Genomic DNA, 72,089 nt, shown 5'->3' on the forward strand with positions numbered 1-72,089 from the left:
CTGAAAGCAGCCTCTACCAGATGTTTTAGGTGGGAGGAAGGAAACCCCTAGTACACCTGGTTAATTGTACATTTCTATTAGTAAGGGTAGAAAAGGAATTTCTACTTGACTTCAGCAAGTGATTAATTTCTGCTCTGAAACACAAGTCACTGTAACTGAGCACAAAATATAGACTCTAACTGCAGGGGCTATCTTGATTCATATTCAGTAATAGTAAAATTCTTATTTTTTTTGTGCAAAATCTCTTATATGACTTTATGGTCTGGAGGGTAATGACCTCTCCCTGCTTGTAGAGGGACAAATATAAAAAGTGATTACAAAAAGGACATACTACATTTTGAAACTCACTAAAAGCTCCCTTTAAGAAAGTGTTTCCATTGGTGACTTGATCCCTTCCATGTATACTTAGATAATTAGTTCCACAAATACTGCATTTGGGAGTTCCAGGGATCAGTTATGTACTGTGTAAATTATTTTTAGTCTTAGCCATTCAAATTTTTGTTCACTGTGCACCCACTTTTTACTTTCATTATAGAGATGAGGAAAAAAAGGCTTTTGATTTGGGTTCTCTATATATGTATTACATTCTCTTCCTTACAACATATCTTTTTCCTCCACTTATCCTCAGAAAACTGAAAATGGGCTTTCAAATCTTTCCTGATGTAGAATAACAGAGGTCACACATTCTTCTGATTGTTTTTGTTGCCTTTCTCTGGATCCCTTGTATTTCTGAATATACTTAGTGAAATAAAAAATTGCCATGAGATAATGAACACTTTGAAAAGTATATTTTAACAAATAAGGCCAGATTCACCCTAGAGTCAATGCAGTTACATGAGTGATGATATAGTCAATCACTGTGTATAAGTGCCACATTTACAGAAATATAGTGAGTATGAATCTTTGAAAAAACAGATGCAAAATAAATATTATTTAAGCTGATTCTAGGAAACCATAACATACATAGGATTCTGACAGATTTTAAATGAGGCTTAGTATTTCAGTGGACGGCTAAAAGAGATAAGTTTCAAAGAATTAAATTGCCTCTTAAGATACAACATCTAGAAATTTAAACCGTTCTTGTCTTATTTTTAGCTTATCTACTCTTGTTTTATAATCATAGAATTATATTTAAGTCTTGGAGCCACAAAGCAGTACAACTTGTGGAAGAGAGAAGAAACAGTCACTTTTTATGTATATATAATTTCTACAGACCTTAATATGTTTTACTGATGGAAACTGATACCTCTTTCTGCCAAGTACTTCTGCAAGATTTTTTTCCTGTATGCTTTAGGGTATCTCTGAAGAACAGTCACTTAATTCATTTTTTAACTGAGTAATTGAGTGTCAAGCTTCACTAGTATAGCTGCTACTGGTACTAGAGCTAGGAAGTTTAAAGCTGGCTAGGGTATCCCAGAAGTACATTGTGGTCACTGCTGCAATGACTTTAGGCATTATGCCTACACATATTGTTCATGAACATGAACAAGTCCATGGGGCCTGATGGGATGCACCCAAGGGTGCTGAGGGAGTTGGCTGATGTGATTGCAGATACATTGGCCATCATCTTTGAAAACTCATGGTGATCAGAAGAGGTCCTAAATGATTGCAAATATAGTTCCCATATTTAAGAAAGGGAAAAAGGAGGATCCAGGGGACTAGACCAGTTAGCCTCACCTCAGTCCCTGGAAAAATCATGGAGCAGATCCTCAAGGAATCCATTTCTAAGCACTTGGAGGTGGAAGTGATTAGGAACAGTCAGCACTAAGGGTACATCATGCCTGACTAACCTGATTGCCTTCTATGGCAAGGTGACTGGCTCTATGGATGTGGGGAGACTGGTGGATGTGGTGTACCTTGATTTTAGCAAGGCTTTTGATATGGTCTTCCACATCATTCTCACAGGCAAGCTAATGAAGTATGGGCTAGATGAATGAACTGTAAGGTGGATAGAAAACAAGGATGGAGCATCCAGCTCAGAGGTTAGTAATCAATGGATTAATATCTAGTTGGCAGCCAGTATCAAATAAAGTGCCCCAGGGTTGGTCCTGGGGCTGGTTTTGTTCAATGTTTTCATCAGTGACCTGAAAGATGGGATAGAGTGCATCCACAACAAGTTTGTACCAAGCTGGGGGGAGTAGTAGATACGCTGGAGGGTAGGACTAGAATTCAGAGTGACCTAGACAGATTGGAGGATTGGGTCAATAGGAATCTCATGAGGTTCAACAAGGACAACTGAAAAGTCCTGCACTTAGGATGGAACAATCCCATGCACCAGTACAGGCTGGGGACTGACTGGCTGGGGAGCAGCTCTGCAGAAAAGGACCTGGGGGTTACAGTAGACAACAAGTTGAATATGAGTCAACAGTGTGCTTTGTTGCCAAGAAAGCTAACAGCTGGGCTGCATTGGTAGGCGTGTTGCCAATAAGTCAAGGGAAGTGATTATTCCCCTCAATTCGGCACTGGTGAGGCCACATCTGAAGTACTATGCTCAGTTTGGGTCTTCCACTACAGGAAAGATGTGGACAAATTAAAGCAAAGACTGAAAGAAACATTTTTAAAACTGTCAGTATGTCATAATGCTAAATGAAAAGAGTCCAACTAGTTGTTTATCTGATTTTGGTGGGGGTGTGGGGTTAATGTTTTTTGAGACAGAGTCCAGCAGAAGGCAACAAAAATGGTGCAAATTGAGCTTAACAAGAGTAGCTCAATCCAGGGCTGCTCCTACCCTTTTCTGTCCCCACAAGTGCCAGCCCCCAACTGGCAGGGCTCCGGAGGGGGACTCCAGAGGAGGGGGAGCTGTTTTGGCTGGGCAAGCAGCTCCATCCCAGCTGGGGGGAGATCAGGCTGGCCCTGAGTAGAGGGGAGAGGTGGAAAGCTCTCGCAGCTGCTGGGAAGCTGCCTCCCAGCCATGTGGAAATCAGGACCTGATTTCTAAGCATTAGCCTCTTTACACATCTAGAGATAATAGCATTCTACCAATTTTGGGACCTTTCAGTCCAATAATAATACTGTTGATGATTTAGAGTCGGTCAAAATTGATTAAAATAACCTTTAATATAAGTTGCTTTTTCACAGAAAATCTTCATTATTTTGAATTTTTCAGAAGTTTGATGAAGGATTGAAAACACAATATATTTTAAGTTTCCTTCTTTCTCTCACTTTTTTTGTTCTTCCCTCTCTTTTACCATTTATTTCCAGCTGCTAGAAAATAGAGTATTGCAGCAGCATACAGAGGCTCCAGTGATGAAAAATTACATGGCAAATATAGTTCTGACACAGCTGTGGTTCCAAATACAAACTCTTGAAAATAACAAACGCCTGAAACTTGCCAACCTTTGTCAACTCATATGGGACTCTTCCATCTGCTCTTTTCTTTGGAAAGAAATGTGTCTAGTGCTTAAAGCTAGGGCTTTGAATACAGAAGCACATCACAGGAAATTCATCACTTTTCAAATTCCAGGTTTTGTATAGGCCTATATTTTTGGTTCACATATATGAATCCATTGCAAAACCATGACATTTCATTTAATTTCATGCTGTAATAGCATGTAATCTAAAAGTAAGCTAACTTTTACCCAAGTCTCAGATTGTTTAGATGCAGAAAGTTGTTTGAACACATTATAGATAATATGAAGCTCAGTTCAAGATCCAAACTTTCTAAAATGTCAGAGTTTTAGATTTCAGGGTTTAGACTCAGACCTATGTCTAATTAGAAAGCACACCAAGATGTGCCAGTCCCTCTGCTTGTATTACTGCATACTACAGTGGCTTGAATCATATTTTGTAAACCATACCTGACTTATTTTAAGGTCCTGCAGTACCATATGTGCTCTGCTTACTTGACAGATGGATATTGATATTTGTTCTCATCTGCCTGAACACTAGTTGAAGCATATGCAAAACTCTTAATGACATTAAAGCTTTGCCAATTAAAGGCATGTTAAAAAATCTGATATAATACTTGATAGCATATTTTACTAGTTCCATTTTCAGTTTTACCTCAGATTTTTATTATATTGTTTATTGAGATAGGCTGACCTAAACAGAATTAATACAATGGTCATATTCTCAAAATCCTCTATCATTTTTCCCCCAGAGAAGTCAATAACTAAAGATCAGTAAAATCAGAAAAAAGGAAGGAAAATAAAAGGAAAGCTGGGCATTAAATTGGACTGCATACATGCATATGTGTGTTTTCATATGTTCATCTAAACGTATGCATTCACATATATACTGTATATTCAAGAGGACAAATTAAAAATGCATACTGATTTTTTACCCACTTCTGTTCTTAAGCTAAATGAATTGCTGCCAATATTGTCTTAGAACTCAGTGAAAGAGTGCTTCTCCAAGAAAACTTGGTAGCATGACTTGGAGAGACTCTGAAGGCAACTTCAATAATCGCAGACCAAATTCTGCTCAGTAGCTGAGGTGCATGTCCAATATTAGAAATTAGAAGCAAGCCTTAATTTACACAATACACTGAGTGGCATTTGATTTTACTTATTTGGGATGCAAGTGGACTTAGGCAGGTAAGTACAATTCTGTCTCCCCCTTCTCTGTCTTTGAAAGACTGAAAAATGGCAGAGTGGGCCTCCTCAGCCCTTTTTACTGTGACTCCATCTTAAGGATCAGCTGGTGGTGTACTAGAAGGGTAGATGCCATATGAATTTTTAGAGACTTGAATAAAGGTAGAATAAAATTTCATTTAGGCACCTAAATCCATTTATATGCCTAATAGGAGAAATAGAACCTATTATGTATAAATCATATATGTAAATATAGGTAGGTAGGTAGTTGTGCTAGTCAAAAAAGAGATAGAAGGTAGTTTGGTGTAACACCTTAGAGACTGTCATCCATGGGCAGATCTGAAAAGTGGGGTGCCGATGGTTAGGTGCATAATTAATCACATATAAAATAACACATATTTTTATCCAGTTAAAAGTAAACTAGAAGCTTTACTAATATGCTAGGGCCTAGGGACGTTTTGGATTGAAACAGAAACAAATATAACTTAATTAGAATGAGTTAAAAACAACTTGCAGGGCTTGAAATAGGAGCTTCAGGAGCAGCTAACAGACAGCAGAATTGCAGAACTAGGAATAGCTTGATTGTTGAAACATCAAAACCTTTAAAAAGAAGAGAGGGTCATTAACAGTTGTGGATTTAAGAGTTTAGAAAGGATCAGAGAGATTATAAAGAGCCGTGAGGTCAATTGACTCCCTCAGCACTGCCTGACTTGAAAAGCTGCTGCCAACCAGAATAGTTGGTTTTAAACTTTGGGTAGACCAGGAATCCAAGGGGGAGGGGGTGGGAAGCGGGGTGCAAGTGTACCAGGGCACCCCGCCCTGGATCTGCTTCTGCTATTGTCTACCAAAGTTTATGCCTTTCTAAATGAATTAGTCCCTAAGGGCATGGCCACACAAGTGCCTGTGTGCAGTATGTGATGTCAAAGACCCATCTGCAGCACCATGCATGTAGGTGTTTGCTTCACTACTAATTTGCTTGCTGACACCAGAGGATTCCAGTGTCAAAAAATCCCACTCCTGAAAAAAGCAGGGTGGCATATGTAGTGGTAGAGTATGCTGCCTGAAACCAGACCCTGGCCAACTAGAGCCACACTCTAGCTGCCAGCCAGGGTGGAATTGGAAGAGACATCCTGTGCCATTAGGTCCAATCCTCTACACTTCCCATATCACCTCTTCAAACTCACATGAAGTACAAAAACAGAAACAACAAGAATGCCCTATAACATGCAATAGAAAATAAAAGGGAGATGAAGGTACCACCAATGCTCTCCCATTGCAACCAGGAAGCAGTTGGTTAATATATCCTCAATTGATTCTAGGACGAAGATATTTTTTATGCTAAACAGGAAGGCAACCCCCCCAGTCCGATTTGAATTAAAGGAAAAATTCCTTCTGGACCCTGTGGGCATGTCTACACATTCATTAATGTGCATTAGTTACCACACATTTAGTTTAGTCCTTCCTTAATGAAGTACTAAATAAATGTGCAGTAACTGCAGTTACTGCGCAGTAGCACCAGCTCAGTCTTTTTGTGATGTTTACTGTGCGGCAGCCTAATAGGCTGCACAGCTAGCCTCTTAGCATCGTTGTTGACCAGCACGCTACTGTGCAGTGTTATTAGGCTCCCGCTAAGTAAGCATCGCATGTAGATGCATCCTGTATGGTGGTATTACTCTCATCAGAAAAGCAAGATGCTCTAGCCAGGAACCTCTGGGTTTTCTAAGTAACTGCAGGAGTATCAGCTCACCCCAATCAAAGCCCTAGTCTTGTCTGTGGTAAACACTCCTACTTCAGAGGAAGGTAAAAATAAAGCAGAAGTCAGTGGTACTCAAAAGGAAAAAAAAAAACAAACAACCAGTCCTGGACCCTACTGGCAACCTGCACAAGCCCTGAAGTATTCAATAACCAGATACCTTCTGCACTATCAGAGTTGCCTCTTGACACCAATATGAAGATTGCAAATCCCAGTTCCACTTAATCACACACACTGATTATTGAGCTAGAACTTCCTGTCCTATCATACCATTCCTTACATAAAGTTATCTTGTTCATTTTTTAAGTGATTCAGTTTCTTTGCCCTTACTTCTTCTCTTGGAAAACCTTTTCAGAACTTCAGTCTTCTGTAAGAAATCTTCTAATTTCCCATCTAAATTTATCCATAGCCAACTTTTACATATCGGTCTTAGCTAAGTGTTGTTTTTCAACCTAAAAAGTTCTTACCCATACTTAATATTCACCCTACAAATGTATGTATAAAGCATGATCATATCCCCTCTCAAGCTCTGTTTTATTACGCTAAATAGACCAAATTGGAAATAATGATAGCTTTTTTGAGAACTACTTTGAGATCTACAAATGAAAAATCCTTCATAAGAATCAAGTATTATAATAACTATCAGCTATTAATTTATTTAAAATATTTTTGCAGCTTATGAATTCTCCTAAATCAGATAGATAGATAGATAGATAGATAGATGTCATCTCTGCCTTCAGATTTAAAGAGATGGTATACCCATAGGACACATCCCCATGAGCCACTGCTAGTTTTCCCTGGGAACACCTCTGCATGCATGCTCTGGCATACAGCAAATTGTCTCATGTGGGGTAAGGGAGGCTGAGGCCAGCACCTGGACTGGTCCCAACAGCCTTACCTGTTGGCCTGAGGGCCTCCTGAGGGCCTCCTGGGGCTGCAGCAGCAGCGATCCAGATGTGTGGACCCTGGCCAGAAGCTGAAGCATAGCTCTAGCCAGCCAGGCTCCAGTTTCAGGTAGCCCATGGTGCAGCCACACGTGCCATCCTTTTTTTCTCTGCGCTTTTTTTTTAGGTATTGGGATTTCTTGGTATCTAATTTTTCACTGTGCTGTAAATATGCAGTGCAGCAAACCAATTTCTGTGTGCCACATGCATTTTGCAATGCCTTGAAAGCATCTGAGGCACTGCAAGGCACCCATTTTTGCTCATGGGGACATGGCCATAGGGTATATCTACACTGCAGGCTGTAAGGTTGTGTGATCACTATACCTAATTCAATCTTCTTTCATTGATGACCTGGGCAATAATAATTAGGCAATACCAACATAACTATGCCATCAATTTATCATTGAGATGGTGAATTTTCTTTTAAGATGTATATTTCATATCTAAGTGTGAACTTTATCCTGGCATATGATTTAAATATCTTTATATTATGATTATTATTTATGATAAAAATCTAATATGCCACTTGTTCTTTTACCTTACAAACAATTATGGGGGGGAAAAACCCAGAAGATATGAATATGTCCATAATATTAGTCCACAAAATATATATTAAGTAAACAAAACTCTGTGGGTGGACAATTAACCATGTATAAGATCATGAACCCCAGAAGGAAAAAAAGTCATTTTCAGATTTTGAACGGTAATGGATTAGCCTAGGAGATGTCCAACACATACTGCAAAATAGATTTAATTTTCATAAAGTTATAATTAAAGGTTGTAATTAAATCTTAAACTAAGACAGTCTGAACAAGCTTATTGGCAGTCTCATTTTTTTTAATTTAAATTAATTATTATAAATGTAAAATAGAAAAGCTCTCAATTTCTCCTTATTGTGGTCAATGAATTTCTGATTATTTTAAACTGTATTGCCTGACAAGCTTTATTTCATCTTTATTCTTCGTGATCACAAATAGACACAGATTATTGTGCCAAAGTCCCAGAAGCATCTTATCTGATTTTTATCTATTCTGAAAACCTTTTTATTATAGCAAGGTGCGAGTCAAAGGGCATAATCCATGTATTAAAGGTGTGTGGTAGCACAATACTACAAGGTAAATTGGTATTGATTCATCTTCTCTGGGCAAAGAGTTTTCTGACAGTACAGAGGATAGCCATAAAGAGATGTGACTCCAAATACAAAGGGCTAAAGTCAAACAGATTTGCATTTAAATTTAAAAAATGTGGGTAGTAAAAATCAATAATAATAATCAAGGAATTTAGTTTTAGAAACAGCATGACATTAAAGCAAATATTCAAATCCACAACTGCCCTTTAAATACATGGAGTAACCAAGGACAAAATTGATTATTTTTCGTTCTAGTTTTAATTAAATATTCGTTGAAAAGCTTGAAACTGAAAAAGAATAATTTTAAGTATATGTTTCAGTCTTTTATCCAGTCACATATATTAGTCTTCTACACTTCATTTTTGCTTGATAATGTCAAGTACATTTTCACTGAAGAAATCTAAAGGTGACCTAGCTTACTTTTTGTTGGTTTGGTATACAGAGAATTGAATACTATATGTGGTTGATATACTCAATAATAATGGGCCAAATGTGCTGCCCTACTTGGTTAATTAGTGAAGTTGGACCTGTCTTGTATTTTTCAAAATAATATGATACAGCTACATGAAGTTACAGCTACCACAGAACCTAACTCAGAGGAAAATAACTTTTCCCAGCATGGTTTCCCTGTTGTTGAGACTTCAGCATGTGGCAATCTCTGCTGAGTAGGGCAGAGAAAGATATTAGTCATTCTTCTGAGTATGGTCAGCAAAGGGGGTTGTAAAATAACATTGTTAGCAGATAGAGCAATCCATATCCTCTGTGGATTGGGTATAGAGAAGAACTTGTAAATAAACTCACCAGTGAGTTACACATGCTCAGAGAAATAGTAAATCCTAATATGATACATGTGAAGTAATCACAGTTATAGTATACAATGGAATAGAATTCTATTAATAGGAATTGGCAGGTTCTCCCTTATAACCATCTCCCTCCTCAGCATTTGGCCACAACTTCAATCTGAATGGAGCCAGATTTCGACTTAGATTTTAAAATGTACAGGACAGACATTTGTATTCCATTTTCAGATGGCTATAAACCTGAAATAATTAAGTATAAATAGATCCACCTTCATTTCTGCCTTTCTCCCAAAGAAAAATGATGGATATTTCCCTTTCCTTTCATTTCCCCCTAAGGCGCATACCAATAGCTTTCTACTCACTTTTCCCTTCAGATTCATCAATCCTGTTCCACCCTTCATATTGTTGGTAGTAAGTGGCCTGCTGTTCTTCCCACCTTTAGTCTTACTGTTCCAACCTCTAAGACTTAAGACTTACTGCAGAAAGACCACATGACTCCTAATGTGCCTTTTCCTGGGACCTGCAGCATAGTATCTCTTTAATGTACCCCAGAAAAGGATGTTTTTGTGATTAAGTTACTAGAATGGAACATGGGAAACCTACCACTAGTCTGTGATTTTTCCAGAAAATTCACATATCACTTCATGAAAATCAGTTATGCTGTTAGCACCTCATTTTTTTCCATTTATATGATAAGTTATGGTAGAATCCAGTTCAGAGTTGACAAATGACTATTGGGCTTTTTCCATTGAATACTACATTGCAGCCTGGTTTCTCTAAGTCTTTTGGTACACTAAAGCCTGTTGATCAATTCTAAAGGCACTTGAAAGTGCTACTAGGTTTTCCCAAATTATTATTTTACAGAAGCAATCAAATGGCATGTAAGGGACCCTAGGCCTCTGGGGTTTGTTTCCCGTGGGAAACAAAAGTGATTTTTTATACCAAGAGATTTTCATTCTTTTACCATTTTTGAAGATCAGGCTACATTTTTATGGGTATGTCTATACTGGAACACCCATTGAAAAATGATACTGTTGTGCTTGACGTTTGGAAGACTGTGGCAAAAAATGTTTAGTTTTTTTTTTCAAAATTAACACTGGGTTCTTAATTTATATAAAATACTTTTTGAAAAAAACAGAAAACAAGTATGCTTGCCTCATGCTGAACTCAGTATTGCTGATATTCTCAAGAATTTAAGGTGACCTGTTGTCATTATGTGCTAGATGAAGTCCCAAACTGAAAAGTTTTCCATTTGTAGACAATTTGTCAGAGACAGAAATCACTGGGAAATACAGTATTGAACTATCTGGATTAACATGCGGACGGAATTTTCCCAAATGTAGTTATCAGTATTATGATGGTATATGACAGTGTGAATGGGAAATGTAAAGATGACTAAAATAGAATAAAACGAGTGAATCATTCTATCATGAGCCATCCTTATTACAATTTTAACTTGAAGCTACTAGACTAGTAGAGATTCATCCATCCAGTTGAGGATACATTATTGGCTTCAGCAAGAGTTGGATAAGGGACCAAATGAAGAAGGATAGTTTTGTGTATTTGCAGTCAGCATCTAATTTCTCCTCTCACATATATTAATTTTACTCCAACGTGAGACTTTTTTTAGCATCTATTGATTTCTACTTTACTTTATACTGGTAGTGACAAGGGGAAAATAAAAAGACAAGGTCTGAGTTTGAATTCCTTTTAAAAAGCTTGTTCAACAGCAATAGGCATTTTACCTGAATATAGACACAGAATTAGGCTCCTCTTTGTGTTAGACTGAGTGAATCTCCACATGCGTTTTACTGCGGAATAGATTTATTAGCTCTGCAGTAAAGTGTCATTGTCTACACATGTGCTGCTATTATGGCACAGTAAACTAATTAACTCTGCTATAAGATAGTCAGGGACAGTACTAACTTACGGTGGAGTATTTACTGTGCTGCAATGCACATGTAGATGGTAAATGGGTGGAGGGCAGACTCCTGCCTGCCACCTAACACTCTGCAGAGTCAGCTCCCTTGTGCCTCAGCCAGCCCCTCGACCACCCGATGCCAACACCCAGATCCCGGAGCTGGCCCTCCATGCCCCCTCCCGGCCCAGACCTGCTCCACCCAGGCTCAAATTACTGATGTCCCAGGCACACATGTCGATATATGCTCTTGTGAGCAGTTTACTCAGCTTGAACTGCTCCAGAGTTTATTCCTTGGCCTAACTACATGTGTAGATGTACCTATTGTGTGGCCCAGAACAATGTCCAAAGAAAACATAATATTGCTGTTTGTAAACAGATGCCTATTTCAGCATTACAGACATATAGGTCCAAGTTATCCATTATGAGTAAGCTGTAGCGACTGTGGTTGATCTAGGGCAGTGATGCCAAACTAAGATGACAGCTTTTTAATGGTGTTGCAATGTCATGCAATATTACTATAGTTAAAGGTGGAAACACCTATGTATAATTCAGAAGATAAACCCAAAGATTTCAAACAGGAACCCATAGTGTCAAAAATATTCTGACCTGTTGTGGTTGTTCTGATTCTTTGCAACAGAATTGCTCTACTACAAGTGAAAGCTAAGAGCTGGCATTTTCTGAGGGGTGCCTTGAATCTAACAATGGGTTCCTTGAGTCTAAGAACGTTGAGAACCACTGCTGTAGGAAACTAGTCCCAGATTTTGAGTATTGTCTTCTCAAACCTGGTAGAAATTAGAGCCATAGGTGGACTGCTCACAGAGTAATGAGAAATCATGTGGAAGAACTAGGCCCTTAATAAGTAATGAAAATCAAATAACCTACCAGCCCTGTCTGTAGATGAGCTAAATTTGGAAGGACATATGTTTATTACTGTTTGAATTAGGTAACAATTTACATTATCCCACCAATTTCTAAAATAATTTGGACTTTATGTAGCAGTGCCATTGCTTTTGATAGCAGTTATATAGTTAGCCATCTACTTCTTCACATTTTGAAAATGAAGAAGTAAATGTCCAGAAAAAATGAATTTACAGTTCAAGTACTGTGTAATTTAAGGTTATCTGGCTAGTATAAGGTGTTACTGACTGGATAATAATCTGTTTTTCATCTGATTTGGCAAGCCTTGTTCTTTCTTTTATGAAAAACATTGGAAATATTATTCATCCTGTTGAATCAGATATCATGACATAAGAATGGCCATATGACTCCCTCCTAGTGATATTGCTTCTATTTTTTTCTCAATAATTCAGCAGTTTGCAAAACCAAGCTCTGAGGCCTTCAAGAGCTTCTGCAGTGTCATTTACTTCTGCAAATGCTGCTTGAGCAAACTAAAATATGTCTAGATTTACCTGTGCTCATCCGTGACAGATACTAGACTTTTTGACCTATATGTGTTATCAGTTGAGACAGCGATGTCAAGATTATTCATGTATGGTGATATATATATATAATTCAATCTTTAAAAAAAACCCAGGAGAATATATTTGAAATGAATTGACTAAGAAATACAATCTTTAAAGGTTAATAGTGCCAAAAAGTAAAAATGCAGGAATTACTATACTGGAAAAGACCAGTGGTTCATCTAACTGGTACAATTTCAATTGCCAGTTTCAGTGGATGGTTATAGGGAAACTTATAGCAGGTAATTATGAAATACCTTGCCAGAGGGGTGTTTCTTTTCTTAATATTTGTCAGTATATTTACTTGTGCTCAGAACATGTAGCCATTCTAGAATTATTTCTTTATCAGCATTGTCAAACATGTTTATTTAAAAAAGAGCAGCTCAATTTTTGATTGAGTCTTTGGGGCTTGGTATATGTTGCACATTGAGCTACTTAAATGTTTATTGTTGTCAGTGCCAGCTCAAGTTTTAAGCAGTCACACCTTAAAGCTAAAAACCTTCTCTAACTGCGCCCCCTCCAGCTGCACAGCTTTGATATCCCAGTCAAGGGCTGGCGAGCAGGGGTCTAGAGAGCAGCTACAGGGCTAGTTAACCAGGACAGGCTTCTATCCCTGCTCTAAGTGTGGGTGTGGGTGTGGGTGTGAAAGAGACAGGTTGGAAAGAGGACAGGAGCTTGAAGCTGAGAGATAATGGAATGGAGGAGGGTAATGAAACAGGAGGTGGAAAGGAAATGGGGTTGAGGGAAGGGTGGCGAAATGAAGGCAGGCAGCCATTGAAGGTTAACATAAAAAGAAGTTTTCAGAAAATATAAAGAAATAAAGAGGAAGTAAATAAAAGAAGGTCTCATTGTTTTACTAAATTGAGGTTTGGGGATTGTGATGTTTTATGTTGGTTTATGCTTCCCAGGTTGACTGAGAAGTGGGAGCAGTGAGAGAAGGCACTTTTGGTGCAGCTACTACCCCTTCCCCAGGAAGGAAGCCCCAGCTCATGGGAACCCAATCTAGCCCCCTTCCTTGCTCCCCACAACCCCTCTGAGACCCCACTCCTGGACTTCTCTATGCCCTGTGACCTAGCTATCTGGCATGTACTCTGCAGGCTGTTTTCATGGGGTTACACACCTGGAAGGCAAGAAAGTCACATCCCCAGGGGTGGAACGGGGAGATGCTTTGGTGTCGGGGTGGAAAATTTGTCCACACTGAACAGGAGGGTGGAAAGGGAACACTGTATCCTGCAACCTGGAGGACTGCAACTTGGGCAGCCCATCTGTGGAGAATAGCCATACATTAATGGAACACAAGCTGGATAACACAGATCAGAGATAAATCTGCCCTGGAGCAGCATAAATTTAAGCCACGTAAAGTGTGCTTAAAATTAGTTTCAAGTGTTAATGTGTGGACAAAGCAGAGACTAAGAGCTCCAGAAGCTGCCCAAAATTATTGTGTAACAAGGCTCTTTATTTTAAATCTAGTCCTCATTTCTCAGCTCTGTACAATGTTGAACACCTTGTCATCATTCAGTAAATAAACATTCACTTGGAAATAGTGCTTGGGAACATTATGTAGCATGCACTAGTAGAGAAGGGGAAACTAGACCTTAGGGTATCATGAGTACCATGATGTAAGGCAATGTAGAAGAACCTGAATAGAATGGCTCCAATTCTCAATGAAGCTGGTAAACAGGTTTTTATTTCAACAGGCATGGATCAGCCTATAGACAAGGTCAAAATGAAATTCAAAAACAGAAATAACAATTTATGAAAACTAAACTATCTAAGTTAATATCTTAGAAAATATGTTCACATCTCAAGTTGATATATGTTTTCAGTAAGAAAAACATCCTAACCACACACTTGCCTGCTCCTACAGCCTTCATCCCTTCTGCATTGAAAATGAAAGGGCCAGAATCCAGTCCCCTTAAAAAGTACTGGTATATGCATTTAAGTCTCAGGATAAAACACAGTTTTAAATGTAGTAAATTGGCCCAGAACAGACAGTAGCCTGGACAGAGTCAATTATGGGAGGCTTTACAGACTTGATTAAAAAAATTATAAAGATAGGCACAGTGATTGTAATATAATAAATTACATAAAGCATTTCACAACCAGAGCAGTAGAGATGAAGGAGGGAAAAAAGAGGCCCTTAGAAAGAAAGATATAAAATAAAAGGTAATGATATGGAAAACAGAGAAGAGGTCCCAGAAGCCATTCTGGGTGTAGATGGCAGAATGCTTTATAGCTTGAATTAAGAGACACATAGATTTTTCACTGTCTATTGCAGAGGCAGAGGAGGAATATAACCCTTTGTTTTAAGGGTAGACCTGAAACAAAGGGCTATAAAATATCAATATCCAGCCTTAAATCTGAAGTACTGACAGTGAGAACTCCACAGGGATGTAATGTAGCTACCTTTTATTTACCACACAGAAGAGACCCTAAGACACAGCTAAATTGGATCAGGTGGTAGGAAGAAAAATTGAAAAGGTAGAAAGATCAGCAAGCTAGAGAAATGAAATAGAAAGAAAAACACATAAAAATGGAGGAACTAATAAAACAAAAACTTCCTCTGTTTGTTCCTGCATTAGAACCTTACAGTAGCTGTTACAAGGTTTCTATTTTTCATTTATAAAAGGCAATATTTTACACCTCTGAAAGAAAAAAAACAAAACAAAACATTCTTTTTTTTTTAAATAGAATGTCCAATGTAAGAAGAGTGGCCACAATAGGCCTATGAAAGAGTAGCTAGGAATAAGGTATGTTCTTGTCACTGCAGCATAGTCTTCTGGGGACTGGAGGCCATTAACAATGTGAAATAGTGTTCTACAACTCTAAGATAAAATCAGTGAAAGGAAAGGAGAACATGATGAAAGTCAATAGAGGTAACAGAGCTGCTGATTTACCTCAATGTGCCTTTGTTAGTTAGAAGAGACTGCATACTCTTTTGAATATTTCATTCAATTTACTGCAATCATCAGTTAGACAATGACTTACACAATGATGTGCAAGTAAGTAATGGACTTATTGTGTAACCTGTGCCTTAACTTGTAAACACATACAGTAGACAAAAGGTCTGACAACTCAGCAGGAGTGAGAACAGCTGGGGTATGTCAATGAGGCTGAATCTCTGTATCTCATAGAGTGATGCAGATTTTGAAGAGAAAGGGAAGCAGACCCAATCTCAGTCTCTCTCTATTAACTTGGAAGGATATCATAATCTCTCCCAGGCTCAAAAAAAAAAAAAAAAGATCATATATTCCCACTCCTAAACACAAAATATTTAAGGAGTACCAGAGAGCACAGTGAAATCAGAACAGTACATTTTAGGAGTCTTTGTATGAAACATTAATTTCCACAATGCCACAACTATTTGAATGTGACTAAGGACTATTTCCCGCAACGGTTTATTGGATGTTTTCAGATGCAGGAAAAACAAATAAACGGTGCTTTACTTTAAACTTGGTGCACCCCCACACCAAGCCTAGCACATGCCCAGAAGAGATAGCAGATTAGTTGCACCCAGCCTTTCCAACATCTGTATAGATTGGATGCTTTAGTGGGGCTTTTTGGCACTTTTATCTAATAGCTGATTGAATCAGCTTCAGCGAAAAGCACAAAATACCCCCAATGAAGTGCCCAATCTATACAGACGCTGCAAAGCTGGGTCAAAGTAATGTGCTGCTGCTTCCAACAAAGCATGTTTTGTTTTGTTTTTTTCCACATCTGTCAGCACCCTATGTGCCTAAAACAATATCTACACCAAGCTTAGATGCCTACATCTAAAGAAAATGATGCAAAAAATGCCTGCTCAGTTGCCATCTAACCCTGCAGGCACCTGAACTCCTTAGCTTCTTTTTTTTTTTTTTTTTTTTGTACTTGAAAGTCCTCTTGTACTGGAGTTGTGCCAATTTGAGAAGCTCTGCTCCTAGGCTATATGCTAAGGGCCTTGTTATGCCTTTCACTGACATAAGAAAGGCCTTGCTCCTAAGGGCCTGGCTACACCTTACACTGTCGTCTGCACAAATGTTGCCTGGTTTTAGTGCTAGCTTGGAGTTTGGAGCAGTTACCTTTCATCCAGAAACCTTCTCTGACTGTCTCCACCTGCCCAGCTGTGACTTGCCACTAGAGCCTAGTGAGCAGGGGCAGGGCTAGCCACTAGAGGGCTGCTCAGCCAGGACAGGCTTCTATCCTTGCTCCATGGGTAGGGTGTAAGAGATTCTGGAATACTAGAGGACTTTGACTTGGGTGGCACATCTATAGGCGTGCCACTGCTACTTGTCCGGGAGGAACTAAATGCCCGTGCTTATCTGGATGTGGCCAGGAATTTAAATCCTCCTTTTCCTTCCAGGTGAATGCCGTTAACACTGTCAATTAGGCTATCCTGGACACAATCACTCTCTACTTTTCCCACTGAAGTGGTATCACTGTGAAGAAAGGAAAGCAAGATACACTGGGCCAAAGATAAAGATTACAAGAGGGAGCATAATCATATAGGCTAGTGATTAGAATAGTGCCTAGGTAGAAGGTGAGTACTGAATTGTGGTCCCTGTATTGCATTTTATCCTGTTACTTTTTAATGTAAATTTAAGATTAATAAACTTAAACTTAACAAAGTTTACTTTTCAGCAGTCTCCAATGAAGGTATAACTAACTATCTAGATGCAAATCCACTATAAATATGCCAACTAGTATCATGAAGAAGTTAATAGAAGGATTTGTCAGTGTTTCTCTTACCTGAGTGACAGCATAGACCTTTACTGCAAACACTATTAAACAGAGGCCCAACCCTTTAATATGCTGAACGTCTCAAAAGCAGTTGAGACCTTTTGCTTTGTAGCATAACAGTATCAGCAAAATCTGAAAGAATTGGGCCCTATAAAATTTAATTTGACATGATAGCCAGCTTGCTAACATAGAGATGAAGGATTTTAAAGTACATCTTCAGAGATTTTCATGCAGAGAGTTGGTTAAGATAACAAACTTGCAAAAATTTTCATGTGTTTTTAGGGTTAATAATGTCATTGGACGATAAGGTTTAAATGCTTTTGTGTAATTCAGTACGAAACAGCTTCTGAATGAAACACTAGGAGATAATAGTTGCACAAATTAGATGCTTGGTCCAAAATTATTCTACCACAGAAAAAGTGATGTCGTGAATACCAAACACTTAATGAAGATGAAGACAACTACTAAATAGGTCAGACAAATATAATAGTTATGTTAGCTATATGACAGATGTTTTCAATAGAATGCAAATGAACCTTCATAAGCTGGAGACTTTATTCACCAACATAAACTCTTGTTCATTCAAGGCAGGAGGTTATCTCCCATGGATGATGGTTCAAAGGAGGTAGGCATGCATGAGAAGGATCCATAAATTAATGTGTGAAAAGACTGACATGCAAGGAGCCACTAAATGGTTTTGAGATAACTAGCTTCTTGATGGGGTTAGGTAAAACCAAAACCTCAGTAGGAGCATTGATGTGAAAAGCAGACATGTTCTGAGGGACACGTGCCAGACTAGATGGGTAAAATAATTGCTACTTTGGCAATCCTTTGCTTCACAGGCAAAAAAGACCAATAAATCAAGCTGAATGTTGCAGCTTAAATACTGTACAAATTAGATTTGCTTAATTAGGACTGTCAGTCAAACAGGTACTTCTGGTACTTTTCAAATGATCAGGAGTTGTTACACCTGTGGGAGGATGGAAAAGGGGGAGGAAGGGAGACCTAAACATATATTTGAAATACTCATGTTTTTGCAGGGCGGAGCGATAGGACTACAAAAAGGGAAATATGCTGTTCTGTATGTTAGACTGCATCTATGGGCCCCTCTACATGTACAGGTACAAGCGTGTTGGGATCTAATGCATAATCAACAGTCATGCCTCCTGCCATACCACATGTGTATGGCAGGAGGTGTGATTGCGGGGTCATGAATCAGATCCCATCATGCCTTATTGCTGGTGCAGGAGGAGCCTGATGTTGGGAACCCCCTGCACCAGCAAGAAGCAAGCTCTCACAGCTGGGAGCCCCCTCAGCTGATCAGGCTGCCAGATATTGGGGCACATGGAGCACTCCTGCAGCTGGGAGATGGCACCAGCTCTGGGCTTCCAGCCACAGGGGTGTATAAAGCACTCCCATGGCTGGGAGATCACATCAGCTGGTCATGGAATTTGAGTGGTCATGTATTTGAGTGGCTCAGCTTTGGGATGCTCAGTGGGACACACTTTGACTGCATACAAATTTTTGCTGCACCTGGTCTACAATAATGTGGCTTACTTTAAACTGTATAGTTGTAGATTGGGAGCAGATTGTACAGGCTTTTGCTGGTATCAGAAGTTGTATGGGGAACCCACTGTAAGTAATTTGAGGTTGAAGGTTGGGCCTGGGGGATTGGGAGATGGGAATTGCAGGGAAGGTAGGGGGCTGGGGGGATTGGAGGCCCAGCAGGTCCATGGCAGGGGCCTAAATTAGGGGGCTAAATTAGGGGGCTAAAAGTCCATTTTTAGGGGGCTAAAAGTAGCCCAGTCAGGATCAGAGGGGTGGGGTAGGAAGAACACAGCCCCAGGACTGATGCAAACTGTTGGGCTTTCCTAGTCCTGGGGCAGTCCTATGAACCCATGCAAGCATTCAGTGGTTCAGGTTAACCCATTCCTGATCTAAGTTAGTTTGCCTACTCAGGTGAACTAACTTAGATTAGGTTTGCCATTTTTGGCTCAATCTAAACCCCTGAGCATCTGCACAGATGGGCATTTAGAATGACCCAACCCCAGTAACATATAAGTTTAACGTCTCCATGTACCCTTTGTGGTATACTTTGACGTTCTGAGTATCCTGATATTTTAACTAAAGTCCATAGAAGCTGTAGTTATTCCAAAGTTCTGAAATCCACATCTGAAAATCATTTATGTTGGGCCTTCACCTGATGTTCCTAAAGCAAAATTATTAATGAAGACAAATATTCATTAAGTCTTGTGTCACCAATAAATATTATCATCTCCACTTACACAGGTAATTTAATTAAAAGAGAGGTTGAAGGAACTGCCCATATTCACAGAACAAATCACTAGAAAAGGGAAAACTCTACCCAGTCTTGTGGTCTATCCTGTTGACCAGACTGCCTCCCAAAAGGAATGAAGAAGAAACTTAAGGCATGAAAAAATAAAGAGCAGTACCCAGAAGAATCCAAATTCTGCAAATAAACATATAATTACCTATATTCATATGAGCAGTCATATTAAAATAAATTGCATTTCTCATATGACATATGTTACTTATAGTTATAAGTTCAGAGGCTTCTAGTCTTCTATCTAGTAAAAAAAAAACAACCCCTGTTAATAAGAAAATAAATACCGAAAAAACAGAGATATATAATTTTCAGTACAAAAGACAGAGTAGATAAGAGGATCGCATTAAAGTAAAAGAACAGAAGAATATTTAAAAAGGACTAAATTATTCTAGGAAAGCATATGAAGGGATAAAAAATGGTTCCCCAGGGGAACAACAAATTATTCTATTTCCTTCCCCCAGAGACTGGCTGTGAATTTAGTTTTTTTGCATAGGAGTGTTTTCTGCCCTCCAGAACAAAACATGAAAAGTGTTATCACACAACTTCAGACATGTAGGGCCTATGACCTACTTAAGACTGTTAAAAACTATAACATCTCAAAGTAGCTATGTTCACTTCCAAAATTAGAAGACTAAATACATAAAACTATGGAAGAAAATAAGAAAGAGTCAGACAAGAAAAAGAAAGAGAAGGAAAGAGAGCAGCAGGAACAGAATAAGTTAGGAATTTGAGGAACATTTTGTTTTGTTATTCTGTAGAAAGTTCTCAGTGAAGAGTGCCCTGTCAGGTTCTGAAGAGTGCAAATGAAGAAAAGCAATCTTGCCTTACAAAAAGAAAGGGAGAAAATGATGGATTTCTTTTTCTGCCATACAGGACTGCTTTTCCTTTATTCATATTCAGTCTTCAGTGCAGAGTTTGCAAAAGATACTAACTTGGTATTGAGGAACTCAAGCACAACACTTCCAAAGATTACAAGTCAATCACTGTTATTGCTGATGGAGTCTACAGATGGACTCAGATGGCACAGGCAGCAATTGTTGCACTGTGATATCCACTTCACTTGTATCAAACCTGAGTGATTGGGCTCTATGAAAGACAAGTACAGGTGGGTTGAGGGAATGAAATCAAAGCCCTAACCAGAGGCCAGAATATAGGGCTGTAAGCACAGTCTTCTTAGCCCCACAGCTGTTATTCCATCTGACAGGCTGGCTAAAGTAGCAGTCACTATTTTGCCAACAGCAAAATACTGGACCTAAAAATCATGGGGAAATTTCAATATCTGGATCAGGATTTGGATATAGACTTTGTGTCTTGGCACTTTCCTGATACTGAAAATTTAAGGACATCTTTGATTTACTGCTTTAGAGGTGCATTTTGCATTTTAGTCACAGTTAAATGATGTCTATGATGAATGTGCCTACATGATATAGACTGGGGCTCTCTAAAGTCATTTGGGTTTGTGGACCAGATCTGGACTGCAAGACTTCTTACAGGCTGCACAACCCACTTCCAATGATGGGCTGAGTTGCAGGGTTTTAAGCCCAATGTGCTGGCTATGCTGCCACCAGTTGCCCAGGGTGAAAAGGTGTCCCAAATGGGGATCTTAGCCCAGAAATTTGGCATCAGGCCAATCAGCACCCATGGGGTTAATGCCACAACCATTTGCCCCACCTCTTCCAAAAGGCTTCCCCAACAGGGATCTCACCTCAGAAATTCTGCAGTGGGATGAGGAGCAGCAGCAAAATCCCTTAGCGCTGCCCCTGCTGCCTCAGTGGCTTTGGTGGCTGTGGAGGTTAATGCCACTGCCACTTACCCTGCTGCAGAAATTTTGGTCCTCATGGGCCTTGGTTTATCCACTCCTGCAGGCTCTGTGGGCAGTCCTCATGTAGATAATACTACACATTCCTCCCTAGTGAGTCCAGAGAAGAGTCAAGCAAAAAAGGCCAACAGAGTCACTCTGCTCCTGCAACTTTCCAAAACAAAACACCTGTTTAATTTCTACATGTTATTTATTTCAGATAAAGGTGGCACAGTAGGTGACTTTGCTGTCATTATAGTTTGTGATGAGGTAGAGAAATGAATTCAGTGACCCATGAGGTCATGCTGAACTCTCAAGGCACAACCAAAATGATTATTAAAGTTCACATTCTCTGCTGGCATGTTAAAATAAAAGCACTGCAGCTTCACAATGATCTATATGTCACTATTGCAGAAAATAAATGTAGCAAAATGGTATCTATTTTTCTTCTTTATGAATTTCAGTGTTAAGTTTTGGAATGCTGGACTTTTTTTAGACAAATGCTTGAGGAGAATGTGTGTCTAAATGTATATTTAAGTTTATAGACTCAGAGATTGGTATATAAAAAACTCTCACATACTGTAAGAGGGTCAGCACATGTATACCGATTCACCAATATTTCAATATAGATAAGCTTCAATTTTAGGCTTCTGTTTGGTGCTGAAGCTAAATTATTTGTATCTGTTTTTACATTCATTATTTATTTATGGGCATTTCTACAGCATTCAACAGCATAGTATCACTTTGTGTCACACTGACACATAACACTGCTGTCAGTACAGTTCATAATGTGTTAAGGACATTAAACTGGTGCTCGAAGTGCCACTTACTACTGGTTCAAGAAAAACAGCAAACTATTTAGCGTTATACAACTGTAAATATAGATAAATTGAATTGGGGTGAGTCTGTATATAATGTTACAAAACAAATCATGGGAATGCTGGAAAATTTGCAGCTAATACAAAATGCCTCCTTTATTAAGTGATGATATTGGCACTGAGATATTATATTAGTAAAAGGGATTCTTTTTTAGTACTTACTGATTAGGTAACAGTTTGATAATGGTTTATACCCCTCTACCCTAAGAAAAGGAAAAGAAAATAAATTTTTGTCTGATCACTTATTCCCTAAATAATCTGGGTCCTTTATTCCAATGTATCCATGCAACCAGGACTGGAATGCTTTCAAAAGACCTCACAGACACCACATGCCACATCTTTTCCTGTAAACTATGTTCTGTTTTGTCAACAGACCATACAAAGCAACTGTGAAGAACTAAATATTTATTTTGCTTTGTTCTTAGTTGGGGATTAAAAGCTTTGTGTTTATCTGGACTTCTTCTTGAACCTATTGTAATCACGTCTGTGTCCTGGGGAAATGGGACAGATGATTTCCACAGCACTGCTCTATTGTTACATTTGAGATATCCCTTAAGAGTAGCACTCTTCCAGAGACTGAACATGTTGCATTTGTTTGCAATGGTTTTAGCTATTATCATTATATTTCAGGAGGTGAGACAGTCTATTTTCTGGTTTAGCCAAGTTCTCCGAAGTGCTGCACCAGAATGGTGGTAATGATGGCACTTTAAACCGCTTTTATGAATTAAGCCTATCAGTCCTGGCCAGGCTAGGTTGGTGCCTGGCAAAAAATTAGAACATATGACTCAGAGGCCCAAGACCTCAAGGACACTTCTGAAAGCTGGGGAAAAGCCAGATGGTGAGATGCCCCAGCTTCTGATCTCTCTGCTGCAGATCATAAGCCAAGGATTCAATGCCTGGGATTAAGAAGAAACAGCCTCTACAGACAGTTTGCTTTAATACCTTCCTCTGGAACGTCTGGTGCTGGCCACTGCATAAGAGAGGCTATTGAAATTGGTGGAACATTGGTCTAATCCATCCATTCCTATATTCCAGAGGGAAAAGGAGTCTATTTTCCTTTTAAATATTTTATTCCATCTGCAGTCTAAATTTTCAGCATAATATACTTACTTACATGTGGCATATCTCCTGGTCCTTCATTTGTACTTGATTTTTTTAAATTAAAGAAACAGCAGAATTAAGCACCATGAATGCAGATAGTGGCAGTCTCAATGGAAAAGCAGTTCTTTATTTCCCCCAAAATACATGGCATGTTGAAGTTATCAGAACATATCAGGCTTAAGGAACATTAAATGTCAAGAGAACAGACATACCATAGAAAGCTGATGGGAGGTCCAGGAACTTTTAGTATCAAACGTTCTCTTGTATAATAATGGGTGGCAACATCAGTACCAGGAATGCTGTTACAAATGTCAAAGAAAACCTTACTCTGTATACAGATTAAAGTTGCAGATAAAAGCACAGGTCCAAATCAGACCTTCAATGTTCTTTCACTAAAATGTCACTGCCAAAAGTGTAATTTCTTAGTTATCAAAACTAAAATCTGTAACATGGCCTACATAACATTCCCCCTTTTTTGGCATTATCAGGAAGGTTTGTAAGGAAAAAGCTATGTTTCCCTGAGGTTACTACAGCAGCATCTCCCCTTCTTTCCCCATTTTTTCTTGTTCTTCTTTCAACAAACAATGTCTACTTCACAGCCGTTGGCTTCAAGACAAAGAGCCCTTGCTCTGCAAATACAGTGATAGAATAACACTTCAATGCTTGTTTGCTACTCCCAGAGGGGACACTCACATTTAAAGAAAAATATAACAACACACTTTTGTATTTCAGTGCAGCCTTCTCGAGTTGTTCATGGATAAAAATGCCTCTGTAGAACTAAATCAGAATTTGTAAACAATGTTATGACACAAGCACAAGTCAGATGAGGAGTCAATAAATAAATAAATAAAGTGTAAACTCAGGCTTTACAAGACTGCTTCCCAACCTATGACTTACAGGCAACATGCTACATACAAGGCTCTCTCTCACTGCTTACAGCCATGAGATATTAAGTTAAAACTGAACTTGACAGAGACAGTAAACTATGATGTTACCTGCAGCACAGTACTTGTTCAGTATTGCTGCCCAGGGGCTGGCAAAGATTGGGGACCAAGACTGGGGTCAAAGTTTGTGGCTGAGATTTTATAAGGTTCTGAGAAGTCAAGAGACAGATCCATAAAAGCTCTTTGGCACTTAAAGTGCAGAAAAGGTGAAATTAGGGCACCTAAGTCCAGTGACTGATTTCCCACTTCTCAAAAAGCAGCAGCAGCAACAAATTTTTCAACTGCTTAGGTACCTGAGAAGCTGTAAGCACCTTAGTTGTACTAAAAAACTGTACATGCCCAGAACTGCTGCTACCTTAGCTGAGCTGAGCATCTCAAAGCCTCTCTCATGCATACGACTGCTTAGAATTCATAAATTAGGCATCCATGCACTTAAATCCCCTAAGGAGCACTATCCAGTGAGCATTTTCAGCTAATACAGCCCTGAGTTCAGCACAATGCCCAGCAGCCACAGCTATTTCCACTACAAGCACCAGAGGGGCTCCAAGACCTGCCTTTAGGGAAGACTAGATTTTAAGCTCCTCTTCACCTGAAGGTGTTCAAACCCCCAACTCCGTTGAGAATACTGTCACCACCAGGCTAAATTCTAAGCTGGGATGGGGCACTCTACACTCCTGTTGAAACTAGGCCCTATTCATTTTGAACTCCTTGGGCACATCTGTACAAGATGTTTACTGTAGAGTAGACTAATTAGCTCTGCAGTAAATGTCACACATCTACACATGTGCCCCTGTTGGGCTGAAGTAAATTAATTAATTCTGCAGCAGGATAGTACTTGTAAATACAAGCGCTACCCTGCTTCAGAGTTTTTTACTCTGCAGCAGTGCACATGTAGATGCTGCTCCAGCTGAAGGGGGAACAAGGGTGCATCAGTTCAGGGTCTGCCTGCCTGCCAGCTAGCCCCACACTGAAGCATTCTTGTGTCCCAGCCAGTCCCTCTGCACTGTGTTGAGCCAGAGGGAGCAGCCCTGGGCTGGCAGGCTGACCCCTTGGATCCCTACCAGCTGGGGCTTCTCTGACCTGGTTCAAACTGCTGTGGTCCCAGACACACATGCAGGCAGCACACCCAAGAGCAATAAACTCTGGTGTAATAAGTACTGGAGTTTATTGCTTCAAATTCATTGTACAGGTAGATGTCCCACTTGTAACCTATATTCTATAGGACTAGTGCAGTGTGCTCCCACCCCAGCCCAGCAAAAAACCTGGTGGTTTGAATACTCTCCTAGGAGGTCATGATCGGGTTTTGATCTCCCCTCATGTGGAAGAGGATCTCAAAATCAAATATGACAATTGCTGAGTTACTCCATCTACTCAATGATGCTGTATATGGTTCTATATATTCTAAAAGAACACAAGTCTGTATGCTGTAACAGAAAAGATTGACCTAATCATCCACATCCAAACAGTTGACCTAATCAGACCTAGATAGCTGACCAAGTGCATAAAGGGATTGAAGGCTGTGAATCTCAATGTCATCACAGCTAAGGCCATGTGTAGACATTCAGTTTCTATTGGGAAAATCACCATTTTCGCTGTAGAGGGCAAAGTGTGCAGATGTTCCAATTTTTTCTCCCAGATCAAAAATAGTCACTCATGGAGAAAAATAATCCATCAGTGACTAGGCAGGGTTAAAACACTCCTGATAGTGGGACACTGGATGTCCACCTGGGACGCTGGATGTCTTTCACACTCTCTCCTGGGGACCAGGAGGACTAGAGGTGGGGGAAAGTCAAGAGAGGGCAGCTGCTATTCCCCATCTTGTAGATGGGAAGGAAATGAAAGGGATGGGAGGACCATCCCCAGCTACTCCCTACATACTTCTCACACTGGAGTTCCTGCCTGATTCTCAAACCAGGAGCTTTGTCATGCTGCTCCCTCTGCTCAGCTCCTGGGCAATAAGAGCTGGGAATGCTACTCGCTGCCTTGCTTCACTTTGCCACTTGCAAACCTGCACTGGCTTCCCCTTGTCTCCCGCCATCACTCAGCTGAGCAGGAATGGGGGATATAGTTAAAAAACCAGAGGGGGTGGGAGATGGGCTTAAGAAAAGCCTCCCAAGCTTGCCCCTCCCCTTTCTCCCCCCTCCCCCCCACTGCTCAGCTGAGCAGTTGGATTGGTGATTTAAAATGCCAGGAGCCTGGTATTCAGAGGCTTTCCCCAAGCCCAGTTCCCAGTCTCACCAGCTTCCCCTTGCCACCCACCTAACCAAGAACAGAGTTTGCTTTTGAAGTATGATAGAGTATCAGGGAGGAAGTACTCCCTTAGATGTGAAGGGCCCAGTCCATTTAAGGCTTTACAGATCAAGACTAGTACCTCGAACTGTACCTGGAAAGCTACTAGAAGCCAGTGCAGTTTCAGAAGCACTGTGGTAATATGCTCCCAGTGTCCCATCTCTGTCAAAAGGTTCAGCTGATAACAGATGGGTGACAACAGTTGAAACTGGTCCATATAGAACAAACAAGACTGAGCTTCCTAGCCCAGTTGAGGCTCTGCAGCTAAACGGGCAGTCTCCAAACCGTGTCAGATATGAGGGATGTTTCTGCAAAGTAAAGAGAATACTAATCACAATGGACTGTTGAGGACTTAATTTCTAGGTGAAGCCAACAAAGAACAACCAGATCATTCATGATTCACAGGCTGCAGCAATTCTGATGGACATAATTTTGCAGGGGTGGTAGCAGTGGAGAGAAAAGCCACTTTGCAAATGCCCCTGGCATAGCATAATCCTTCAAAAGGGCGACAACTGATCAGCTTGGCTTAGGTCAAAAGTCACTGCTTACCCTCTCACTTAAGAGTGGGAAGTGCAGGTATCAAGTGCAAGTGCAGATATCAAATTTAGGCATGTAGACATTAACGCACATGTAGACATGACATGGCACTAAACTTTAGTGCTGGGTCTGCCCAGTCACTAGGGGCACTTGGCAGGGCTGCAGGGACTTGACACTAACTTTAGGGCCAAGTGCACTAACTTTAGAGCCAAGTCTCTGCACATGTAGACACCAAAAATAAATTAATGCACCAAAAATCAATGAATGCACCTAAAATCATTTAATACACATTCAATTTAGTTACACTTAAATGCATGTGTAGAAATGCCCGTTAAGAACTTTATTGATGAAGGAAAGGACATGTGTTCCCCGTTCCACCCTGCCTTAATGAATACAAAGGAAAGAGGAAAACTTGTCAGTGTTCTGAGGTTTGGGGGACAGTATTTCAGCAAAGAAAAGGAGGCATTGATTCACATCAACCTCTAATCACACTTGTCCCCAAAGCAGCCAATGAACATTACCAGGAAGAGTAAAATGTAACAAAAAGCTCTATCTAATTACTGTAACCAAAAGATTAGCCTATTATAGAGCCTGACATGTTTGTACTCATGTAAAGAGGAAATGGACAGACCATGTATGAACCCACCCCAGTATAATTCAATATAAGGATTCAATATAAGATAGCTGCTGAAAAAATGAGGGATAAAGCTATCTTGGTGTTTTTTGTTTACTTCCATCCTGGGATAGCCACTTGCTCAAGGCATAAAGGCTGTTATTTGCATCTCTGCAACCAAATGGTAAGGAACTACAAAAAGATACCTTAGAAAAACTGCTCATTTTGTGTTCTGGATATAGGTGTAATTTACATCAATTATACCAGTGTAAATGTGTCATCTATTTAAGCCCACAATTATTATCTAATTATTGTAGTGGGGAGAGTCTATTGCAGAGAAGAATGGGTTTTTCCTTGTGTATTACTCTGGAGAGTAATTTCTATTCTTTTCACTCATCCTAGTTAAATGATCTTCAGTGGTTCCATTTTTCAGAAGCTAGTGGTAACATACCTTGTTTTCATTGTTTCATTTTTATGTGCAAACTATTTGGGAATTTATACACATGCTCCTGGAAGGGTGGGACACTTTAATTAGAGCAGGTCCAAGAACCATTCTAATTAAAGAGCCTGGAGCATCACATGTATCAACATCCCCACGCTGAAAAATGGTGGTGGGGGCACTTTAATTAAAGCTCAGTGAGCAAATTTTATTTAAAGCACCCCTGCAACCATTTTTCAGTATAAGGATGCTAATACATGTGTTGCTGGGGTCTGCCGGAGCGTAGTAATTACCACATGTTGCATGTTGGAGCAGCCTCCATGCACATGTATAGGCACTCTTTGTGACAAAGTAGGCAGATGAATCTTTTATACAATCTGGAGTCTCCAAGTGGAAAAAAAAATTGAGACAAATATGAGAGGTGCTAAAGTTCATGACACAATGAAGCAATTAATATCCTTCATGACACTATAAAGCAGTTAATATTCTTCAAAACAGCATAAAGAATATTGGTGACATGCTAAGTTTTAGTACTCTAAAAAGAAGGAAGAAAATGGATAATGCCTAAGTAGTAGGCATTATCTTGCAAAACAGGCAATTGCCCTGTTCAGGACACTGGCTGGAACCAGCTGAGAACACATGAAGATGCTAATTGCAACTTTATTCCATTGCTTTGTTCACAGGCTAAATACAAACATAATGTTATAAACTGGGTAAAAAAGACACAAGATGACTTCACAGAACCAGTTATTAAAAATAATGGAAACTCCAGCTCTTAAAAACATGAGGGTATTTCTGAGGAAATTTCTGAAAGTTGGCACACAATTATGGCACATAAACAACAGATTTCTACAATGAAGACCAAGTCATTTAATGCTTGTGATATGTGGATGAGGATATGAACTATTTGCAGAATTCATTGGATTGTATAATGTAGCATATAGGTCAGCAATAGTATTTGTACCAATAAGAAAATTAGGCAATCCCAACACAGATCAAAGGGGGCAGGAGGTGCAAAAGCCTCCATGGCTCACCAAAAGCATCTGGGAATGTCTCCTAGCTAAAAGGGAGGTGCACACCCAATGGAAGGGAGGGGCCATCACCAGGAAGGATTATACTGTGGTTGCTCAGGGATGTAGGGGGCCAGTCAGGAAGGCCAAGGCAGAGATGGAACTGGGACTAGCTTCCCGGATCAAGGACAACAAAAAGCCCTTTTTTAAATGCATAGGGGGCAAAAAGAAGGTTCCAGGTAATGTGGGGCCCCTGCAGGACACGCTAGGAAATTTGGTCGTCACACCAGACGACAAAACCAACATATTTAATGATTTCTTTGCCTCCATTCCCCTAAGCAGGTACCGGAACAGTCACCCCTCCTCTGGGCCCCCCTTAGACCCCATGGGATGAACACCTAGGCCAAGGGTTAGTGAGGAACTAGTTAGGAAACTTCTGGAAGGACTGGATGTATTCAAATCAGCTGGTCCAGATGATCTCCACCCTCAAGTACTGAGGAAATTGGCTGAGGTCATTGCGGGACCCCTGGCACAGCTTTACGAGCACTCGTGGTGCTCTGGTGTGGTGCCAGAGGACTGGAAGAGGGCCAATGTAGTTCCCATCTTCAAAAAGGGGAGGAAGGAGGACCTGGAAAACTATAGGCCAGTTAGTCTTACCTCAATCCTGGGCAAGCTTTTTATGAAAATTATTCTGGCACATATCCACACAGGGCCAGCAGGGGAGATTATGCTTAGGGGCAATCAACATGGGTTCATTAGTGACAGGTCCTGTCAAACCAGCCTGGTGGCCTTCTATGACCAGATCACCAAATCCCTAGATGCAGGGGTAGCAGTGGACATAGTCTTCCTGGACTTTCAGAAGGTCTTCAACACTGTCTCTCACCCTGTTCTCATTAAGAAACTGGAGGACTGTCATGTCAACATCCACACAGTCAAATGGGTCGCCAGCTGGCTGGAGGGCCACACCCAGAGAGTGGTGGTGGATGGGTCATTTTCGACCTGGAGGGATGTGGGCAGTGGGCTTCCGCAGGGCTCAGTCCTCGGGCCCGCACTGTTCAACATCAGTGACTTGGACGAGGGGGTAAAAAGCACCCAGTTCAAATTTGCTGATAACACTAAGATGTGGGGGGTTGTGGGCATGCTCAAAGGGAGAAACAGGCTGCAGTCAGACCTAGACGGGTTACAGGGCTGGGAGACGAGAATAGGATGGGATTCAACACTGACAAGTGCAAAGTGATGCACCTGGGGAGGAACAAGTGGTATCATACCTACAGGCTGGGGAACTCCCTTCTCATCAGTACAGAGGCAGAAAAGGATCTTGGAGTCATCATTGATTCCAAGATGAACATGGGCCGGCAGTGTGGGGATGCGGTCAGGAAGGCCAACCACACCTTGTCATGCATCCACAGATGCATCTCGAGCAGATCCAGGGAGGTGATCCACCCCCTCTATGCGGCACTGCTCAGGCCACAGCTGGAGTACTATGTCCAGTTCTGGGCGCCGCACTTCAAGAGGGATGTGGACAACATGGAGAGGGTCCAGAGGAGGGCCACTCACATGATCAGGGTTCCCCCTCCAGGGCAGACCCTACAAGGAGAGGCTACGGGACCTGAACCTGTTCAGCCTCCACAAGAGAAGGCTGAGGGGGGATCTAGTGGCCTGTTACAAACTAGTCAGAGGGGACCAGCAGGCACTGGGGAAGTCCCTGCTCCCCCGTGCACTACCAGGAGTGACCAGGAATAACGGTCACAAGCTGGCAGAGGGTAGATTCAGACTAAATATCAGGAGGTGCTACTTCACTGTCAGGGCAGCTAGGATCTGGAACCAATTTCCAAGTGAAGTGGTGCTGGCCCCTACCCTGGGGGTCTTTAAGACAAGACTTAACAATCACCTTGCCGGGGTCATTTGACCCCAGTACTCTTTCCTGCCATGACAGGGGGGCAGACTTGATGATCTGCTCAGGTCCCTTCCAACCCTACAAACTATGAAACTATGAAATCACAAATTTAAAAAGATGCCCCAAATTGCTATATTTCAGGATTTCAGGTAGGTAATCAGTCCCCAATGTCCTTTTCAATAATATGGATCTTGCATGAAGGAGCATTTGTTTCAATTTCAGAAATTTGCCTGCTCTACATGCAATTTATGATTTTACCACAGATCCTGAAGTGGTGGAATTGCAATCCCAATAGAAAGCTTCAATTTCCATTTTGGTTTTCAACTAGGATGAAAGGTCCTAAACATGGCAGATAAATATCCAAAATGCTGCAAGGGCAAAAGATCAGTGTCTTATGAACATGACAATTAATTCTCTTCCATCCAGCCACCTAATTGGATGAAAACTGCCCCATATGCTGGGAGTTTGAGGCAGTTGGACTTCTTGAGCTTTCAACAAGGAGACAATTTCCAAAGCAAATGCAGGGACAGGCAATCCCAGCAACCCAAAATCAGTGAAGGAATCTGTAGCGTCCATCTGCTTCAAAGTAATTGATTTTACAATGTCTAGTGTTCAATCAAAATTTGAACAGCAAGGTAAAAACAAAATTCAAAATCTTGAAGCTCTCATAAATGCTCCAAATGCAACAAAAACACATGTTCAGGCCATAGTTGGAGCATATGGTTCTAATTTCAGCCACGATCAATTGATTACTCAGCTTCATCTGTTGCAAGGCAACTGTCAGCTCACAGAAAGATCACTGAAGTCAGTTCAGAAATATCTCAGCTCAGTCAGCCAATCTGAATGTCAGCTGTTTTCTGAAGCAGAGAGGTTGATAAAAAATATTTTAGTGGTATTAGCAACAAATGCTGTAAGTGAGTGTCATTTCAGTGCTCTATGGTATATTAAAACATGGCTTTGATCAACAGTGGGCCAGTCAAGACTCAAATAGTGTGTGATTTTACATATGTATGCAAGGGCCACATGGATAGCCTTACAGATGTTGCAGGGGAGTTCTTTTGGTGAAATCAGAGGTGAAGATTACCCTTTGAACTTTCTTGGATTTGAAAGTCATCATTTTTACTGCGGTATAAAAAACAAGCAATGCTTTAATACAATGCAATCGTGTACCATGAGTGCATTATAATTGAACAAAATAATAGGGTTTTTTTTTCCCCAGCTCAGTGTTTCTTTTATTCTGAATGTAATCAATATATTTTGGGATAATTAAAATTACTTAAAACCCCAACTGCCTATATCAGCAGTGCTTAAAATTTTGGTCCCACAGGCCAGATGAATAGTGTGGGGCTGGTACATGAGCAGGACTGGGCCGTATGCCTCACCCACCTGGCTCTGCATACCAGGATCAGGCCTGTGCCAGATCCATCATGTAGGACTATGCTATCTGGCCCCAGGGGCTTCCCACAGGTCTGGAAATTAGCCAGTAGGGGACACTCTTCTGCCACCAAATGATCAGATTAGTGGTGAGCCCCACAGGCTGGTTCTGGGGGCTGGATCTGGCACTCAGGTTGGGGGTTGAGCACCCCAGCCTACCTTCATGAACGGGAATGTTTTGGATTCCTGCGAACCTCAGTTGTGGATTGTAGAATGGGTATTCCTACAATTGCTACACCCTATTAAAAATCTGACCTTGAATTTCCATTAAACTGAATTTAGGGAAGATATCTTACACCATAATCTTGCAAACAGCGGAGTATTGTGGAAGTGTGTGAAAGAAGTGGTTAGATCTAGACACTAAGAAAAAAATCAAATTTTCTTCATTTATTTTACAACAGTGCCAAAATGTCCTGTTAGGATTGAGTGCTGTGGAAAGCACAGTATAGAAGAACATTTAAAACCAGTTTCTGTTCCATTTATTAAGCATACTGCTGTAGGAGCATAGTGTTCAGTAGTATCACCGAGGAAATAAACCTTGTCTACCCTTTCCTCTCTTGCTCCACCTACATCAACCACAGAAATAGCACAATGCGGATACCCTGGGGATAGCCCATGCTGCTACTTTTGATCTTGTGAGGAACTCAAGTCTTTAGCTTCGTGCCAGGGATACACCTTAGGCAATCTCACCACATTTTGGAGGGTTGATGTGCATATAGCAGGAGCAGATGGCTGGGGTTTATTTTTCAGGTAGTTAACTAGCTACACTGATGGCACACTATAGACAACTCTTCTCCATAGCAACTACTTAAGTGTATAATCAGATGTCTGAATTAAGGGACCTGTAGCCTGATTTGCAGATGTGCAAAGCACTCTCAGAACTTCAGGTGAAATCATCAGATGCAGATGTTCAGTACCTTTGAAAACTAGAAATTCACACCTCAGGTAGAATGTCCAAAATTAATGGACATTTAGTAAAATGTAAGCTTCATACTTTTCTGTACTCCATGAACTTGTCTGTAAAATAACATTTACTTCATTAGACTATTGCAAATAAGTGTTTAGAAGCTTCTCTGAAATCCTGGCACACAATCTGACCCTAAGCAATTAAATGTTGACTACAGAAGGTCAGAATTTTACCATGTTGAAAGAAAAATTGAAAATATTTTTAATATTTGTTTTTTTTAAATTTTAATGAAGAATTTAATGCTTAAAAAGGAACTTTGAAAAAAATCCCTCAAACTTTTAATAAATTAAATATCACCTGGTTGGTTCTTAACTTTGAGACTTCCATTAGAATATGCCTTGTCTTCCAGGACAAACCTTGGGAAACCTAGGGTAAATCTAAAGAAAAATAATTCTTGTTTTGCTTAATTTATTGGATAGGCCTAAGGTAGAGTGCTTGATCCATATATATATATATATATACACATACATATATATGCCAAACATTTTAAAAATAACTATTTTGCTTCCTCATGGAAGAATAAGGATCAGCATTAGTTGTCCCTTGAAGATACATAATACCTTGTTGCTCTATTTTTTTATAAAAGGAGCTGAGTGAAAACAGCTTCATGTATGACCTTTGGGAGTAGATATATTCCTAATTCATTATGGACTTTTTTTCCCTTTACGACAGTTGAAATGTAAACCAAGGATGATCACAACTTAGGTTTTGCCATTTTAGTATATACATGTTATTATTATGTAATGCATTATTTAATACATTAACTTTAATATATATTATTCAATAGGTTAAATAAATATATCTTAAAACATATAGCATGATCATAACACTCCACAACTGAGGTTTACAGGAATCCAAAGCATGCCCATGCATGAATGTAGGCCAGGGGTATTCAACCGCAGCCTGTAGGCCAGATCTGGCCCCCATATATATATTAAAATGTCAAAATGAACAATGTGATCATCCCAGGTTTACATTTCAACTATCATAAAGGGAAAAAAAAATCCATAATGGATTAGGAATATGATACTCCCAAAGGTCATACATGAAGTTGTTTTCACCCAGCTCCACTTAAGACTTAACAAAAATAGAGCAACAATGTATTATAAATCTTCAAGGGACAGTTAATGCTGATCATTTTACCATGAGGAAGCCAAATAGTTCCCTTTACAATGTTTGGCCTTGGAGGTCAATAAATTATTATGTAATTCAGGAGAAAGTGATGATAAGAAAAATATCGGTTATTTTGGTATAAGGTATATGGGTAACAGACACATAAATTAATATTAAAATATTTGCTGAGTTACAATTTGTCATCAGTAATTTCTGTTTAGAGCTTAAATACTGTTCAAAAGGAAGAATGATTAGATTTTTTATTTGGTCTTAATATCAAATTTGGGTTAATATCAATTATCTTTTCTTTCACTACTGACTCATTGGAAGACAATTTTGTTCTTATAAGAAAGCTTTCTTTTAACACCTTGCTACCCCCATGTGCATCTAGCAAACCAAACGCAACATCTAATTCTACATCAACAGCAAACTTCCGTAAATAATTTTGTGCCTTCCAAATCAATATGTTTATCCAAAAATCCAGTCTTTGACTACACATTTGCATAGTAAATTAAATGAAGTAAAAAAAAATATGATCTAGTTTTAAGAAACAATAAATATGTGAAATTGTGAAAATCATCTTTGAATGACAACAGTAATGGAAAACTAGAAGGGAAAAAGAATGCAATTGGGAAAAAAGTAAAATATAAAAATAAAGCATATATGAAATGAGTTTGTACTATAAAAAGAAATGAGATTTGATTTTAGATAATTCTAGAAATACATTCAAGATGCTGCAGAACTTCAATAATCTCTGCAGCTCCTTCTACACAGTCTCTGTAACTATTATCTGGTATAGTATTGTTATGACGTTTCCTTTGTAAACTTAAACATTTTGCAGCAGAGCTAAAATGTTACTTCTGAAAACAATGTAAGAAGATTAGCATTTTCCAACTACATATTATTGGGCATCATTATTGTTAGTGTCTTGGTGTAAGAGCCTGAATAAAAGTAGTCAAATAACCAATTGTATAAACTCCCTTTTACCAGCCACCACAGTCTGATGGTCAAGCCCCAAGGGCAACAGACACTTAGTAAATATGCCACAGGGCAGAGAGCAGGCCATTAATGCACAGGAGCAAAGTCATATGTCCTTCAGACTATTTCATCATGAATAAGGTATCTCCTTTCAGTAACACAGGTAAACAGTCAGACTTTTTCAATTATGTAGAATTAGAGCAGCAGGTACAAAATATTATGACTTCTCTGAATTAATAGTTTCATACCTTATAGTATATTACACATATCAATCTGCATAATACACTATGAATAGCACACTTTTCTGAGAATTACTGCTTTCCTGTAGACAATTTGTCTCCTTTTCCAACTCTGATTATGTTTAAGAGGGAATGAGAAATCGCCATGGTTTCAATCTGAGAGTGTTTGTCAGATTCGTTTACATTAGGTTTTTAATTCTTTTCTTTGTCTAATAGCTACAAAAATATCAACATGCATTAAATGAAAGGGTCCCCCCCACCACCCTATGTCTTCTAACTAATTTTGACCATCAGGTATTTTGCATAAAGGCTCATTAGTGTGCTGATTTAATTCAATGTCCCTTTGAAAGAATACTTCATTACCATGCAAATAGAAATAGCCCCTTTTCCACACTGGCTAATTGTCACAGAATATACCATTAAAACAACTAAGAGTCAAGTCTTTCTTAATTTATGCCCTTTGTAATGCTATCCAAACCAGTGAGGTTATACAGTAGAATTCAGCTCTCATTGGTTTTATATGATGCCAGTTGAGCCACATCCCATATCAGGTAAGGAAGGTATAATCATTAACCATTTTCTGTACATAATTAGTAATTAAAGGTCTGTACTAAATGCTACAGTTCTTCCCTACCTATTTTCTCGATTATTATTAGAAGTTGCCATAACTCTGCCTTCAGAATTTGTATATGATCACGTTAGTGATCACTGGTCCATCTACTGCATCATCCAGGAATGACTAAAACCGAAACTCAGATTACCTAGATAATTGTTCAGTGCCACCTGAATGGGAAAAATTCATTCTTTATCTTGAATATGCAGAAGTGGGAAGAAAGAAACAATGAAATGGAACCATCAGGTTGTATATGTAGATTTCAAGATTATGGGAATCACAATGCCAGTAGCTCAAGGCATAGCCTATATTTGATTTTACCATCTACACCAGGGGTCAGCAACCCCCAACATGTTTGCTAAGCATGGCACACAAGTCCATTTTGTTCAGCACACCACTGCCAGCCCAGGCTTTAAGCAGCTGCTGTCAGCCACGGAGCCCAGGCTGCTCTCAGCAGGCAGCTAGGAAGCTGCAAGCCTCGCTGCAAGTAGACAGCGTTCCAGGGGTTGGCTGCAACTGGGAGGCTGCAAACAGCTGCTCTGGGCTCTGGCATGTCGGCATTCTGGCACCTTCCAAGGTAGACATTGTGGGGTTTTTGGCACTCTGCCCAAAAAACGTTGCCTACCCCTGATCTACACCATTGGGAGGCCTTCAATAATAATCTTTCCAGCTAACAAAACTTGCTTTCTTTCAGTTGTCATCAACCACCCCAGCTGTCATCCATAATCATCTTGATAACGTGCTTCTGTAATACCCCAGGACGTGATCATTTCGTGCAAAGTTTGTTGACATGTGTCCAGGAAGACCAGTCAAATGATTTGGATTTACAAGTGAAATTAAAGTTTTAATTAACCAAATGTTTAAAAATAACTACTTTTTTTTGCTTTTGGATAAGGTTTCAAAATGATTATTTGGTTAGGGGAAATTATAATTGCTATTCAAACAACAAACCAAACAAAAAAACACACTTAACTGCATTTGTACCAGTTCTGTGACCAATTCATTGTTATGTTTAAGCTGAACTATTTCATTTCCTGAGGCCTCCTCCCCAGGGATCCTGCTTCCCAAGCCATTCTCTCAGAGCCGTGCCTGTATTTTGAAAAGAAATCTGCTGGGATAAGAACTGAGAAAATGAAATACAAGGCAGGGGATCAGAAAGCAAGAGTATGCATAAGAGAATAAAAACTGGAGAGCAGAAGGGGATAAATAAAACAGTTGGATGAAAGAAAACAAAAAAGCACACGGCTACAAGCTCAAAAAGAAACCTCTTTGCCAACTCAGAATAAACTCCTAAGGCAGATTACAAGATTTAAACATAAGTAGTACTACTCTTGCAATGGGAAAAAAATATTAAAATTTTAATATTCCAACACATAATTTATTTCTTTTCTTCACTATTCCCAATCCCCATATCAAATGCAATCATCTTTCACTTATTACCTGCATCTGTAAATTGTATTATTGTTATAAAAATTCTTCTGAGATACTAGAAATTCTATATAAAATCAGTGAAAGAGTCCTCTGAAACAAGCTGTTTACTTAAGCATGCAAAAAATAAGGTATTTGAAAGCCCTGCTGACAAAGAATTATTCTTTAATTTATTGTAAATCAATACCAAATCCTAGACCCATTGTAGTCAATAGCAAAATTCCCATGTGTTTTCTTCTGAGCATGCAATCTTTTCACAACACACTCAATACCTTGTGTTTGATGAAGAGAGAAATACAAGATTGAAATGTGTGATGGTGCACACTAGACTATAAATTTAAAAAGCTCTTTATATCTTGTAAGGAAGGTATACAACCTGATACAATTATTGTCTTGTTTTCCGATAAAAATGAGTATACCTTAACGCTACAGTAGTAGCATGTTCCTCTATTCCAGCCAGAAGACACCATATCATTCACTCCCAGTCTCACAATGCACTGGAACTAATATGGTTGCTAAAATAATAATTTTCACCAGGTGGAACAGGAATTTACACAGTCACAATTACAGGAAGGAAGAGAACAAAGAAGCATATGCACAGTTCACTCTTTCCTGTAAAACCCACCATAAAATCCGCCCCTCCAACTGCTGTTTCTGAGAGCTGATCAAACAGCCTGTTCTGGATTTAAGACAGAAAAGTTCCCTCTTCTCCCTTCAGGGATTTTTACATCTGGTGTACCAGGTAGGCAAAATTTGGACCATACTGGATAAATAAACTTTGGAATACCGCTGTATGAAAACTATTGTAAAATTATAAAATCAGAAAGCATCCAAGCATGTGTGGCTCATATTATCTGCCACCATAGAGAAAAGGCTTATACTTCTAAGAGACTCAGCAACAGTGTCATGTAGAAAAAACTTGGCACACAGAAGCAGTCTGAATTTTGATCTCAATTCTCACAGTGACACACTGTGCAGCCTTGGGCAATACACTTAACATATCTCTGTCTCATATTTTCCATGTATTATAGGGTGATAACAAAACTTACTGACTTGTCTCACAGAGGTACATGCAGCAGAGGTTCAAGTTTTGCCTCCACAGACAGATAAACAAGCTTCAAACTGATTTGATGTGGAGGTGATTTTCACAACAGAATAGGTGGCAAGGTCTAAGCATTATTCATTATCAAAGGGTTAACGGACAGAGTAAATGGTGTGATTTCAATTTATACATACAAAACAGAAAAAGCAGTGGAATCTGTGACTGGCTAGCACTGTTACTTACTTGCATTAGCTTCTTTGGAAGAAAACTGGAGAACTCCAGTTTACTGATTGAGACTCATCATATTAAAAGCAAAAGTTCTTCCCTTTTGGTCTGTAGCTGTAACAAGTAAAAAGGGCTGTACAGTGCCAAAGATCTCTTCCATGACCAGGGAAATCATATTGTAGCATGAAACTAGGACAGAGTGAATTTGCTTCAGTATATCTGTGAGTAGAGAGCACTCTTAAGGTCTTCGGATCAGGAGAAACCTACAGCTAAGGCCAGCAATGGGTACTTGTATATACACCAATGATAGCTTATGGGGATGTCACTCCTGTCCTTAGGCTGCAGTAACTTATTTATAGCCCTCAGTAGGTTACATGGATTCAAAAGACCAATGCCATGGTGTCAGGAGATGAGTATATCAGGCTTGAGTCAATCTATCACTGTTCAGAACTTTAGCAATATGAGAATTTACAAGTCCTTTATTCCAAATATCCATAGCACAAATGGCACTCTCATAACACAAAAGTAATTTTTTAAGATAATTTTATTTAAGAAGCATAGATACTAACTATTGTGGATAACTCATCATTATACTACACATTTTGTTTCTTAAGTGTTTTCTCAACAAAGTCACTTCCTTAACAACTTCAGTAGGAGATCTACCAGGATATGAACTATACCATGAGGTACAGATCACAGGTATTAGAAATAATATTTCTATGAGAATAATGACTATAAAGTAGAATGTAGTAAATAGAGAAACTACATTATTAAAAAAAAAAAGACAAGACAATCCACCATAGTAAGCTAAATAAAGTTTTGCAGTCTCAAGCCTACCTGCTGGGACTCAAAAGGTTAAAAGAAAACTACTAATGTTGCCAAAAAGAGCAGAATTATTACAATTTAGACAAATTAATAAACAGATAAATTACTTTTTCTTGTAAAAGTCTAGATACTGTGGCCATGTTTACATAAGATGCTGACTGAGCAGTTGTTACTACTCAGTCATTTAGTACTTGTTTATATGAGTTGTAGAGTTACTGTACAGTAGCACCACCAAGCAGCTTTTTTGTGATACTGCCTGCACAGTAACCCAAGGCACACATCATACTTTCTGCCATGCAACGCTGCTGCACAGTAGTCATGGGCTACTGTAAAAACAGCATCTTGTTTAGACATGGCCTGCATCTCATAAGTAAATGTCCTACTAAAGACCTAATGTTATACATGTGTCAGTTATGCTTGCATTCACAAATATTAATGTATGCAAGTAAAGATGAAATGAGATAAAAATAAAAATGGATAATGAAGTAAGTAGGAGTGTTGACGGAAGCCAATCGTCTTGGTGCGCGGTCACAAGTGGGATCCCTCAAGGCTCTGTCCTACGGCCTATACTATTTAACATCTTCATCAATTATGTGGACATTGGTGTCAGAAGCAGACTGGCCATTTGCCAATGACACCAAACTCTGGGGTAGAGCATCCACACCTGAGGACAGGAGGGTGATCCAGGCAGATCTTGACAGGCTCAGGAAATGGACGGATGAGAACCTGATGGTGTTCAGCGCCGAAAAATGCAAGGGTCTCCACCTTGGGAGGAAAAACCTGCAGCATGCTTATAGGCTCAGCAGTGCTACGCTGGCTAGCACCACAGATGAAAGGGACTTGAGGATCATGATTGACCACAAGATGAAAATGAGCCTTCAGTGTGATGCTGCGGCAACTAAAGTGAGCAAAATGCTGGCTTGCATCCATAGATCCTTCTCAAGCGAGTCCCGGGACGTCATTCTCCCGTTGTACTCGGCCTTGGTCAGGCTGTAGCTGGAGTACTTCATCCAGTTTTGGGCTCCACAATTTAAAAAGGATGTGGAGAAGCTTGAGAGAGTGCAGAGAAGAGCCACATGCATGATCAGAGGTCAGGAAAGCAGACCTTATGACTTCAGGCTGAGAGCCATGGGGCTCTTTAGCCTGGAAAAGCACAGGCTCAGGGGTGATCTAGTGGCCATGTATAAGTTTATCAAGGGTCCTCATCAGGATCTGGGGGAACGTCTGTTCATCAGAGTGCCCCATGGGATAACATGAATGAATGGTCACAAACTCCACCACAACTGATTCAGGCTGGACATAAGGAAGAACTTCTTTACTGTCCAAGCTCCCAAGGTTTGGAATAGACTGCCGCTGGAGGCTGTTCAAGCTCCCACTTTGAACACCTTCAAGACACATTTAGATGCTTATCTTGCTGGGATCCTATGATCCCTGCTGACTTCCTGCCCCGGGAACTGGGGGCTGGACTCGATGATCCTCCAGGGTCCCTTCCAGCCCAAATGTCTATGAAATCTATGGAACTGTAATATTATGTAAATATGATGCTTGTGAAAGGTGTCAGTTCAACAGGACTAGAGGGTCAAAACATCAGAAGGGAGTCCAAGAAACCTAGAGGGAATCTAAGGCTTTCCTTCCTTCTTCCTGGTAGCATTAACTCAGGATCTAATTTGAATTTTGTCTCTATCGTGCATACACACAAGTCTGTAAGTCAAGGGAGGTAGCACTTGAAGGACCTTATTGCATAGGGCACTTAGCAAGTTTTTTTTTTAGATCACAGTAATAATTATCATGTCATAATAAGAGTTAGAAATATCTTTTGGTCAGTATCATGGTAATGTTTACTGCAGCCACTAAGTGTAATATGTGATACAGTGCAGGAATGCACAGTTCAAGACTCCAGTGCAATGCCAGGGCCAATTCAAGACTCCTGTGTGGTGTGGGGGCTGGGACTGACAGTCAGCTCATTGTCACTCCCAGCCCCTGGAGTCAGTTCAAGGAGACTAAGACTGACAAGCAGCAAGCTATACTGGTGTTCTCGCTGTGGAGCAGTCAGATGACAACTGAACACATATTATTTAATATGATCTGGGGATATTCCATCCCAAAAAAGTCCATAATGTGGGTTCCCAAGGAGTCGGCTCCAGCAGTAGATGCAGTACCACAGGAGAAGACAGAGCACCTGGGGGGGTTGACCACCCTTCTCCCTCTGAAAAAGGAATAAATGTCTTACAAAAAAGGTCTCTTAGGGTGCATCTACATGAGATGCTTTACTGTGCATTAAACTAATCTAATGCACAGTAAAGCATCATCATCTATTTGTGTACACCAGTTACTGTGCATTAGTCTAATGTGCCATTTGCTAGTACCGATACATACTGGTACGAGGAAAATGGTGCATTAAGTAACGAACAAAAGTGAACATGTAGACCCAGCTAGGGAGCAATTTGCTCCTGGTCAACCCAGTTAGCCATAACTGCTGCCTGGCTAAGCCACAATTTCCAGAGGGTAGGGGAGAACTTTCCCATCTCCAAGGCAGTCCCAATCTCCATGCAACTAGGAGGGAGCTGCCCTGGAGCCGGGAACAGTTCCCCCTACCCCGTGGAGCGCAAACCTGACCCCATTGCTCCCTGCCAACCCAGGGGTGGCACCTGGGGGAGCATGGAACTCCCCTTGGATGCTGCAGGGGGGCAGAGCAAGGCAGAAGCAGCCCTGGACTGAAGTGTTCCTGTTGGGAGCAAATTTTCTCTCAATGGGCACTTGTTCAGATGTGTGTGCAGGCACAGTTTAATGCACCTGAAATTTCTGCACAGAACATTCAGGCACATTAATTGCATGTGTAGATGTACCCTTACAGTAGCAGTTCGAGAATAAACAGCTTTTGAAGATAAGAAGTTCTGCAGGTCACTTTGCATAATGTAAGAACTAATCCAAGTTTTGCTCATCCTTTGGAGCAAATCATATCCTTATCTTAAGGTTAATAATAATAATTATGTTGTTAATAAAACCTATCTAGATGTATATCTCTGCATTTACTCTTTTGACTAAGGCAGAAAGTAGAAAAAAACCTGGAAGAATGCCAATTTTATAATATTTAATAGCTAATCCAAACTAGGAAGTGCTGGAAATAAAGTGAATAAGCCTTGTAGAAGGATTTCCAAACTTATTTTAAGCTGTGTTTCTGCCATTTCAAAAAAGGATGTGCTGCTCTATGGGATGTGTTGAACTGTATGATTTAGCAACAGTAAAAAAAATGGTTCAGAAGATATTTTGAAATAAAAAACAGAATATATGCACTATTTCACAGAGCTCATCTCTGTTCCTAAAGAGAACACTCTGGGCTAGGTTCTGTTTCTGTAGCAGTATGAGGCAGGAAGAGTTAACAGAGGCTAATAAAATTATAGTTAGAGCTAGGAGGAGGACTCATATCTCTAGTCTGTCAGCCCAAGGCCTTGTTCATGGGACTATGGAAACTAACCTTAAGGTTGAAACAAATGTAATCCTTTTAGGTTGAAAATAATTCAGTTCACCGAATTACTTCCATTTTTGTGCACCTCAGCACTTTATAATTCTATCTAGAAGCCTAAAGTAAATATCAAATTCCACAAGCAAATGTATATTTCCAGACTGACAAACCAAATAAGAATGAAAATCTTTAAAGTCTGACCTCACAAGATTTAAAGACCGAAGAGGTTGAGATTAGATTTTGAATTTTAGATGCTGAACAGAACCAAACTGCCATATCTAAAATGGTCCATCCATTTCTAATTACCAATCCCCTAGGGAAATATTTCCCATTATAGTGAGGGATTGTCCAGATAACTAGAATTTGTGTTTAAAAAAAGATGCCCCAGAGATGACAGGAAAGTTTTATCCTCAATAAATAGGTATTTTGTACTGAATAGGAGAGAATAATGCAGTGGTGATTTAGTAAAATATTTGGACTCTCAAGACCATTGTCAAATGTGTGTAACATTTTAGACTCCAAAAAATAGCTACTGGGTGTGTCTACATGAGACATTTTAGTGCACATTAGACTAATCTAATGTGCATAAAAGCATCACTAAAAAACTGCACAAAGTTAATGCACATCACATTGCTCTAGCGCATTTTTTCTTAGTACCTGTAAAAAGAGGGTATCTGTACATCGGCGCAGAGGCTGCTGCGATTAATTACATCTGCTGAAGTGTGGTAATTGCCCTGCTTCAGCAGCTTCCCACATCTCATGTATCAGTGTCCCTGTGCTTAAAAAGGGTGGTAGGGGCACTTAGATTCATAGATTTATAGATGGTCGGGTCAGAAGAGACCTGAGTAGATCATCGAGTCCAACCCCCTACCCCGGGCTGGAAAGAGCGCTGGGGTTAGATGACGCCAACCAGGTGCATGTCTAGCCTTCTCTTAAAGACCCCCAAGGTATGGGAGAGTACCACCTCCCTTGGAAGCTCATTCCAGATTCTGGCAACCCTTACCGTAAAGTTCTTCCTGATGCCTAACCTAAATCTGTTCTCTGGCAGTTCATGGCTGTTGTTCCTAGTTACCCCAAGGGGTGCCCTGGTAAACAGATCATCTCCTATTCCTTGCTGCCTCCTCCCACCCCTGCCTGATGAATTTGTAGACGGCCACAAGATCACATTTCAGCTTCCTTTTGAAGGGGATGAAGGTCCCTCAATCCAAGGTCCCTCAATCTCTGCTCCTAGGGCTCTGCCTGCAGGCCCCTAACCATATGAGTGGCTCTACTCTGAACCCTTTTGAGGTTGTCCAGATCCCTGTTGAAGTGTCGCACCCAAAACTAGACACAGTACTCCAACTGCAGCCTGACCAATACCACATAGAGGGGGAGTATCACCTCCCTGAACCTGTTTGTCATGTACCTGCTAATGCATGATAAAGTGCAGTTAGCTTTAGTGATCACTTCATCACATTGACCATTCATGTTCATCTTAGTATCAACAATGACTCCAAGATCCCTTTCTGTTGCTGTGCTGGTGAAAGACATATCAAATGAGTTTTGGTTCAAGCATACCTGCTGCCATTTTTAAGCATGGTGACACAGATACAAAAAACACTGAAGCACTTTAATTAGAGCATCTCTTGCAGCCACTCTAATTAAAGCACCGCTCCCCCACCACCAACAAAGCATGCGTAAAAGTGTCCAGAGATACTAGATTTAATGCATAGTAGCTAATGCACATTAACAAATGTGTAGATGCTGACTGGGAGCCAATTTGCTCCTGGTCATCCAGTCCACAAGTAGCCCAGCTTCCAGCCAGGGGCAGAGAACCATGGCTGAAAGCCCCTCTAGCCAAAGGGCAGGGATGGCTCTTTTGCATCCCCTGTCTGGCCTTTAGCCCTCTGGCCTGCCCTCTGGGCCCTGGGGTCAGCTGCTACCTCTTCCTGGCCACTGGACCTGTCTTTTGTGGATCTGCCTGGGCAAAAGCAGTGCTGCTTAGCCATGGCTGGAAGCAGTGAGGTCTGCTGTCTGCTGCCAGGCCCCATGGGCATATGCCAACTCCAGGATTCAACCCAGCCCCTGGCCCTGTTCCTAGACCCCCCTGCTGCACCTGTCTGAAGGCACAATGCAGATATGACAGTCTCCCTAACCCCAGGGCACTCAGCCTACTGCTCAAACTGGGAGGCACAAGAGACTGGGTCTGCAGACTTTGTGGCAATATGGGACAATGTCAAGGTCCAGTGCCTATTTGGCTGGGGCATGTGGGCCAATACCCATATTTATGAACAGATGGCAGCCTGAATGAGGAAGCATGGGCATGACTGTGCTGGGCTACAATTCAAAAAGAAGGCAAAGGCCTTGCAGATGCAGTGAGTAAAGATAACAGACCACAACAGACAGTCTGGGTTAGCCCACAGGAGCAAGCCCTGCATAAGGGAACTAACCCAGATCCTGGTGGTCTGCTGGAGCCCCTGCTGTGGCTCAGTCCTGAAAAGGACTCCCAGAGCAGGGCCTCTCAGACCAGCAGCACCAGCATCCAGAGCACTCCCCACCCATGGCCTCCTCCTCTAGCATGGGCATCCTGTGCCGATACCTGCCCCACAACTGTGCCCATGAAGCAAGAGTGGGGAGGACAGGGCAAGAAGGGCCCCACGCTTGGCTAGCTCCATCTCTTTCCCAAAAAGGGCCATTGGTCATGTGACCAGGCACTAGGCCTCCACCCCCGCCTGGCACCCTGCCAGCATCTGGGCCATTTCCCTACCCCAAGGCTCCAGGAACATCTGCCAGGACCACCTGCCACAGCCAGCTTGTAAGTCCCATACAGGGAGAAGGGTTTGGGGGACTTGAGGGCACCACAGCCATCTGTGCCTATGCCATGCTCCCACCCCCATCCAGGCTCTGGAGCCAAGGGCCCCACACAGGGTTACCCCCCCCCCCTTCCTGGCACATCCCCCTCCTGCCCCTCCCCTCCTCACCCCACCTGGCTGCACTCCAACACTTCAGAGTTCCCCTCTGTGGCACACAGGGAGGCAGAAGGTAGTGGAGAACATTATTGATCAGTCTGTGCTCTCCTGGCTAGGCAAACAGGCACCTGTCACATGCAGAGAAACTTGTTGATGGCAGTGGCAATCTGGTTGTGGGGGTCAGGGACTCATAGCATAGATAGAGGTACCCCCTAGGTAGCAGTGCACATTGCAGGGAAGCATGGCTTCCCTGGGGCACAATCAGAGCTAAGGGCCCCATGCCAGAACAGAACCAGAGCATAGTGGGTCGGGCATCCCTTGGTGCACTCAAAGAACTCATTGTGGCATGCCTGGGAGACTCTCAGCAGGGCACACTCAGGACACAGGCTACACATTGGGGGGGGGGGGCAGGCCTAAGCTGCTTCTCCAGGGAGGCCCACTGGGGGGGGAGAGTTGGGACATCACCATCTCTGTGTTCCAGCTGGGGGTGAACCTCTCACTGCAGCCCATGTGGGCTTGGCTTCATGGGAACAAACTGCTTGGCCTGTAGGAGGAACAGGAGGGAGTTGGCAACTGCCAGGAGCCAGCCTGGCCTGGTCTGGGGAGGGGATCAGGAAAGCAGGCTGGCTTGTGGCAACTGCCAAACAGGCTTCCTGTCCCAGTGGAAGGAGCATGGATGGAGGGCTCAACTGGTGGCTGCCTCTGGCAGGGAATATCTGCCCAATTTACCATGGTTCCTGGGCACCTGTGAATGCCTGACTCCCAATCTGAGGCCAACTGGCACACAGCCCCTTAGTATAGTGCATGTTATCTCTGAAATGTTGCAAACTGTTACAAAGAACCTCTCTGTCCTTGCTCTGTAGGTCTAGCACCTGCTCATGGGGGAAAGGGACCAGCTGCCACAAGGGGTGTGAAGTCAATGATGGTGCCTCCAACCCCCAGCACCCTCCACATGCACTGCCTTTGCCAGCAGCTCATTCAGGATTAAACCTTCCTCCTGGACAGGCTGGTCACCATTGCAGAAGAGTGGTTGGCTGACTCCTGGGTCTGGCACGAGGTGGCTGAATCATGGCTGCAGAAGAGGAAGGAACACATTTGCCAGAGGAAGGTATGGGGACAGCAGCCCTCAAGCAGGAAAGGGAGTGGGAGGAGAGGGCATACCATACGTAGCTCCTGGAGATCAAGGAGAGGCATGTTGCCCTCCTCAAGCACACGGTGGACACCCAGGAGTGGCAGGCCAGCATGATGACTTACTCAGTGGTTACTAAGGAGGACTGTGGGGTGCCATATTAATTAAAGTGCCTGGAGTGTCTTGTGTATCAGCATCCCCATGCTTCAAAATGACAGCAAAGGTGCTTTATCTAAAGCTCATCAAATGAGCTTTAAAGCACCCCCATCACCATGCTGATACATGAGATGTGGAGGCTGGCTGGAGTGTGATGATTACCATGTTCCAGCAGAATCTATTAATTGAGCAGGCTCCTGGTGCATGTATATGTACCCCATGGCTATTTTATCCTTGCATCTGGCCTTTACATTATTAGGGAGTATAGCAATGTTTATATAGGCTGGCTGCCATCGTGGGTAGACTATACAGGGAGCATACTCTGTTATCTCCCAAAGAATAGAATTATCTCCTGTTTGTCTGTATTCTAAGCTAGATATCATTTAGATTGGAAGTTACAAGTTTCCCTTTGTACATGGAAAATCTATACACAAGACAGCATATACTGGAAGTTCAGAAATAGCATCCCAGAACTGGGAACACCAAGATTACTAATGCATGAAAAGCAATCATAAAACAAAAAATGATTTTCAGCTAGTGATGTCCTCTTTAATTTCTATATGGTTATATCTAGAATTCAAGTTTAATTTTAACTTCATTTTAATGTAGTGATGTAATGTTAAAATAACAGAGAACATATATTTTGGAGTAGCACAGGAAGACTTTCCTCAAAAGTATATTCTGCACTTTTCTACCTGCTTCTAGCTGAACACAAAGGGGAGGAGTAAAGATAAAATACAAGTGGAAGTCTATTTGATGACAGGAGAGATTACAAATCCTATTAAAGATATAGCAGCAGGAGGGTGATGATGGAATACCAGTCAAATATTTTCTAGCTGCCTGAAGATATTAGTGCCCCACTATTGTTATAATTAGAGCTGCAATGAGCTGATCACTAGAGAGGCAAATAAGTCCCTAAAGCTTCCTAGTTTCACAGGTACCATTCACCCAATTTCCCTTTTTCAAGCCTGAAATACCCCATTAAGCATGAAGCAGAGAATGCCACCTCCTGAAAGAGAAGCAGGCAGTATCACACAAGCTGAACTCTCCCAGCACTGGGAGCCAGCAGTATTGCAAAAACTTACTCTAATGTTCAAAATGCAATTACTGCTTCATGATTTCACATGGCATATGATTTATTTTTGACACACTGAGCAAACAGCAGGGCCTAAATACATGGCAGCAGTGAAAGAAAGAAGGGAAAGTTCAGAGAGAGGGAAATGATTTTTTTCAAGGGCTTTTTTACTTGGAAAAGATAAAAACTCTGTGATACTCCAAACTTTCCAAGCCATTGTACCACTTTATAAATCCAGCCAGCCAGATTATTTTTCCTGTCCTGCCTCAGTCCCTCTCTATCTCAGAGGCCACAATCCATCACAGGGGTTGGGTTTCTCCAAATTTAGCTCAAAATCATGACAATGCAGTTGAGAGAGATCCAGGGCCAATTATACAGAACTGAACAAAGACAAGCACAACAATGTAACAATCCAAGGGGAGCCCAGATATTATTCTGAAAAACCTGATTTGCTAATATTGGAGAACCATTCATTTCTGGTAAAAAGCTTTTCCTCAGTTTTTGTTATTTCTTAAAAGTTGTTGTTTGATTCATTGCTAGATGGAAGAGATAATAGAATCATTAAAGTCTAGATTCCAGTGCGAATCAGGCATTGTAAATCCAGAAAAATGCTGTTGATTTCAATTAAATTACTTCACTTTTCCAACATAGGGGAAAACCAGTGGGAGTTCTCAGACCAACAGGTGTTACATGCTAATATTCCATGAGCCATATTTGCTTTCTGTTGGGATTCTCTCTCTCTCTCTCTCTCTCATTTTTATATTTCAAATTAGTCAGGTAAACAGCAGAAAACAAATACTTTTCAATTAGAATCTGGAACCAATTTTTTTATATATAAATAGTTTTAGAGTTGTTTTCTGTAGACCTCTTTGGCCTTATTAAATTTTGAATAAGTGAAGAAGAATTCAACAGCTGTTAGGAGCCTAAAACAGAAATCAAACAGCCTCTCAAGAGCTTTATTGTTTTCTTTTTGTTTTGAGAGATTTCTTTTATGTTAGCCCGTGGCATTTTAAGGAGAAAAGATGGAGAAAAAATTCACTTATGAGTAGGAAAACAGGGACAAAAATGAAACAAGAATAGTTGAAGTGTTGTTGTTTCCATTTTTATTTTTGAAGATGTATCTTTTTGTAGAATATCATACAACAGACAGAGAGAAAGGAAGTGCTGTATTTTAAAAGCAGCTCATAACCTCAAATTCCAAATAATGCTGTTGAAGGACCTGGGAGTGTAATAAAAAAGTTTTTGTTTATAAGAGAAATTCTAGAACTAGATGCTATTCTGGTAGTTGGCATTTTTAGTACAGTTTGTATACAGCTATGGATTCAAAAAGGACTTGTCAGCCTTTCCATATTTTATGAGAGATGTAAAAATCTAGGTCCTGACCATCTGTGTCTGTTAACAACCTTCAATAACCATAGGTTGTTACACAAAAGAAGAAATAAATTATTATAACAGTGATTCTCCTATTGTGCTTTAGGGTTGTTGGTAGTAGGCCTTACATATCCAACTACCCAAGCCTGCCTTACATATCTACAAGAGCAAAATTACAACTCAGAGTACAGACACAAAGATATTACAAAACTTATACGCTTCATCCTCACGCACAACAACTTTAGATTCAAAAACCAACACTTCCTCCAGAACGTGTGCACTGCTATAAACACCAAAATGGCCCCACAATATACCAACCTTTTTATGGCCCATCTATAAGTAGAATGCCTCAAGAACTAAGATACCTAAGATATATAAATGACATCTTTATGATTTGGACAGAAAACCTGATTGATTTCCATCACAAATTCAATAACCATCACACCTCCTCTTTAACAAATTCTTTACCTCCATTTTCTTGTGCAGGGACTGGGACTCCCCTACTGAGATTCAAGACAGATTCGGAGAAATGCTGCCAGGCCTAAGGTCAGGGTTTTGAAGGAATTGGCAGGGGTTATTGCGGGGCCCCTGGCATGGCTTTATGAGCACTCATGGTGCTCTGGCCAGGTGCCAGATGACTGGAAGAAAGCCAATGTGGCCCCCATCTTTAAAAAAGGGAAGAGGGAGGACCCGGGCAACTATAGGCCTGTTAGTCTAACTTCAATCCTGGGGAAACTCTTTGAGAAGATTATCAAGAAGCACATTTGGGATGGGCCAGCAGCAGGGATGATACTCAAGGACAACCAGCATAGTTTCATTAGGGGCAGGTCCTGTCAGACCAACCTGATTGCCTTCTACGATCAGGTCACAAAAGCATTGGAAACAGGTGTCATGGTGAATGTAGTCTTTCTGGACTTCAGCAAGGCCTTTGACATGGTCTCCCACCCCATTCTCATTAAAAAACTAGGTGACTGTGGCATTGATGCCTACACAGTCAGATGAATTGCAAATTGGCTGAAGGGTCGTATGCAGAGGGTAGTGGTTGACAGGTCATTTTCAACCTGGAGTGAAGTGGGCAGTGGAGTCCCCCAGGGCTTGGTCCTTGGGCCCACACTGTTCAATTTCTTTATTAGTGACTCACACAATGGGGTGAAAAGCAGCCTGTTCAAATTCGCTGATTACACCAAGATTTGGGGTGAGGTGGGCAAGCTAGTAGGGAAGGACTGGTTACAGGGGTGGGCTAACAAAAATAGGATGGGTTTCAATACAGACAGGTGCAGGGTGCTGCACTTGGGCAGTAGGAACCAGCAGCACACTTGTAAGCTGGGAAACTCCTTCCTCAAGAGCACGGTGGAAGAAAGAGATTTTGGAGTCATTATTGACTCCAAGATGAACATGGGCTGACAATGCGAGGTCACAGTCAGTAGGGCTAACCATACCTTGTCATGATGCATCTCAAGCAGGGCCAAGGAGGTGATCCTCCCCCTCTATGCGACAGTGATCAGGTCGCAGCTGGAGTGCTGTGTCCAGTTCTGGGCCCCGCACTTCAGGAGGGATGTGGACAGCATTGAGAGGGTCCAAAGGAGGGCCACCTGCATGATCCAAGGACAGCAGGGCAGACCCTACAAAGAGAGGCTATGGGACCTAAACCTATTCAACCTTTGCAAGAGAAGGCTGAGGGGAGACCTGGTGGCCATCTATAAACTCACTAGGGGGCACCAGCAGGGTTTGGGAGAGACCTTTTGCCCCCATGCACCCCCGGGATAACAAGGAATAATGGCCACAAGTTGTTAGAGGGTAGGTTTAGATTAGACATCAGGATGCACTACTTCACAGTCAGGGCGGCTAGGATCTGGAACCAACTTCCAAGGAAAGTGGTGATGGTTCCTACCCTGGGGGTCTTTTAAAGGAGGCTTGATGTCTACCTGGCTGGGGTCATTTGAGCCTGGTTTTCTCTCCTGTCCAGGGCAGGGGGTCGGACTAGAAGATCTACAAGGTCCCTTCCAACCCTACTTCTACGAATCTATGAATCCATCAGACCATCTTTTGCATACTCCAGCACAAGCATTTCCTTTTTAGACATAATGATCAATATCCAGAATAGTAAAATACAGACTACCATAAGCAAGAAACCCATGGACCAACATACATATCTACACAGAACCAATAATATGGCTGGACACAATGATCTTATGAGGTCCCTTACAGCCCTAATGGCTATGAAATCTATGACAATTATGAAGAAGGGTGTTTGTACCACATTTACCCAAAGAACCTATTCTCCTTTTGTGGAACATGGACCTCTGGTGGCTCATGAAGAACAAATTTCTTCCTCATTTTTGCCTAAGTGATCATTTTTTTTAAATCAACTAAATGCAGATAAATATATTAATACTTTTCTAATAATACTTTCCTTGAAAATGTTATTTAGCAAAGACACTCTGCTCAAGCTTGTGAATGGCTAGACTATACTAGGATGGCTGGAAGGAGAACTGTCCTTGCATTTGTAAGTGGGAAATGAGGTCTCCTTGAGACCCTATATCCACTAATATGGACTTTGAATGACTGGTGTCTCCCACAACTGGGGCAGGGCAGCATGGCAGCCAGAAGCAAGTGAGGACTGCCCACTGCTGTCACTGGCAGTGTTGCCAGTGGTGGGGGAGGGTGAGCGGCAAGCGAGGACAACCCACAGCTGCCATCCACACTGTCAGTGGTGGTGAGCAGTGACCGCCCACAGTCGCCAACAGCCACATGGGCTGCTGCTGAAGCTGCTGCCAGCTTCTGTGGGCAGTTGCTGCCCCCATTGCTACCAATCTCAGGGGGGGCATGTGCTCCTCCTATGCCCCCCCTACACATCGTCTATGGCTAATATGAACTGGTCTACTTGGCAAGCTGCTACAAATCTCTCTCAAATGTCCTAAGAAAAAAATAAAGTTGCACAAAGCGATATGGAAAATTTTGAGGCTCCTCACAAAAGGATAGATTTTTCAGTCTTGTCAAGTTGACTTTAATACCACATTATGCAGCAGGAAAGCATGTGTCAAAGATGAGGTAGCATTAGCTGGAGGCATGCCAGAGCCAACTGATCCCTGATATTTTGCTGACATAAGGAAAAGTTAGAGCTTTTCCATTGCTGTTGTAACATATGCTAGATCCAAATAATCAAGGGTCACAAAGCCAGAACCAGGTCTTGATGGATGTCATTATACATTGCTAGCTAAACTTACAGATTGGAAGCACAGGGTCAAGATGTGATTCTTAGTGCAAATTCTCACTCACCTCCTTCATAAGCAGCAAATGCAATCGATACTAAGTTGACTAAAGGCATTTTAAAAACCAATATAAATTTAGAAAAGTTAGGACAAATAGGATTAGCAATGGAAAAAGGAACTGAGAAGTGCTTCTTTTTTTCATAGAAAAGCATATTGCCTACAAAACATATTTACAACATTGAAAGAAAAGAGATAAAAAAGGAAGATTATTGTACAAACATATTCATCAGGTTGACATTACCTTAATATACCACAAAATTCTTTTTACAGCAGAATGGCTGATGCTGGCAGTGTTGCAATGAGACTGGGAACTTATGTTTGTTCATTTTGCTTGTATTCCTTTTGGGAGTGTGTATGCTGTATCTCTCCTGATTTGTTTTGCATTGATATGGCACACAGATACAAAGCATAGAAATGAATCGAAGCCAGAACTAAATGCAGAATATATTTATGTTCCTAGCCCTCAGGGAGATTATACCAGAGGTGATGCTACATACAGAAGCTGATATGGACACCATGACTAAATAAAAATATCCACTTATTTATATAGCATTAATCCAAGGACTTCAAAAACTGAAAGCCCCTGGGGGACAGCAGTTTGTTCTAATAAGTTCCATCCCAGCTGCTGGGTTAATACAAAACAGAAAGCTATTACTAGGAAATATACATATATGGAAATATCAGTTTCTACTACAGGTAACTTATATACCTTCTATCCCCCTTATTTTTGTAGCTATACAAGCTGTTTTTGTTTTAACTTTAAAGATAGATCTAAGCAGCTAACACTGCTCAGAAGGTTTGGTTTATATTAATATTGGCATGACTCATTTTGATGCACATATATCATCTCTGAACACAACTCTATTTTTCTAAAGCAGCATTGCCTCTTCTTGTAAATTGAAATGCAACTCCAAACACAGACAGAAAAGGGGCTAAAGTTATTTGTGTTCTGCCTGGCTCTTAGAAATCAAATTCCTGGCCACGAAGAGGTGAAGGAACCTTCATGGAGTTGGGATCATAGGATTCTATATAGAAAAAACATACCTTTTCTATCAGTAAAAACAGATTAGGTCACAGGGAAACTTTTGTCTGCCCAAAGTTCATAAGAAATCTTTAAAATAAAACAGTTCTGCTAATTTCAAAATATGTTATAAATAGACAGGTCTACACATGCATTTAAGCAGGACTAAATTTAATGGACATAAAGTGATTTTTGGCAGGTGTCTACACAAGTAGAGACTTGACACTAAAGTTAGTCCTAAGTCACTCCAGCCTAGCCATATGCCCCTGTGGCCACTGGAGGGGAGTACTAAAGTTAGTGCCAGATCTCATCTACACCTGCGTTAATGCACATTAACTAATCACGACTAAATACGGTACCTGCACTTGCAGGTTTCAAATTCAGGTATGATTAACCTAAATTAATGTGTATTAAGGGCTTGTTTGTGTAGATGTATGCCCTTAATGTGCATTAACTAGGCTATTGCACATTAACGCATCTCGTGTAAGCACGCCCGATGAGACATTCCTCATTTTGCTCTAACAGTAACCATGGTCAGTGCTCACCTCTGATGCAAGTCCTTTAAGGTTAATAAAATTACATCAGGATCAAGACTTGAATTATGTGCTTCCACAAGATGGAAAAACTTGGGGTAGAATACCTTGCAGGGATCATCAGACAGTTTTTCCTGAATTATACCTTCTTCAAACGGTGTAGGTTATTAACTAACATTATCTCTACCAAAAGGTAGGTGGCAGGATTCCCTGTGTCTCTACACTAGATTTGAGGCTCTTACAGTATGGCTGGGTTTTGACTAATTACCTGGGGTACTGAGACACCCTTTCTCCTAAAGCAGTTTATCAACTATATATGAGAAAGAGATAAAAGACTTAAATGTAGGCCCCTACCAGAAAGAGGTGTTCCATCAATAAGGGAAAAGGAATATTCCTCAAGGAGGTAGTATTGGCTCAATAATCTGGCTACATATGTTTGACCCATCACAGGCAGACAAGGTTCTTTGCATGAATCTGATAACTTTTATTAGACCAACTTAAATAGTTGGAAAACAATTATTAAGCAAGCTTTCAGGTTCAAAAACCCTTCGTCAAGCTAAGGAAGTTTCAGCAGTCGGTGTGTGCTCTTCCTGGATGGAATGAAAAGTAAAGCAGCCAGAGGCTGGTCTGGTCTGCATACAAGACAGGTAGTCAGTGAAAATGTAGATTGAGGAGTCAATGGATGAGAGGCAGGTGGGTGGAGGGGGGAAGAGAGAGAAGAGGGATGAATACCGGAGAGATACGTAGGGAGTCAGATGTCAGGCAGGTTATAATGTGTCATAAATCCAATGTCTATATTTAGTCCATGATTTTTTCTGCCTATGTCCTTAGACCAACACAGCTACAACCTACACCCCTGACCCATCATAGGAATTCAGCATTAGAACTAGTATCACAGCCTCTCAGAAAGACATTCTTCCCTCATACATCTGTTTTAGATTGATCTCTGACACATATATGGTGTCTATCTTCATAATATCTAAGCACCTCACATTAAATATACTTGTGAGGTAAAGAAGTATGATTATCCTCATTTTACAGACAGGTAACCAGAAAGATTAAGTGTTATATCCAAGGTCATCTAAGAAAAGTGTTATATCCAAGGTCATCTATAGGACAAAAAGGAATTGGACTTAAGGCACTCATCTGAAAGTTGCTATTTTCAACTACTTCAACAGCCTTTCTTTATAAACTCCTAATTTATACTGGTGTGATAGAAGATGTAGTCCTAATGCCTGAGTCTTACTGGGGGGGAAATCAATACATAGGAAGTTCAAATTCTGTTGTGCTATAGTATGAGTACTGAAGCCTGGTATTGATTAGATTCATTTTCATTGGCAGTTACCATTTTAAAACAGGACTGTTAAGAGTTTTAGAAAAAATATACAATAAAAATCTTAAATAGTAATAGTAAAAATCCCTGAACCTATAATATAAACTCCCAAAGATAATATTTTAAAGAAATCTATGTACATTATCTGAAGGCATTAGGTTTTAAGTCAAATAACACCTGTTGACATGATCATAAGATAACCCATGCTGGTGGGAAGATTCAATAAAAACAAAGCCCAGAGAAAACCATTTAACCATTTTCTTCAGAGGATTGAGTTTGTAGTCAGAAATCAACATACAAATCTAAAAAGGTCCTACCCCTTTTCCCCAGATTAAACCCAGCTCCATAATCCTGAGCATAAAGCCTTTCCTTGTGATATTCAATGCAAACTCCAATTTATAGCCCTTCCTCTACACACCTGTTCAAGAGAAGACACGAATTAAACAGCCAATGCTTTGTTCGCTACTGACCAGTTAGGGTCTCCAAAGTCGTGTCACGCCTTTCCAATAATACTGTATCCCTTCCCATCTGAGCTTTATCAATACAAGGGCATTTTCAAAAGTAGTCATTTTTTTCTTTTCTATATTTTCATTTGTCTTATACACAGTAAATACAGGCCTTCTGTACTGTGTTACTAGTGACATTTATAGCTCTTTCCCTTCCTCCCCTCCAAAAAGCATCAGCCAGCATTTTCTTCATGTATAACTCCTTCTTCTTTACATTTTCCTATAATATGAAAAATAGTATTCAAGCATCAGCACTCATGCTTTAATCTTGAATACAGAACTAACATTATTAGATTACAGTCTCAGTACTGGGTCCCATTCTATTTCCATTGATGTCAAAAAAATCTTATTGGGTGGAAAAAATCTTATTGGTTGGAAAGGAAGGTAAAAATAGTTCAACCCATCTGAAACTGAAGTCAATTCAAATTTGGCATAGACTTCATTGGAAGTCAACAGAAAATTTTCAAAGCAATAAAAGAGTTGAACTAGAACTTTAAAAAAATAGGCTCTATCTACTTCAAAATCTGAAGGAGATATAAACCCCACAAACAATATAATACACTGTTGTGGGTAATTCTGAAAGAATATTAGAGAAAAAAACTGTGTTGCACAGAATTTTAATAGCTATACAAAACATATGTAATTTACTAGAGATTAATTTTTTTAACCAAAGTAGCTAGCAAGAATAAACTAGATGTTGTACTCTAGATACTTCCATTGTACTATGGGCAGGTTAAGAAAAGGAAGGTTTTCATTCTCTAATGCATTTTCTAAAAGAAAAATAAGATTTAAGTTCAGCAAAGCCATATTTTTAAAAACCTGGATGCCCATTGCACTGAGAGTTGTCTAGTGCCTCTGAAATATATAACTTAGTAATATTAAGTGTATTGTACACTAGTCATGTTCAATTAGGCCACAAAATTTTGCTATCCTTACAATATCCCCTTTCCAAACAAAAGTCTCTTCCATCTTGGAAAGCGTCCCTCAGTGCTTAAAAGTGTTAGACTGTTCACACTAACTTTTTAAATGAAAGAGTCAATAACATATTGTGTTGATTGGGGTAAAAAAAGAAGAAACTAAATGATCATAGAATTCTAGTATTATGCACAGTATTATTATGGCACGATGCCCAGGATTCATAAAAGATAAATGAGGTTGGGGGGAGGGGGAGGGAAGGAGGCGGGTGTTGTTAAATTTAATAGAAGTTCCTTTTTTTACTGGCAAGGGAATGCAAATGACATCAAAGCAGTTTTCCTATAAATCTATATGAAAATGAATTTCAGAGGCAACTTTTCTGCTTTTATTACTAAAGTTCTTTTAGAAGCTGAAAGGGAGCATAATTCAGTGCCCTTCAGATTGCTTTAGAGAAATATAATAAATCCAGTATATATGGGAAAAGTTTATGGGCTTTTTTTGTATGAACTAAACATATACAACCCCTGGACCTTTTTTGATTTATTAAGATGGTTACAAAAGAAACTCCTTCACTATTTTTTCCCTGCATATATCACTTTTTAGTCATACTTATTAATTTCTAGTCTGGAAGTCTAATAACATAAAATAGTAATTTAGTTAAACAATATTTTTGACTTTGCCAAATCCACAAATAAGAGAAGTATGATTCTGTGATTGGAGATCAAAATTAGAATGCAGAAGTCCTGAGTTCTAATCTTGCCTCTACCTGTTGGGCACCAGCCAAATTACCTTTCTGTGCCTCCTTTTATCCATCTGTTATCTCAAAGGAGGCACAAAGTATACAACTTATTGTGCCATGTGTAACCTGGGTGCCAAATGACACATTTAATATTCTCCTAATGTCCTCTGAACTAAATCCTAATTTTCCAGGTGCTATTGACTGTATTGTAACATTTTACAGCTTGGTTGTTTTGGCTTGATTCCCTAGTGCCATGTACTTTGTGTCAAAATGCCACTAAGTACTAGACCATTGTTTCTGGTTGTCACTAATGCAATGGCTCTAATGCAAAATAATCTCTTTATGTGTCATCCCATTTCTTCTATAGCACTGTTTTTCAACCTGTGGTCTGCAGACCCTTGGAGATCCACAGACTATGTCTAAGGGATCTGGAAAAGATGACTATGATCAGTCAAAAGTATGTGAATTCCCACGCTTACAATTCAAAGGGGTCTAGGGCTAGGTGAACCTTTGATAGCTGGTTCGATTTGGAGGAGATTCGGCCCAATTTGGTGGCCGAATCTCCAAATCCGAATTGAATCGGGAGACCCATTAAAAGGTCAAAATAGAAGCATCCAAATCAATTCAGAAAAGATTTGGAAAGGAGAAGGGCCAGAGGGACAGCTGCAAGTACCCCCAAAACATAGGTGCACCCTCTGCCTAGCAGCAACGAGTTTTCTGCTGATGTTGGGAGCAAGAAGGTGGGAGCAGTGTCTGCACCTGCACTACCTCCTCCACTAACACCAGTAATAACCACCAACACTAGCATGACAGTTTCCACCCCAATTTCCATTCCCAGCATGAGCCTACTAGTGCCAGAGGAGGAGCTGGAATTGGAAGCAGCAAAGCTAAGTGCCATAGCTAAGGAAATTCTGGGGCAGGAGGGAGAATCTGAGTTTGTGCTCCACACCCCTCAGTGTTCCCCTAGAGGCAGGTCTCTTTTGGCAGGCACTTCAGAGGAGGTTGTGGGGGCAGATAGCTCAGCTCCTCCTGTTGTGTCTCTACCTGGTGAGGATCAAGATAAGGCAAGATCCCCACCCTCAACCCAGAAGCAGGTGGGTAGTGAAGTGGGGGATCATTTTGAGGTGGCAGGTGATCCCAGGTTTGCTATCTGCCAGCACTGCTGAAAGCAGATCAGCTGGGGCAAGAAAGTGAAAGTCTTCACCACCACAGCAATGCTGCTGCATCTCAGGAGGCAGCACCCCCTTGCCCTTGTTCCTCCTCAGCCTGGCACCAGTGAAAGCATGCCCAAAAATAAGTCTCTCTCTCACTCCAAAGCCCCCATCCCCAAGAAGCAGAGGCAGGCCACCCTGGACCAGTGGCAGAAAGGTGAAGACAAAGCAAGGCGTGTTCCCAAGGCGAGTGAGGTCACCCAGAGCACTGGGAAGATGCTTGCTCTGGATGGCCAGCCTTTCTCCTTTGTTGAGCATCCAGGATTCAGGTGGCTCATAGCACTTGTGGCCCCATTCTACCAAGTGCCCGCATGCACCACCTTTAGTGGGACAGTGGTGCCCTCCCTGTATTAGGCATGCAAGGAATACTTGAGGGAAGAGCTGCAAAAGGCAGGGCTGCCAGGTAGCTTTGCACTTCACCTTGGACATCTGGAGCATCCGGGGTGGAGATCATGCATATCTTTCCCTCACAGGGCACTGGTGCTATCATTCAGGGTATTGGTGGGCTCTCCTTCAAGCAGAGGTGATGGATGACTCTCACACAGCAAGAGAAATCATGGTAGCCATGAACCACATGGTGCAGAGGTGGCTCTTTGGGCAGGGTGAGTTTCATGGTCACCAACAAAGCAGCCAATGTGCTCAAGGTGGTGCGTGATGCCAACTTTCTTGGCATCCACTGTGTAGCACACAAGTTCCACCTCATAGTCAGGGATGCCTTGGAGAGGGACAGGACTCCTGGTGACAGCACCGTCACTACCACTACCAGCCATATCATTTCAAAATACAGGAAGGTGGCAGGCTACTTCTACCAGAGCACCAAGGGGGGCAAGATGCTGTGGGACAAACAGGCAGAGCTGAACAGCCTGCAGCACAAAATTATTCAGAATGTAGAAACTCAGTGAAACTCCACATACCTGATGCTCAAGAGGCTGATGGAGCAACAGTAGGCCATCCATGAGATGGCCTTGCTCAGGGAGATTGGAATCAGTGGCCCCCTTAACAAAACTGAGTGAGATATCATTTCCCAGATCTTGGTGGTCCTCAAGCCATTCCTTGGGGCCACTGAGATCCTCTGCACTGGTGATGACCTCCTTAGCCAGGTGATCCCCATAGTGAAGGAGCTTGAGAATAAACTGAAGAAGTTCCAGGGGATTAATGTTCCTGACTGGGGAAAGCTGCTTTCACCAGAGGTGCAGGTACTGATGAAGAGGCTGAAGGAGGGCATCAAAAAATGGCTGGATCCATTGTGGTCCAATATGGTCCACATGCTGGCGGGCATGTGCAACCCAAGCATGGAAGGGAACATCTGCAGCAGCAAAGCCCTCAGTCACTGGACGAAGGTGCTGGTAAAAAGTCATGGAGGCAAAAGGGCAGAGGCAGGGGCACGTGGAAGAGGGGAATCCACTTTCCCATGCCAGTCCTCCAACCGCCAGCCAATCTCCTCCCCCACAGCTGCTGCCAATATGAGTGAAGGGCATGGCTTCAATGTTGGGGTCCAGAGGCACCAGACCTCACCATCAGACAGGTAGCACAGAGGCCTCAGTGGCTATCTATCTCACCAAGGATGGGGAGCTGCTGCACTGTGACCCTTGGCCTATTGGGCAACCCTCAGCCAGGTGTTGCAGGATCTGGCTATGGTTGCCCAGGAATACCTGTCCTGTCCACCAATCAGTGTTCCAAGTGAGAGGGTGTTCAGCATTGGCGGTGATATAGTGACACCCCACTGTACCTCCTTGGATCCTGGTTTGGTGGAGCAACTGCTGTTCCTGAAGTTGAACCTGGCTTCTTTACCATTCATTCCATCCAGGAAGAGCACACACCAACTGCAGATGCTTCCTCAGCCTGATGAAGGGTTTTTAAAAAAAGCTTGCTAAGATATATTTCTCCAACTATTCAGTTTGTCTAATAAAAGATATCAGATTGACCCAAAGAACCTTGTCTGCCTATGTCCTTAGACCAACACGGCTACAACCTATACCCCTTAACACACACAAGTGATATGAGTTTTGCTTTCAACAGTTTGAGGTGCATTTTCACAGAAACCACTGCACCTATCTCCTTGACATATGGCAGGTTTCATGCCCTCAGAAGAGGATATCATACCTTCTGTTTTTATTCTTCTCTGCCTTAACACACACAAGTAATACGAATTTTGCTTTCAACAGTTTAAGGAGTACTTTCACAGAAACCACTGCACCTATCTCCTTGAAACTTGTTAGGCTTCATGACCTCAAAAGTGGCTACCATCTCTAATGTTTTCATCCAAATCTGGAAAAAAAATAACAAGTTATAGGTATTTTAGTGATTCCCCATTATAGTGTATGGCCAAATCACCAAATCAGGGTCAAATCTTTAAATCCAAGTCAGCCAAATCAAATCAGGACAATGACTTGAATCACTGTCCCTCTGAATTGGCCAAATCTAAATCCAAATCAAATACTTGCCTCTTCACACAGGCCTAGTCTACACCTCCATTTCAAATTTCCAAAAGGGTCCACAGCTCCATTCAACTTTTTTAGAGGTCTGCAAATGAGAAAATGTTAAAAACCACTCTTCTATAGCTTCAATTCAGTATTCATCACCTTCCAATAACAAATGCATCTTTTTTTTTATGTTACTTAATTCCATGGAACCTCAGGTAAGCATAATTCTTTTTCTATTCAAAACCCTTTTAAATTGTCAAAGAAAGTGAGTCAACAAATTTGATATGGGCTAGGCTGGGATATAACTGTTTAGTCCAATTCAGTGGGACTGCAACAACTACTTTTTGGACCCATAACTATTCCAAAATGGGACAAGTTTACCTATCTGCCAGAAAGCCTTTGCAGGTATATAACTAGTAACAGAAAATAGAAGAAAAGGCAAAAACAAGGCTGTATCTTCCTTTTCCCACCCACCAATATTGTAGAGCAGTGCTGTTTCCCCTTCACATCTCCCTCCAGGTCCCTGGTATTGCTTACCCCACTCCTGTGTCTCCTCCCAGTCCCACCAGTGCTTCTCCCCTCACTACTCCCCCACTCCCAGCACAGCTTCCCCACTGCATCTTGCCCCCTGGTCCCAGAGATGCTTCTCCCCTACATCTCCCTCCCCTCCACCCCCAGTCCTTGTGCTGCTTCCCACCATGTCTCCCTCCTAGTCCTGGTGTTGCTTCTCACCATGTCTCACCATGGGGGAAGCACTCCCATGCCTGTGGGGAGCTAGAAGCTGAGCAGTGTCAAAGCCATTGACAGTTCCACTGCTGCCCCTTTTGACCTTCTGCTGCCTAGGCTGAGAGGGAGCAAATTTCTCCTGGTCAGTTTCTGGATGTGTGCTATTGTGCAGTACCTAATGTTTTGTTAATCTAGTACCTGTATTTGTTGGTACACATTAGCTTAATTTACTACACGGTGGCTGCATCTACAAGTGCACCAGACTGTGTGGTTGTTACTGCACAGTCATTTAGTACATGCTTAAGTAATGTTACTGTGCAGTCCTAATGCTGCATGCGTCATTTTGGATGCTATTGAGATGTAGCATCGGCATCATGGTTCATGCCCACTATAGCAACAAGCTACAGTGATGTGACGTCTCATGTAAAGGTGCCCAGTAAGTCCCATACACGTGTAGCCACTAATTCTTTACTGTGCATTAGATTAGTCCAATGCACAGTGTCACAGGGAAGAATGGGAGAGAGGGCCCCAAAGTACAAATGGGGACCCCCAGGAAAAACAAAGCAAAAAAGAATAAAGAGCAAACACTTACCTGCAGCAGGATCCACAGCACAGCCAGAACCAGGGGAAAGACCAGCGTGGATCATAAGCTGTGCCTTTATACAACTGCAGCTGGCTGGTGACATCATTGGCAATCACTGGCCAGCGAGAATAAAACAGACTACTGGCAAAGGTGGAGAAGAGGAGATACCGGGGCTGGTGAAGGAACCAACACTGGGTGCCCCCTGGAAGCCCCTCTGGGTGAGAGAGTTTGCAAAGGCTCCCTGCCCCAATGGAGGTCGACCCTTCAGGGGGAGCCAGGAGCCAGAAACTGCTCCTGACAGTGTCGGCAGCAGCGAAAGGAGATGGAAGCCAGAAGCTGCTCCTAATGACAGGGAAGGAGTCAAAAGGAGCCAGGAAATGGAAGGGGATCCTGATGCCAGCAGCACCGATGGAGGGGCTGGAGAGACAGACACAACTCTCCACGCCATAGCAGGTGGGACCATTGACAGTACCAGAGAGGCAAAAGAAACATCCCCTTCGGGAGGCGTCAGATGAAGCCAGTGCGAGGGGCTGTGAAGTGAGGCCACAAGAAGCGGGGTGCCAACACTGCATGTGAAGAGTGGTCAGGCAGCCAAAGAAGGGCTGCAAGGCACCCGGAGAAATGGGAGGCTGGGTGACGGGGGAGATGAGCCATTGCAGGGACCACAGGCTACCCCAGACCTGCATAGGGTATAAGCCATGACAAAATTCATAGAGAGGTGGGCAACCAGTATCCGGGCATAAGGACCTGGGAAGGGACTGCACAGGTCCCTCGTAACATGGTAGTGGGGGTTTTTTATATGTTCTTTGTGTTTCACCCTTCTGGAGAGGTTGACAGGCAGGTCCAGGGGGTGCAGGCAGGATGATGGAGGCAGAGCTTCTTTGAGCTCTATCGTTGCTTGAGGCCTGGGTCAGGCTTCTAGTCCTGGGGAAGGGAAGCCAGCTTCATGACCCAAGGGAAACATCTCAGGAAACGTGGCACCATCTAAGTGAGTCAACCTCTGGGAGCTTGTACATTAGATGGGAGAGGTCCACACAGGAAGCCATAGCCAGGGACACAGTGGTGCTGGGAGCACGGCCAGGAAAACTACAGTGATCCGCTGAGGCTTGGTGTGAGGTCGGGGTGTAGGGGAGGTGGAGCCCCCAGAAGACCACTGAACAAATGCTCTGCCGCTGAGAGACCCCAACTGGTCAGCCCCCCCCACTGATAGAATAGATAGATGGAGCGCATTTAACCTACGCAAATTCAGCTACACACGCTTGGCTGCTGGGGGAGGCTGCCGGGTGCTGGCCAGGGCATGGCACATAGTGCAGCGCTGTGTGGTACCACCTGCATGTGCCAGCATGGCTGGGGGGTGGCAGCTCACTCATGCTCAGCTGCCTGCCCTGGCAGGACGAGGCAGTGGAGGACGAGAGGGGTGAGGAGTGCATGTGGAAGGTGCCTGACAGTGGTGAGAACGTGCGGAACAGCTGCAGCAGGTTGTCCCCTGCCACTGCCACCGCCCCATAGTAGGTGCAGCTGTTGCACTTCATGCTTTGTCCGGGCCCTGTGGCGGTGGAGGCTGCTTGGCACCGAAGCCCAGCAGGAAGGGCGATTTAAGGGTAATTTTGACTATATACAATTTTCGCCTTACCTGCTGACTTTAGAACCTAACCTCCATGTAAGATGTATTCAAAGTCATGGCAGGTGAGATTGGCGGAGACCGCACCGCATCTTCTCAATGGCCCACAGGAAATGGTAGGGTGAATACCACCGGCCATCCCAGCCAGAGCCGTGTGTGACCAGATGTTCAAGGCCAGACGGACACACACAGTAAAGCATTACATGTATATCAAAGCTGTCAAACATGCCCCACAAGCCAGATTTGTCCCATGGAGCTGCTCCATCTCGTTCACAGAACTACCAGTGGACTTGGGAATTTGGCAGGAATGGCTAGTAATGAATACAAAATCCTGAGCCCAGGGCAGGGTGTGAAGGCTTTACAATATAGCCTTCAGTTGCTCTGCACCCACCTAACCCACCACCACTTGCCCACCTCTGCCATGGCAAGCACCTGCTTCTTGGCTTAGAAACAGTATTTAAAGGCCTGTTTTGGGGGAATTGGCTTATAGGTATAGATATATGCATTATAAGTGGTCAAGATGGGCAGCAGGGGTAACGGATGTCTGAAAAGCTTGGGAAATGCACACAGTTTCTCATGGCCCTGAAAGCAGATGGGCTTTCTAGCACAACAAAGCCAATAGATGGACACAGCCTGAGAATTAAGGGGGCATGCCATAAGATGAGATCACAGCCTTCAAGGCAGACAGGTTGTCTAACACAACAAGGACACACAGCCTGGGAAACAAAGAAGTATGTACCATATTTTCCCATACACAAGATAAGTGACACCAACAACAAGGCCTCAGACAGCAGACGGCCTATGTCCCTGTCTTGGGGTAAAAGACCAAATTAGGAGAAGGCCCAAAAAGCTATGTGGATGTGTGACCACAGAGAGATAGCCAACCAGAGATAGCCACGGAGGACGAGTCATCAGGAGTCACCAAAGGGGAAGGAGAATACAAAAGCTGAGATTTGAGATTAACAAAAGGTCCCTCCCTGTTTTGCTCCCTGAGAGGGTTCCCCATCCCTATCCCCCAGGAAGGGATCCTAAGGCCACCATGGGCAGAGGGCATACCAGCAGCCCATCTAATGCACCCCACTGGAGGGAGGCTGTGGGCCTTGGTATCCCACCTCCAGACTGCTGACACCTAAGAGAGAAAGCCTCAGAGTGGAACCTGCATCCTGATTGGATGCACTTTGACTCTGATGATAGCCCTAAGATTAGTAGATATAGAATTGCTTGATTGTTTGTATTATTGCTTTTTTCCATCACTGTATATCAATAAACTCAGCTATTATCAACTGGAAGTTGTTGTGATCAGTTTGAGAGTTATGCTCACCTGGAACAAAGGTATAGGGGCTGGGTCCAAATCCAGTGCCAACACTGCTTAGCCCATGGCCTCTTCTCCCACTACCATCATGTTTTAGTCTCAAAAGCTGAGTGGCTAGAATATTTTCCCAGGAAGCCAGATATCCAGGTTCTAGGTCTCCCTCCGCCAGAGCAGCATTTTTTTTTACTACCCAGCTCTCATGACCATGCCACAGGTTAGACATTATCCATAACCCTCTCCAGTTCTCCTATTTAAGATGAGCCACTTCCCTTTGCATTTAATCGGCAATGGATAAAATGACTGGAGAGCTGTGAGGAAGTTTCTATCCTACTGATTGCAAAACCTCAAACTAAAATCCAGGGCCTGTTTCCTCCTGGGCAGCAACCAGTTCACTGAGTTACATCCCTTCTAGCTTGTTTCAGCCATACTGTCTCTACGCATTTCCCAAGTTGCCAGGGTGCCAGTTTCAAAAGGAGCACTGGAGGGGCTTTTGGAGAATGTTTAATCTGTGGCATGGTGGCTAGAGTAGCATAATAGGAAATCAGGGAGATGTTGGATCACATGCTCTCTTGTTAAGGGGAAGCTAGAACTTGGGTCTCCTATTTCCTGGGTAATGATTCGAACCACTCAGCTATTGGGACTAAAATATAGGAGGGCCCTCCACCTCTGCCCAACACCTGCAGCCATGGTTTTCTGGTCAGCTACATTTTCAGGACTTAGCCACAGGTGTACATCTAGAATGGGCACGCTTCTGTAATGACATAGCTGCCAGGCCAGTGAATAGCCTACTGTGCATGCTTAACATATGTATATACATGCTTATATATCTACACTTCAGAGGAAGCAGTAGTGTTACCTGTGTGTAAAAGCAAAAAACACCACCCAAGCAGCTAGAAAGTTACCATTTACATGCACAAGGAGAAATAGATTTCCACCATCTGGGTCTACATTGCTTAGACTCTAAGCTCTTTGAGGAATTGCAGCAGTGGTTATATATACAAAAATGACTGCTATAGATCTCAAAATGAGATGTTGAAGGGGAATGTTCTAATTACATGCATATACTTCATTTATGGCAACTGAGGATTTGCTTTACAATTTTATTTGATCTGAGTCAAGCTAGAATCCTGAACTGAAACATTCTTCCACTTTGTACAGTTTCAGATTTTCAGACTTGGGCTCGTCTAATCTGTAAATCAAATGCTTGTTCCAAAATTCACCATAGCTCATCTTAGACATTAGTCATGACTTTCTCAGGATGTGTCACAAGATTTTCTGGAAATAATAATATCCCTCCATCTGGCTTTGCCTACATGTATTTCTTGTACTTGAAACTGGTGTATCAGTTCTAAATAGAATTCTCCGTTCCATGTTCTAGATATAATATAAATTGGAGAAATCGTGTCACAAAGAAACATGCAACTACTTTCTCCCACAAAGAAAAACCAGTAGGTACCATTCAAACCAGGCTTCTTAACTGAGTTTCATGTAAGACTGGTTCTTTTATATTTTGTTGTCTGCCTTGCCTTGGCCCTTATACAAACTTTTCCTGGTCTCCCCTTCCCCCTTTTAAACATTTCTATTTCATATTGTACTTACTTTTATTTTGCAATGAAATGTAAACCTATATGAGATGGATGTCTTTCATTATCCCTATAAACTATTTACAAAGTGTATTTTATTCATACCTACATAATGATTGTACATTGGAAGTGATACTCCCATCTAGTTTAATCTTACTTTACATCAAATCTATTATATGTTAATGTGGGTACTGTTTATAAAACTTTATTAATCATTTTATGCCTGTTCCTAACAACTAAATTTAGATCTGTGCTCTTACAACAATGTTAGGAATGTGATTTTTCAGAATCTGCTGACATCTTTCCACTTTTTCCTCTAAAGAGCTTTCTAGAATAATTCAAAATTCAGCAGACAAAGAAACCTTCACTCTGGAGGTTTACCCAGCAGGCCTCAAGTTGGTTGGAAAGAGGAATTGTATGTACTAATAATGATCAGGAATATGTAAAAAATTAACGGTCCATAGTGGAAAAATAAAATGTATTTACCCAGGGAGTGCCCTTGCATTCTTTTGTTGTTACCAAACCAATATTTTTTAAGGCACAGTGGGCACATGCCCACACATGCTCCCAACTATGCAGTTGTTACTGTGCAGACATTTAGTACTTGCTTTAGCTTTAGCAAGTACTAAATAACTGTGCAGTAACCACCATTACTGTGCAGTCCTGGCAGCACATGAGTCTTTTCTGACCCTACTTTACAGTAGCAATGAGCATTGGCATCATGGTTAGTGCTTGCTGATGGTACATCACTGTAGCTCATCACTACAGCGACATAACATATAATGTAGATGTGCCCAGTAAATAACATATAAAGCCATATGTTCATAACAAAGCCAAGAAGCAGAATTTTAGATTTGAAAATGTTCACCAAATTTTCTTCATAGATCTAAGCTGTTCTTTCCAAGTAAGGAAATAAGACTGATCTATAATTCCATTTTTAACAAGCATGGGTCAGATCAGTGTCCAGCCTTAAGGGTCTAAGTCAATGTTTTAAGACTCAACCCAAGAAAAACATTCAAGTAGCTGTTATATGACTGCAAAACATTTCTGTTTTAGCAGGCTTTCTAGAAAACTGAGGTAAATTTGACAGCAGTTCAAAAGCACTGTGTGCACAGATAGCATTATAAATGCAAAGCAGATTTGTAGCAGTGTAATGGCCATTGCCGCATCACTTCAGGGACTCTGCAAAATGCACATTTGAAAGGTCACAAGAATATTTTGTAATGCTCCAGTTAAGAAAAATATTCACTCAAAATGCAAAACATCCATACAAACATGTTGAGAAAAGACTGGTTCTAACATAACACCTGAAGACATAAGCCAGACTGTGCTGTTATTTAGCTCATTATATACTGAAAACAACTACTCTCTTTCAATAATTAGATGCTAATTTGGAGGCTAGCATCTCCAAAGTGGATAATGCATGGATATTTCAATGTGTTGTCTAATTTTTTTAAAGATGTACAAAATGTATTTTTAATAATTTTAGATGGCATTGAATAGTCCTAGAAAAAAAATGATGGAGTTTATAGCAAACTAACAGTCCATAATAACCTGTAAGCCTTCCACATACTGGTCATGGACAGGTCCTGAAAGAAACAATATTTCTTAGGTCAAAATAGTTCTGTATGAAGACTCAGATTTGATAACCTGATTCATGTTGAATAGTAACTTTCTCCATCAACCTTGGAATGCAATGGGACTATTTGCAAGATAAAGTCTGAATCAACAGAAATAAGGGTAGCAAAATCTGGGCCAACATAAAATGGCCTGGGTTTTAAGTTAAGCCACGTCTGCACTATAGACTTACTTTGTAAAGCATTCAAATGTTCTTTATTGTTTTATGTGTGCTACCAGTTGAGCCAGAAACAGTGTAGCTACATTGGTGCTGTGAAAAAAATTCCCCTTTTGGCTGCCCTACCTCTGCTCTGAACCAGGCCAGCCATGGGATTCTCACTCTGCCTGGTCAGTTCACCTGGTCTTCTATGTGACAGAGTAGTAAATACCATAGGGAGGGGGAGATCACCCTTCCTTTGTGATGAATTCCTGCCAAACTGCCTGGGGAATCCTGGTCCCCTCACTAGATGATGCTGATGAATTTTAAAAGCATCAGTCAGCAATCAATGGTCCTGCTTCTAGTTGGGTCCAGGTGATGAGGTCAGAAAGGTTATTTAAAGGGTCTCTCTATCTTATTGGAGGGAGACATCTTCTGGTAACTGAATCAAGCTGTGGGCCTCCAAAAGTCTCTGGATGTTGATGTGAGTAACTTACCTGAAATCTAGCTAGGAACTTGGATTTCAGTGTTTTAGGCATGCATCAGAAGGCAATAAGCCTATGCTGTTTTGCTCAAAGTCAGTTTTCTTTCTATATTTGGCTGTTTTGTGTTCTTTCCACTCCCTTTTTGGATCACTTACTCAGCTGGCTAAGATAAGCCTGGCTTTATGCACTTCTCCTGTACAGGAAGCAGCTTTTGTATGCCTCGGACTAAAAGAAGCACCCCAGAATCCCACAGTGGGTTAAGCACCCTCAAGGTCTACAGGGGCTGCGTACCCCGGGTGACACAGAGCCCTAACAAAGACCTGTGTCCAAGTGGTGGCAGCAGTTACCCCAGGCTTGCAGATATGCTCCAGGAAGGGGGTCGGCCAGATGTAGGGGCCTCAAGGGAGGCACGAGAAGCTCGGTTTTTGGTTGGGCACAGTGAGGCAGGTGGCTTAGCACAGAAGCACCCCCTACTGGCCCACCACAGATGCCATGGTGTGGGAAGGCTAACTGGCTCTGCCTCTCAGTAGTTCTAATTACCTCACATGCCGCCCCATGGAAATACAGAACTATGGCTTTCGTTACGCCACTTCAGGAAGTAGTGTACATGGACCAACATGTGTGGCTTGGAACCATAGAGCCTACTATAGTAAGGTTGCTGTAGAGACAGGATCCTAGAGTCCAGGTACAGACATTACACTTTTACTGATATAAGTAATCGAAAATCAGTCTATACCTGTAACAGAACAGAAGTTTGGCACATATAGACTGGTTTAAAAATGACAGAGCCCAGCTTAAGATGTGCCTCCCCCTACCATCAAAGGTTGGATGTGTATTCTGTTTGCTACTGATCTAAATAATGCCACTTACAGAAAACTGCATAACTTAAATTGATCTGCCTTTGGTTTTTTGAATGTCTGTACCTAGCCAGAGAGTCTCAACCCAAATCACTGAGCTCTATGAAAAGAGACCAAATAACATGACTTGCCAATATGCCATAATGCATATGAACAAGTGATAGAGACTGGAGTTAATGGACTGGAAACATATGGTGCCATTTCTCTGAAGAAGCAACATAAGTAACAGTATTAGAAGTAGCAAGGAAAGAAAGGGACTAATTGAATTAGAGATTAGGTAAAAATTTAAATTTAACAAGAAAATGTAGCTTCTGCTCAGCAAGGCATTAAAATGCTTGATCCTAGACTGAAATGGATACTCACCTCTGTGAAACAGTCCTGTGGGTGTATGTGATGAGTTATTTGTCTAATTAAGAGCCCCTTCAGTTAGAATTAGGATGCTGCTGTAATTTGTAGCCTTGGATACTAACTCTAGTCATCCTGACCACCAAAAAATAGCTCTGTAAATAGGTATTGATGGATCTGGGAGAGAGTAACTGGACCAGGTAGGTAACAAATATGTATTTCCTGCAAGATAGTCCTACTACTCCATCTTCCTCTCTTGTCTGGAAGGGCAGCGCCATTTGTAATTCCTTAAGAGACAGATGGATTCTAGTTTTAAGCTTAATCACTAGCACTCCATGGAGTTCATTAATACCCTCAGTTATGAACACAGCTGAGCTCTCTAAGTGATCCTTTTCTTTTTTCCTATTAGACTCAAGATCAACAAGCAACTTTCTTTTAGGCCAATGATTGACTTTCCTTCGTTTTAAGGAACAGAATTCATGATTCATTGGACCAGAGGGAGAGCATACAAGAAAAACACAGACTCTATGGTCTAGTAATAAACTCACAACAAGAATTTATATCAGTCATAGACAAGTTTGGTTGATGTAACTACATGGATATAATATTATATATATACTTTTGTAAGGCATTTCTTTTAGCACACATACCATGTTGATTAAAATATTAGCAGAACACAATTATAGTACAATGTGTGGGAAATGGTTTAAAAATTGGCTGACTGACAGATCTC

The sequence above is a fragment of the Crocodylus siamensis genome, chromosome 2, assembly GCF_052110815.1.
Source record: "Crocodylus siamensis isolate JL-2025a chromosome 2, ASM5211081v1, whole genome shotgun sequence".
NCBI lineage: Eukaryota > Metazoa > Chordata > Crocodylia > Crocodylidae > Crocodylus > Crocodylus siamensis.